General features: G+C 36.8%; 5 protein-coding genes and 1 pseudogene across 6 annotated transcripts; 4 read left to right on the plus strand and 2 right to left on the minus strand.

Moving 5' to 3' along the window:
• The first annotated feature begins 2,813 nt into the window (after window positions 1–2,813).
• Window positions 2,814–3,332, plus strand: LOC113324109. Its single transcript, XM_026572445.1, has one exon. The coding sequence runs from the start codon at window positions 2,814–2,816 to the stop codon at window positions 3,330–3,332; it is 519 nt and encodes a 172-aa protein (XP_026428230.1).
• Window positions 3,333–31,935: 28,603 nt separating this feature from the next.
• LOC113320552 (uncharacterized protein At1g76070-like) lies at window positions 31,936–33,377 on the plus strand. Its single transcript, XM_026568459.1, has one exon. It carries the CDS (start codon window positions 32,076–32,078, stop codon window positions 32,961–32,963), a length of 888 nt encoding a protein of 295 aa, XP_026424244.1. The 5' UTR covers window positions 31,936–32,075; the 3' UTR covers window positions 32,964–33,377.
• A 404-nt stretch (window positions 33,378–33,781) lies between these two features.
• LOC113323704 (alpha carbonic anhydrase 1, chloroplastic-like) lies at window positions 33,782–36,443 on the minus strand. 2 transcript variants are annotated; one of them, XM_026572050.1, is made up of 7 exons: window positions 36,028–36,443; window positions 35,113–35,209; window positions 34,813–35,021; window positions 34,630–34,736; window positions 34,441–34,543; window positions 34,158–34,337; window positions 33,782–34,052 (listed from the first exon to the last, which is right to left on the minus strand). In XM_026572050.1, the coding sequence occupies exons 1-7, from the start codon at window positions 36,346–36,348 to the stop codon at window positions 33,927–33,929; spliced, it is 1,143 nt and encodes a 380-aa protein (XP_026427835.1). In that variant the 5' UTR covers window positions 36,349–36,443; the 3' UTR covers window positions 33,782–33,926. The 2 variants fall into 2 exon arrangements, with proteins under 2 accessions (XP_026427835.1, XP_026427834.1); XM_026572049.1 differs by having other exon boundaries at window positions 34,813–35,024.
• A 702-nt stretch (window positions 36,444–37,145) lies between these two features.
• LOC113324110 lies at window positions 37,146–38,995 on the plus strand (annotated as a pseudogene).
• Window positions 38,996–39,507: 512 nt separating this feature from the next.
• LOC113324111 (alpha carbonic anhydrase 1, chloroplastic-like) lies at window positions 39,508–40,813 on the minus strand. Its single transcript, XM_026572446.1, has 6 exons — window positions 40,741–40,813; window positions 40,468–40,619; window positions 40,265–40,371; window positions 40,058–40,163; window positions 39,716–39,892; window positions 39,508–39,627 (listed from the first exon to the last, which is right to left on the minus strand). Exons 1-6 carry the CDS (start codon window positions 40,811–40,813, stop codon window positions 39,508–39,510), a joined length of 735 nt encoding a protein of 244 aa, XP_026428231.1.
• Window positions 40,814–67,324: 26,511 nt separating this feature from the next.
• LOC113324112 (uncharacterized mitochondrial protein AtMg00810-like) lies at window positions 67,325–68,293 on the plus strand. The gene is made up of 3 exons (XM_026572447.1): window positions 67,325–67,465; window positions 67,622–67,791; window positions 67,939–68,293. Exons 1-3 carry the CDS (start codon window positions 67,325–67,327, stop codon window positions 68,291–68,293), a joined length of 666 nt encoding a protein of 221 aa, XP_026428232.1.
• Window positions 68,294–72,089: the final 3,796 nt, after the last annotated feature.

The raw sequence follows: 72,089 nt of genomic DNA on the forward strand, positions 1-72,089 counted from the left end.
TCTCCATTAAGTACGACTCACCCTATTTGATATCAAGGACTGATTCCTAGTACATAATCGTGAGATACACTGGTCACGTCTGCTCTAAGCTCTGACTCGACTTACTGAGATTTCCGAATAACTCCTAGGACTCCCCGCGACATACGCTGGTTATTTTGCCTCCGGGCCCTTTCAACAGACTCCTAGAACATCCTTTCGAGATACACTGGCTTGTTGGCCCATCATATGGACACATAGTTGATTTCTAGCACACCTCTGTAAAATACGCTGGTCAAAGAAAAGTGAGCCAAAGTCTCGCTGAGACATTACACGGGAGTACAAATCCCTTTCTCTCTCTTTAAGGCGAGTCCAGCCGACCACATAGAGATTCTGATCCGTTAATAAAATCTCAGAGAGATTCACATCTCTCCGCAGTTGGATATTCCCCATGGTAGTCACACGCCTCATGTAGGAATCAAGTCTCCCCCCACACGAATTCTGAGGCATCCCATGCCTTTTCACGTGACTCATCCTAGTCATTCTTACAAATCGGAGAATATCTCTCTATCTTGGCCAATTTGGCTAAAGAGAATATTTTTCTCTCTCAACACGCCATCACGAAGGATGACTCAGATTCACACAAATGGAGGGATAACAATTAGGGTTTTGATCTGACGGTCTTTAGCACATGTGAGAAATACGGGCTTATTTCTCACTTCAAAAGAGAGTAAAGGCGGTGGAATAATGAGATAAACTCAACCTAGCTTATCTCAATCTATTCCTGAAGAGACGGGAGAATTGCTTCGTTCGGCACGAAAAGTAATCCTTATCTTCACCGACCTGAGATTAGATAATTCAGCTATAAATAGGTCCTCTATTTCTCCAAGCTACAAGGATCTTTCTCATAACCTCTCAGAGTAATTCTTCTTCAAACCCTAGAATTCTCTGATCTCTCTCTTCATCTGCTTTCCTCCCTAAGACCAGCCCTAAATCTCTTCCTTGTGACTGAAGCAGCCTTTGAACGACCACTATGCGTGGTTTAGGCGAAGATTGTTCGTGCTCAACCTCCCATAACTCACTTTCATAAACCTTAGAATCCCACTTCTAATCTCTCTCAAATTTTAGGTAACTATACCAGGGAATCCTCTTTCCTTATTCTCCCTCTATATTTCTCTAACATCTTCCTCGATTGGTTTACGTAAATATGTTGGACCAAAACGATTAATCATTACTTCACAAAACAATGAAAGATAAGTGAATGAAATTGTTTTACCCATACGAAGGTACTCTTCATTCGAATCTGCTGGTTTGCTATAATCTAGAATCCTTAAAGCCGAAGTAACTTTTTGTTCAGGACTATGACCTCTAATATTCAGTGCATCAAACTGATAATTAAATTGAGGTTCTACTCGACAAATCTCTTCAATAATATTTTTCATCAGATGCCGAGGCATGCAGAATCGACGTTAGAGATCTTCATCAGAGTACATACAATTGGGAAGAAAATAACTGTACATCAGCTTCTGGCGGTAAAATTCCCTTCCTCGATACGTTTATCTGGAACTCTAGGTATTTAGCCCGTATGTACGAGCATCATAGTATCTTCAGCTTCCTCATAGTCAAGTTCTTACAACCTCCTCTGATGCATTTCTTGCCGTAATCTAAACCGATTCATAATAACATTCCTCTCTTCATTGGATCTCGCCATTGATGATTATGAAATTTAAAATTGAGAATACAGACAGAGAAATTGGTGAAATATATGTAGAAGTAGGTGTGAGTAACTTGAAGAGTACAAGGGTGTATATATAGGAACCAACATGGGGAAATAGTCGTTGCAAAATAACTACTGATCTATAGTCATAATATCGCTAGTGATGTTGTTTATGATGCCAGCGATATTCAGAATATTCCAAGCGCTATTCAAAATATCGTCAACGCTCTGGATAATAACGGTCGATAATAACTCATTTGCCATGCCACGTAATATGCCGGCAGGCACATTTTTTTTTGTCACGTGCATAAGAATGGGCCCAAGTGTAGAGAAGTTGGCCTAACCATATCATGGTCCCCTCGAGGGGGGAAAAAGAATTGGTCCCCAAAAAATCTTTCATTTTCTAGTGAGTTCAATTCAAGTCCACCTACATCCATTACCAGTGAGTTCTTTAACAAATTCAGGTTCCTCCAGTCTCTTTTCTTTTCTTCCTCTTCTCCCAATGTTGTCGTCTCTGGGCCGTACAGTTGCTAGGAGCTTTATTAATGGAGGTAATTCAACAACCGTTTCTCTTATCAGGTTTAGATCTGTTTTCATTCACATCAATTCTTCATCTTCTTCATTTGTAGTGAATTACTTAATCAATTCATGTGGATTATCAGCTGATGAAGCTATCTCTGCTTCTAAAAAACTCAATTTCAAAACTTCATCAAAACCAGATTCAGTCTTAAACCTACTTGAAAACTTTGGGTTTACTAAACCCTATATCTCTAATCTCATTAAAAAGAATCCCTTAATCCTTTTATACAATCCTGAGAAAACCCTTAAACCTAAATTTGATTTTTTCAACTCTAAGGGATTTTCTGGAATTGACCTTGCAAAGTTCCTCTCCAGTAACAAACGTATCCTTGAGACTAAATCACAGAGCATAATGCTTTCTTTTGATATCCTGAAGAACATTGTTCACTGTGACAAGAGTGTAATCACCATTATCAAACGCAATGCTTAGATTTTCACGGGAAGTTTTGGTATAAAAGATGTGATGCCCAACATTCATCTATTGAGAAATGAAGGTGTCCCTCAATCCAATATTTCTAGGTTTATAATTAACCAACCGAGAATGTTTACGACAAGAACTGGTAAATTCAACGAGATTGTTGAAAAGATTAAGGGTATGGGTATCCATCCTTTTAAATGTAATTTTCTTGGAGCTATCCAGGCATTTACAGCGTTGAGCAATTCTAATTGGGAGTTAAAGATGGATTTATACAGGAGATTTGGTTTGTCTGAAGATGAAATTCATAATGCATTTAAAATCCATCCTCAGTGTATGCTTACTTCTGTGAAAAAGATAACCTCGATAATGGATTACCTGGTGAATCAAATGGGTTACAGTTCGTCTTATGTTGCCAAATACCCCTGTATTTTTTGTTATAGCTTGGAGAAGAGAATCATACCTAGGTGTTCTGTTTATAAATTGTTAACCTGCAAAGGTTTGATCAAGAATCAGTTTTCCTTAATTTCACTTCTAAATTACAATTATGAATCTTTTCTGGAGAAGTTTGTGATCAAGTTTGAGGTAGAAGCTCCGGAGCTATTGAAGATGTATCCAAGTGCAGTTAAATCTAGAGCTACCTAGTAGTACTTCTGAAGAATGTTCACAGATAATTATGGTGTAGCTTGTCTCAATTTAGAGGTATTTCTTATTCTAATGAAAATTTTATCCTTTCGTGTTAATGGTACGATATATGCATTTTGATATGTATGTAGTGTGAATTTAAGATCTGCAAAATAGTATTAAGAACCTTGCATTTCAACCTACTGTGCCCAAGATATGCCATATAATTTTGAATTATGGGTTGGGGAAGAGGTTTATTGTAAAGTTTCAATCTTCAAGGATTTGATTACCAATGAATGACGAATCTAAATTCGTAAAAGATTATGCTGTGCTAGTTCCAGAAAGTTGAGGTGCTGGAAATTAGTCCAGTGAAACAAAGCTTTTAACAAAGCTGACTGAAACAAATAACTAGTCCAGTGACTGGAGTGTGTCTGAGAGAATCACCTGTGCGTAAGCGTTTAAATCCTAGAGGAATATTTTAGTTTAGGGCCTGCTAACCACTATTTCCCCAAATTATTGCATGATCAGTTACTGGACCCAAGTGCTTGAAATAGTGACTGCAAACACAGTGACACCAGGCAACACACTATAAGCTCCGTGGATGCATTAGCTCAGCTGGCTAATGGAGATTACATATCGCATGACCGGGACACTAAACATGTTCCCTAATCTGTCCATACAAACTTAAAGGGCCACACATGCTTGAATTCTTAGCTTTTGTGCTGATAATTATGCCTTCCAAAGCTATTTGTATTAAGCATGTTGAAAATGTATTAATGTGATTAAAACTTCAGTTCATTGGCCTAGCATCTGGTTTTCTTGTTGCCTGTTTCGTTCAATGGCCTCACACCGTCACCACCAACAGCTGCAGCAACCTTCTTTAAATTCACCGGTCAGTGTCTTAGTCGTCTGTTAGTTGATTGCTGTGGTACGACATATGTTGACTTTGAATCACCCATAACATGTGGATGTTTTTCGATTTCAGTACCAGGGATCTGGTTTCGCTGGTCATCAAAATGCTGATGTAAATTCTGCAACTTATTGCATCTTGCTATTGTCTTGGGGATTTCATCAAGTCCTAATGGTTTTTAGTTACACGATTTGGGTGTTAGTTGATGTTTCTTAGTATCTTGCGGCATGGAACTGCAGGAACTTGGTTATGCTGAATCACATGTTTCGGCCAGTTCAGTTGTTGACCTTGATCGTTTCCACCAGGTATACACGATGCTAACTTATTGCTATTGGTATTGGTATGATGGAAATAATAGCTAACAGCTTCTTGTTACAGTTTCTTTGTTCGTTACCATGCAGAAGGCTGATGGTGTTTTGGTTTGGTTTATCTCTATCTTGCTTGAAACTTGCAGGGCCTTCTGGCACAGTAGTGGGCGTGGAAGAACAAACATGCAAGTTGACCCTGTAATGTTTTTATTTATCAAATTTTGATTTCCATGGCATTTGTGATGTACTTTCAAGAGCATAAGAGAAGGGATTCTGAAGCAAGATGCAGCTAAAGCTTGTCTGCTTGAAGGAGAGGAAGTCCCATGCTGCAAAGGAAATGAGTGGTGCACAAGCACAACGGTTTATGCAGAGAAATATATGATAGAGAATGCATGCTAACAAGAGCAGAAATCTTGAGGACCGGAAGCTGTCCTGTGCTGTGCTCATCTTGTACTATATGTAATGGCAATATTGTTCACTTTGGGCTTCACCCTTGACAATGTCCAGTTTTTACATTTTCAGTAAATGGAAAATTTACACAAAGTAAAGTTTCAGTAATTAGAAACCAGAGCTACAATAAAATGGTGTTCTTAATCAAACCAACCTATTAGGTAGTGACCCTACAGCTGCGACCGTTTCTGCCGGTAAGTGGAGTCAAGCTTTCCGTCCTTACCATTGATCGTTTGAAGTCTTCAACGAAAGCCAGGGGGTTGATTTGCATATGCAAATGTTGCTGGTGTAGCCAAGTCGAGTGCTGTTAGAGTTGCATTGCTGCTATCCACAGGGCTGGCTGCTTTCACGATGAAATTGTAGGCCGAGGTCTGGCCCATCAGAGTTGCTGTTCTAACTAAGTACTCACTAGTCACCACCACATACCAAAAATAGTCAATGGTCAAAACAGACTACATATTCACAGACAAATGAATATGAAAAAGAATAGTCAATGGTCAAAACAGAATACATGTTCACAGACAAATGAATATAAAATATGTAAGGTTAAAAAGGGTTTACCTATTTCCTATATCCATTTTTCCTATTTTTCATCCCTTTGACTATTTTTAGAATCAATTTATGTTTACGACCTAATCGTGATTCAAGATTTAATAATTTGAAAATAGCCTGGAACAGTGTATCATTGAGGTTATTCGGGAATGTTTTGAATTCATTATTATAGAGATACAGAACTACTGTAAACTCTAGATACAGTATGCATACCAGTTCACATATTGGGAGAATTGTTATAAATCTGGAGCCGCGATACATGTATCCAGTACATGTACCGACGTATCTTTAGTTCGGAAATGATTTTTTGGTATGCATATCCGGTATCCATACCACAAAAATCTGTTGACTCGTGAACCAGAAAGGTATGCATACCTAGTATGCAAACGGGGTTTCCAAACAAAATTGATACTCATATCCGGTATGCAAACCATAAAAGATTTGTATGTTCCTGAACATATTTTTTCTTAAGGGTATACATACCATGACAAAAAATGTTCGCGAACATGTTATAGTACACGTATCCTGTATACGTACTTACCATGTCTAATATTTTCAAATGCATTAGAAGTATCTCTACGAGATAATCAGCATTTAAATAAATCTCTAAAAACACATCTAGACATGATTGATCACATTCGTGACTGAAGATTAAAATCTTAATGTTTTATATAAAAATGGTTAAGCTTATATTTCAATTGGCTAGTTTCGGATAACCTTTATGAAAACATCATTATACATGGTTCAGTTACGGTTCATCATAACCAGAGTGTATATTCTATTATGTTAATCTCAAGTCAAGTTTTGCATCTAATGGTGATTACTGATTGTTTGATTCCAAAACTACCTTATTTTAAATCCAAAGCAACCTTGAACTTGATAGTCTATATAAGGACAACCTCAAATAAATGCGATCTTTTAATCCCCGACACCATTCATGTGTGTATTAGTTATAAACTAGAGTCGTCCTCTCCTAAAAACCCTTCTAGGGTTTAGCGACTAAAAAGACTTCACGTAGGGATTCGTGAAGCCAAGTCCAACTATTTTTATCTTGATAATTCGTGTATATGTTGTTTGATTGTTGAGTCTTTCTCCAACATACAACATAGATATAAATCGCAAAGTATCTTCGCCTCAGACTTTGTGATTCCACAAGTTTATACTTGTGAAGTAACTAATAATTTAGGATGCTCTTCAGGAGTCATAAGGCCGAATTTTGAGATTTGCTAGACTTTGTCTACTGCATTCGATTTCCTACCTCACCTTGATATTAATCGGAACGGAAATCACATATAGGCTTATCTGTGGGAGGAAGATTGGTTTAAAGTCTTCAATTGAGTTGAAACAACTCTTAGGATGTAAATGACGTCAATTAAGGGAATCAACTGCGCGGAGTTCTGCTGGGATTCAAGAGGCGTAGGGAGCGCGACTGGAGTTGAATTGTTGTGACGGTTTAATTCGGTCTCAACTACATTCCAGTCCAAAGTTTTGATAGTATGCTAAAGTCTGTAGCGGATTAATTCAGTTTGGTGTTCAATCTGGACTAGGTCTTGGGGTTTTTCTGCATTTATGGTTTCCTTGTTAACAAAATTTCTTGTGTCTGTGTTATTTATTTTTCCACATTATATTTTTTATCTTCATAATTGAAATATCACAGGTTGTACGTAAATCATTAAAAGTAGATATATCCATTGTAATTGATTGGATACGACTTGATTGATTCTTGGATATTGATCTTTGGAATCTTCCAAGTACTCTCTTACACAAATCAGATTCACGGATTAGTCTCTGTTAACATTCTAATTGTGAGAGAAAGAGATACAAATTCTGAGTATTATTTATTGATTGAGATTCATTAAGTTGAACTCTCGGAATTATATTTAGGTTTAGCCCATACATGTTGCCTAACAAAAAGTTGGTGGTGTATTTTAGTACCACCACATTTTCAGCTATATGTGGTCACTCGGAAATCCTGTCTTGTTATCAACATGACAAAGTATATTTTCAATGGATTTGTATGAAGAAGGAGTTAATCAAATTTATCTAGGAGGACTAGGTAAGAAGACTGGATTTGAAGCTAAAGAAATAGAACTCTTATTATCACATGCGAGAACAAGATGACTAGTTATGTAAATACGTAAATCTTTATGCAACTGACATATACAAATGAGTTCAACAATTTTTGAGGCAAAAGCTCTACATTCATCTTCATTAGAGCTTATTGAAATCGTTGGCTGCTTCTTTAGAGATCATAAAATGGAATTATCACTGAACAAAATAAAGTATCCACTAACAGACCTTCTAGTATGTGGATATGCATCCCAATCAACATCAGTATAACCATAAATAACAACCGTACCTTTAGTGAAATACAGACCATGACCAAGTGTACCTTTTATATACCTAAGGATTCTCTTAGCTGCAGTTAAATAAACAGAGCTAGAAGAATGAATAAATTGACAAACTTAATTTACGGCATAAGCTATTCCATATATGGACCAAGTTAAATATTCATGAGAATTGACTAAAAATCGATATACGGTTGGATTTGAAAGTACTTCACTATTATTAGCACTCCTTCTTGTACCTGGTGGACAAGGAGATGTACATGCCTTCGAAACCAACATATTATACTTCTGCAAAATATCTAGTGCATATTTATTTTGTTAAAGAAACAAGTTATTCTTATTCATTTTTAACTTCTAAACCCAGAAAATAGTGAAGTTGATCAAGTTCTTTAACAAGATTATTTTTTTATTGAAGTAAGGAATCAAAAAATCACAATAATCAATAGGATTCCTGGTAATAATATTATCATCATAACCAGGGACGGACCCAGAAATCTTTATAGGGTAGGGCTAAAATATTATTAGTCGTCAATGCGGTCGAAGGCCGCGCCAATTTTTTTGCAACGAGTTAGATAAATAATGGTTAAATGGAATTTGTCTGTAAAGTACTAGATAAATAGATAAGTACAACTTTAAAAACTGCAAAATTTTAACTTCGAAAAGCTATTAGACAAAGAAATTTATGGTTTATAAAAGAAAAATGAAAAAGTAAATGGATGTGACAAATAAAATTTTATGTTTTAGACAAGATTTGGGGCTAAAAATTATTTGTACTACACTACAAGGATTAATTAGAAATAACGATTGGCTAACTACTAATTTTTAGAAACAAAGGTGGGCTAATTACTATTTTTAAGAAACTGTGTGTAAAAAAATTTTGACTAGCTAAAATTAGGGACGGGCTATAGCCCGGGTTAGCCCCTTGCTAGGCCCGTCCCTGATCACAATATGCAAGAAACATTGTCATTATTGAACCCACTTTCTGAATAAACAAAGAAGTATCTTCCATAGATGATTTAAACTTCAAACTTTGAACGACCTCTGCAAGTTTCTCTTACCAAGCTTTTCAGGAGATTCTTTTAAGACGTAAAGAGACTTTTGTACTCTACATACATAATCTGGGTGATCTTTATCTTGGAGTTGTACCATATAAACTTGTTCTTCTTCTAACGTACCATGAATAAAAACAGTATTTACATCAAGTTGTTTCAGTGACCAGTTATAATTTACTACTATAGAAAGTACAATTCTAGTTTTAGTAGGTTTCACAACGGGGTTGAATTTTTTTTTGTGTAGTTAAAGCCTTCTAATTGATGAAACCATTTTCTTGCCAATTAATCTAAATTTGTATTTATCAATAGTACAATCTGGTTTATTTTTAATTCAGCACACTTTACATCTTAGTAGGTTTTGTGAAGGATAGGGTGGTACTAAAATCCAACTTCCGGCAACAATTGGTGTTTTTGTTTCTTTAATCATAACATACATCTAGTTTAGGTCTCTATGAAAGCTTGTGCAAAGAAAGTTGGAATTTTAGACAATATAGTAGCAAGAAGGGTAGAGGAATAATATGCTTAACAGAGAAATAAGTTTTAGGTTTGAAAGTATTATCTTTAGCTCCAGTGATCATTGAGTGACCAGAAGTATTAGAAGAAAAAATAATATTTGTTGTATTCATAAGTTTAGCAGAAGTGGAAATATGAATGTAGCAGAAGTGACATTACCCATACTGAAAAAGCGGGGGTCTAACAGCACCACCCAATATTTCGCTTAGAAATCTGTATAGACAAACTCGAGTATACTTTTAAGAGAATCAACAAGACTCAATCAATTAAAAGTATATTAACGAGTTTATATCTCTCTTCTTGATTTGATTTACTCAAGCAAGAACTGCGAGTTCTAATCAAATACAAGGAATAACTTGGATGGTACCAAAGACTAATATCCAAGGGTCAATCAATATCAATCAACAACCAAAGGTCGGATTTCCAATTGATTGATTCAAATGCACAACCTATATTATTTAAATTATATAAACAAATATAATGCGGAAATAGAAATAACACAGACACCAGAAATTTTGTTAACGAGGAAACCGCAAATTCAGAAAAACCCCAGGACCTAGTCCAGATTGAACACACACTATATTAAGCCTCTACAGACAATATCCTAATCCAAGCTAACTTCGGACTGGACTGTAGTTGAACCCCAATCAGTCTCCCACTGATCCAAGGTACAGTTGTACTCCCTACGCCTCTGATCCCAGAAGGATACTGGGCACTTGATTCCCTTAGATGATCTCACCCACAACTAAGAGTTGCTACGACCCAAAGTCGAAGACTTGACAATAAACAAATCTGTCTCACACAGAAAAGTCTATCAAAAGATCAATCTGTCTCCCATAGATAAACCATAAAAGGTTTTGTTCTATCTTTTGATAATAATCAAGGTGAACAGGAACCAATTGATAATCCGATCTTATATTCCCGAAGAACATCCTAGAGTTATCAATCACCTCACAACAATCTTAATCGTATAATAGCGAAACAAGATGTTGCGGAACCACAAACAATGAGACGAAGATGTTTGTGATTACTTTTTATATCTTTCCTATCGGAGATATCAATCTCAATCCAATCAATGTGATCCTACTCGTACGATAGAAGATGCAAGATAAGATCACACAACTATGATAAAATTAGTATCGGTCTGGATTCACGATCCCAATGAAGTCTTTAAGTCGTTAACCTGATTTTAGAAGAAGAAAACCAAAGGTTAAAGGAGAACCGACTCTAATATGAAAACTAGTATCACACGTGAGGTGTGGGGATTAGTTTTGCACAGATACTAGAGTTCCGCTTATATAGTCTTTCAAATCAGGGTTTGCAATTAAGTTACCTTGGTAACAAAGAAATCAATATCCACCGTTAGATGAAAACCTGATTTAGATTCAAGCTAATATTTCTCAACCGTTAGATCGAAAACTTATCTTGTTACACACACTTGAAAATGCACGCTTCTAGGTTTGTTAACCGTACCCAAACGTATGCACTTGTTGGTTCAACAATAGTTAACCAAAAGGTTAGCCATATAAGCATTTCATATCAACCATGTTCTTCTTCACCATAACTAGTTCAAATGATTTCAAATGAACTAGTTAGAGAGTTGTTCAATTGCAAGGAAATATCATGTACTACACAAGACACAATTGAAGCAAAGATGATTTGATTCACTTGAATCGGTTCATGAACTTTTTATCGCCACGGTTTGCAAACTGCATTCCTTAGTCTTTTTAAGTTTAAGTTCGGAAATCATCTTCAGATATATAACCTTCTCAAGTTTGCAGACTATGTTCGCGGACTTAAGTTACCGAGCAGAGTTTACAAATTCCAGTAGAAATTCTCGGGTATGAGAACTTCTCCGATTCGCGGACTGGGTTCGTGGACTGAGTTCGCGGACTTAGTTACACGCAAGTAGTTTGTTAACTCCAGCAGAAATTCTCGGGTTTGAGAACTTCGGCAGTTCGCGTACTTGGCTCACGCCATTCTTCTGGTTCTCTTGATCAACAAAGTTTGCAAACATTGGTTCACGGAATAGGACTTATACATAAATGTGTTTCCACAACAATGCTTATGTTCACCATTGGTTATGTAATCTAAACTCTCATTTTAATCATTGAAACATTCTTAGAGGACGTTATATAGTTGTTACACCATTTCTCGTCAAAGCAATTTTCAAGATGATTGAAACATATCATGACTTTCGTCACATGGTAAAGATAAACTTGGTTAAAGCGAAAATCTTACCAACTCATATTTCGAGATATAGATAGGTGAGGTATACTCGGCTTGAAATACCAAATGTGTATAATCAAAGTCTATATATATATAGCATACGACTTCTAGTCTCAAAGAGTAGGAGATAGAGTAGATAGACTTTTGAGTGATAGATAAGTTCAAGTCTTCACATACCTTTTTGTCGAGAAGTTCCAACGGTTCCTTGAGTAGTTCTTCTACTTGTATGATGAATCGCCATGAAGTCCTTGATCTCAACTACACTTTCTATCCTAGTCCGAGACTTAGCTATAATAGACTAGAAATCAAGACTTATAGTTTTGATCACTAACATTGACAAACATGCTTGAGATAGCAACGCATGCGAGTTCGATCGAGCAATGCTCTAACAATCTCCCCCTTTGTCAATTTTAGTGACAAAACTATCAATACATATGGAATACAAAAAAAAAGAAACATTAGTAGCTCATATTCCACATGTCTAATCTTCAACATTCCTCGAAATCTTCGTCACTTCCAAATACTCCAATGATCCCAAAGGTTGTAAGTTTAGCTTCACCGTTGTTGAAGATCCGTAGCTATAACAATGAGAAAACATAGTTCTCGATCATTGTTATACAGTGTCATAGTATTATTACACATCGTCAAAGTTCAATTGTATCACAACTTCAACAATAATATTATGGTGATATGTATCACTCCCTCTTAGTCAATACTCCATCTTACATGGAAACCACTCCCCCTTACAGAATGATCCAAAAACTATATGTATTTGTAGTATGAACTACATATTAATTCTCCCCCTTTTTGTCAATAAAATTGGCAAACCTACAAGAAAGGGATCATAATGAAATTTCCGAGAGAGACATTTCATGACAAAAGGAAAAAAATACATACCAACTAATTTAGATGTAATCATTAAGCCGAAGCTAAATGCATTCAACAAGGAGTTTAAAGATACAAGATAACCCCTCTAAAATTCCACAGCCGACACCCCTCAAGATATGACCGTTAAGCACAAGTTCAAAAGAACTCTCCCCCATTTGATGTCATTCCCGAAAGAACAACAAGAGCGACCTTAATTTCGAAAGAAAAGAACGGTTTTTATTGGACACAAAAAACCATGAGAATGATTTCCTATATCCAAAAACTCAATCAAATTAATCACAAGTAAACCCATGATTAATTTAATCGAAGTACGCAATCAACTTAAACACAAAAAGTGATCAATTCAATTGATTATGCTCAACATAAGAGAACTTATGGAGACACAAAAATACTCAACTAGATTAATTTCAAGAGAACCCATAATTAATCTAATTGGAATACACAACCAAATTAATCACAAAAATAATCAATTTAATTGTCAATTTTTTTGCTCAACATAAGAAAAACTTACGGAGAAATAACTAAATAACCAAACAAGATGATTAATTTAGTTCAATATGCTCGACATAACATATCTCACGGAACAACAAGTAAGCTAAAAAATCAACTTGGTTGTATAATGATCAACATAACATACATTATGCGGCCTCACAGTAGTACATAAAATATGGATCAGGGATGATCAATACTGTGGAATACACAAGGATTCATTCTATTTTCCACCACTATTTGCATAACGATATTAATAGACATAATCCTTGAAAACAAAAGATTTTAAACTATCTTCCATCAAATATTTGACAACATAGGCTTAACTTTTGTATTTGTCAAAAGTCCATTCATTCTTTTATCAATACGTGAATACCGATCACGAACGACTTTACTTTTGACAAAGTATGGGACGAACATAGTTCACGGACATAAACACCAATATCCCGTAATAAATTGCAATATAACAAATCATAAAGATTAATACTGGAAAAACATCATCTTCCAAATAGTTTTTATAATTTAAACCAATAAACCTAAAAAAAAGAACAAGAAGATGAAAAATAATAACTATGTGTAGTCACAATCATTGTTATTCAAAGCACTAGTTATTCTTCCAACTAAATCAAAAAGAAGACATACTAGGCAACATAAATAAAACTCAGTTTTCCTTGATGATTTCATACCTCTGGAATGGTCCATCGAAATAGGAATCACTAATATCCTTGATCTTGTTGATCGTAGATCCCATGTTCATGAGTTAGAACGTTAGTTTTTCGATCAACGATGCGAGCAAAATGTCGATCCTTAGCACAGTGAAGAATAACTTTCTTCTGATTCCTGATCAAGATAGTTAGAGTACCAAGGATTCTTGTTTGTCCATCAATGAGCTGGTTTAACTGCAGTTGAAGGTTAGCAATTTCGCTCTTTACTTCTTTCTGAACGAGAATTAAATCCTTTAAAGATTCTTCAATCCAAGAGTTGTACTCTTTCCTTTCAAGCATCTATTTCAGGATAAACTCTTGAGCTGAATTACTTCCTTTGAGATCTTTCTCCATAGTAGAGTTAACTTCTTCTTTGGGAACCGTATTCATAGAGTTCCTTTATCGTAAGATACGCACAGAGGAAAAACAACTAAATACTTGAGTGTCTCTCAAACATCATCCTTGTGTCTCTCAAGTTAGATACATTGATGGAGCCTTCTACTACTAGATAGCAAAGGGAGACGTTGTCTCACCATAGGTGTTGAGAGTATACTTGTGATTTCCATTTGGATATTTGACCTCAATATTTCTTGTCTTCCCTTGACTGCTTCCAATTTTAGGGAAATTTTTCACAGCCCTTCTTGAAAGCTCTGATGAAGAAATTTTCTGATTACTGAGTCTAGGACCTCTAGAAATCGGTTCTAAAGGATTTTCCAAAATGGGTCTCCATACTCTAGACTTAGACTTACCAGAGTTGTTCTTATAAGCACAGAAAATCCTTTCATTAGAAGCACAAGGATTTATTCCACTAGAATTCACAAGCGTCCTGTAATGATTTCTAGGGAAGAGATCTTTTTTATAAGTTGTCTGGTTTCCTTTGGACATAAGGTTCACTGCTGTAGTCGACTGGCTGTTTGTTCCATTGACAGTGAAACGAAGCAAATTGTGAAGTTTAGCTATTTGTTTCCTCCTGTCAAACCAATGGATAGCATAGTGATTCCTTTTTCTACAGAAAGTACAGGTTCGTGGAGGAGAAGCAAAAATCGGCATCTGTTTTAACTTCACAGCCCTATGAGAAGATGGTAAGTTATGAAAACTTTTCTCCACACAATATTCTCCTGGAGAGTATTTCTTCATGTACTGTATGTCAGGAACAATTTGAACAGAAGAATTTCTCCTTAGGACAGAGTTATCCTTTTCCAACGACTTGCACTGTTCATGGGATAGTGAAAGGGATGCTTCTAGTTTCTCTTTTTCAACATGAAGTCTATCAAGATCAGATGAATGCGTCTTGATCATACGTTTCTCTCTAATTGAGCCTTCTTTGACCATCTTTTCGAGAACACTAATTTTTTCACGCTGTAAATTAGTTTCTTGAAGGAGTTTCTCAATATCCTTAGATAAGGACTCAATAATGTTATAGAGTACACGTTCTCGATCAATAGACTTTTCAAATTCATCGATGACTTGATCATGATTCTGAAGATCAACAAATTCAGTAGAATTTTTTGAGATTCTGGTGAACTCCATTTTAGCTTTTGCCATTGTGTCCAATGTCTCATTGGAGGAAGAGTGATCAACAAAAGATGAGACAATCTTCTTACCTCGGGATTCAGAAGAATCAACTAAGGAGCAATCCTTTGAGGTATTCCCGAGAAAACTGAAATAGTTGAAAGCTTTAGGAGGCATATTGGTATTTGTAAGAGATTCTGTCCTAAGACTCAGATTGCTACAAACACAGACTTGTAAGGTCTTAAACGTGTTTGCCTGCCCTGATACAAATTGAAAAACCGGGGGTCTAACAACACCATCCAATATTTCGCTTCGAAATCTGTATGGACAAACTCGAATATACTTTTAAGAGAATCAACAAGACTCAATCAATTAAAAGTGTATCAACTAGTTTATATCTCTCTTCTTGATTTGATTTACTCAAGCAAGAACTGCCAGTTCTAATAAAAAACAAGGAATAACTTGGATGGTACCAAAGACTAATATCCAAGGATCAATCAATATCAATCAACAACCGAAGGTCGGATTTCCAATTGATTGATTCAAACGCACAACCTGTGTTATTTCAATTATATAAAAAAATATAATGCGAAAATAGAAATAACACAGACACCAGAAATTTTGTTAACGAGAAAACCGCAAATGCAGAATAATCCCAGGACGTAGTCCAGATTGAACACGCACTATATTAAGCCGTTACAAACACTAGCCTACTCCAAGCTAACTTCGAACAGTAGTTGAACCCCAATCAGTCTTCCAATGATCCAAAGTACAGTTGTACTCCCTACGCCTCTGATCCCAGCAGGATACTGCACACTTGATTCCCTTAGCTGATCTCACCCACAACTAAGAGTTGCTACGACCCAAAGTCGAAGACTTGACAATAAAAAAATCTGTCTCACACAGAAAAGTCTATCAAAAGATCAATCTATCTCCCATAGATAAACCATAAAAGGTTTTGTTCTGTCTTTTGGTAATAATCAAGGTGAACAGGAACCAATTGATAATCCGATCTTATATTCCCGAAGAACAGCCTAGAGTTATCAATCACCTTACAACAATCTTAATCGTATAGTAGCGAAACAAGATGTTGCAGAATCACAAACAATGAGACGAAGATGTTTGTGATTACTTTTTATATCTTTCCTATCGGAGATATCAATCTAAAGCCAATCAATGTGAAACTACTCGTACGATAGGAGATGCAAGATAAGATCACACAACTACGATAAAATTAGTATCGGTCTGGCTTCACAATCCCAATGAAGTCTTTTAAGTTGTTAACCTGGTTTTAGAAGAAGAAAACCAAAGGTTAAAGGAGAACCGACTCTAGTATACAAACTAGTATCACACGTGGGGTGTGGGGATTAGTTTTGCACAGATACAAGAGTTCCACTTATATAGTCTTTCAAATAAGGGTTTGCAATTAAGTTACCTTGGTAACAAAGCAATCAATATCCACCTTTAGATGAAAACCTGATTGAGATTCAAGCTAATATTTCTCAACCCTTAGATCGAAAACTTAGCTTGTTACACACACTTGAAAATGCACGCTTCTAGGTTTGTTAACCGTACCCAAACGTATGCACTTGTTGGTTCAACAATAGTTAACCAAAAGGTTAGCCATATGAGCATTTCATATCAACCATGTTCTTCTTCACCATAACTAGTTCAAATGATTTCAAATGAACTAGTTAGAGAGTTGTTCAATTGCAAGGAAATCTCATGTACTACACAAGACACAATTGAAGCAAAGATGATTTGATTCACTTGAATCGATTCATGAACTTTTTATCGCCACGGTTTGCAAACTGCATTCCTTAGTCTTTTTAAGTTTAAGTTCAGAAATCATCTTCAGATATATAACCTTCTCAAGTTTGCAGACTATGTTCGCGGACTTAAGTTACCGAGCAGAGTTTACAAATTCCAGTAGAAATTCTCGGGTATGAGAACTTCGCCGGTTCGCGGACTGGGTTCGTGGACTGAGTTCGCGGACTTAGTTTCACGCAAGTAATTTGTCAACTCCACCAGAAATTCTCGGGTTTGAGAACTTCGGCAGTTCGCGGACTTGGCTCACGCCATTCTTCTGGTTCTCTTGATCAATAAAGTTCGCAAACTTTGGTTCAGGGAACATGACTTATACATAAATGTGTTTCCACAACAATGTTTATGTTCACCATTGGTTATGTAATCTAAACTCTCATTTCAATCATTAAAACATTCTTAGAGGACGTTATATAGTTGTTACACCATTTCTCGTCAAAGAAATTTTCAAGATGATTGAAACATATCATGACTTTCGTCACATGGTAAAGATAAACTTGGTTAAAGCCAAAATCTTACCAACTCATATTTCGAGATATAGATAGGCGAGGTATACTCGGCTTGAAATACCAAATGTGTATAATCAAAGTCTATATATATATAGCATACGACTTCTAGTCTCAAAGAGTAGGAGATAGAGTAGATAGACTTTTGAGTGATAGATAAGTTCAAGTCTTCACATAAATTTTTGTCGAGAAGTTCCACCGGTTCCTTGAGTAGTTCTTCTACTTGTATGATGAATCTCCATGAAGTCCTTGAGCTCAACTACACTTTCTATCCTAGTCCGAGACTTAGCTATAATAGACTAGAAATCAAGACTTATAGTTTTGATCACTAACATTGACAAACATGCTTGAGATAGCAACACATGCGAGTTCGAATGAGCAATGCTCTAACACATTCAATTAACAGTAGTAATAGAGCTCTTGTAAGTAACTTTGTCAATTAAAAGTTCTGAAAATTGTAGAATAAAATTGTCAGAGTGAGATGGTGTTGTATGATAGACGCATTTATGTGTCTATTTTGTTCTCAATGTTCTGTATTGTTAGACTCGATTAAGTACTTATTGTGTTATTTTGTGTTCTTGTAGGAAATTTTAGAGAAATAAGCCCTTGCGGCGAAATGGGCTCAAAAAGCAGTGTTTTACACCCCAGAGAAATGTACCGTAGGCACCCCAGAAATGCACCGGAAGCGTCCCAGAAATGTCCCGGAGGAACCCATAAAAATTACTATTTCCATTCCAATTGATATTCGCACCCCAGCACTCTGGATAAGGGGCACGTTCTTCAACAATTTGAATTTGTGTTTTTGGCAGGAAATGAAGTTTTCAACTGGCAGAATTTTGATTGTCAAAATGAATGAGTAAGAGTGCGATTCAATCGCTGAAAATTGGCAGAAAGATGTGATTTGGCATAAGGAACAATGTTTGGGTGGTGGTTTCGATCAAATTTGACTGGAATACGTGTTTTGATTCTCGAGTTCAAAACAGGGCAAGCATGCACTGGAGGATGATAATCACGCGTCATGGAGAGTTATGGACGTGTTCTGATGATGTGGAACCGCAATTAGCGATAGTTTTCAGGAAACTAGGTAAGGGAATGCTTTTCTTGTCCATTTTCTTGGTTCACTGCAGTTTCCTATGGTCAGCTCTTTTTGGTTTTGAAGACCCACAATTATTTCGACTGTTACTTTATGGTTCGAGTTGCCCAATCCTTTTCTAAGTCTGGATGAAGACTTTAAACTTATCAATTCTTGGGAGGTAACCCAATCTCATGCAACACGGTAATATCCTTCCTTAACTCTTTTGCTTCAAATAGTAACCGTTTCTCCTTGTTCATGCTTTTAGTTTCATCTTTAGAACATTGAGGACAATGTTAGATTTAAGTTTGGGGGTATGGGAGAAACTTTTTAGTTGCAATTAGTAAACTCCAGAGCCTAGAAATTTATGCCTATTAAGGTTTGCACTAACCAATCTAAGTGGATGGGAACATCGTGGTTATAGGAGTTGAGGAACCAATCTGATTAGATGGAAACATCGAAAGAGTCTATTCATAAAAGCACAGAGCTCAGGTGTTAGAAATAACATGATAGTTGTACCATATCTCGTTGAGTCCTTTTCATTTTTATTTTTATTTTATTCAGTTTAAACTATGTTTCTATAAGTGATTAGGTGGGGCACACGATTCAAGTTGTTACCACTGCTAGGGTGAATTAGAGTGACTGAGTTACTAAAAAAAAAAAAGACCGGACCAGTTAGACCAATCGGAATAAGTATTAACACTTGGATAGCAATATGCGTGTGTTCTCCCTGTTTCCATCGCCTAAGAAAGCGTGGAATGCAGGACCCATGGGAACTATCGTGTAATCTGCTGACAAGAAGAATGCGCTTGGATCAAAAAGATCTATTCATGCCGTTAAGTTAAAAATAAATAAAAATGGTTATTGTTCTGTGTAGTCAACTGCTGGTTCCCTTGTATTTGCCAGTTTGTTGATCTAGATTTAAGTTATTGACCACTGGTTCCCTTGTATATTCCAGTTATGTTGATATTAGTCAGACCGGTATCTCAGTCCATTAAGATAGGTTCATTCTGGCAGTGGCCTTCAGACAGATATGTGAAACATCGATCATTTGGTTAACATCAAAACCATCTACATTTTTCTATTTCCATCTCCTTTTTCTATCCATATGATTAGTTTGACTCCGAATATGATGTCCATAGTGCAACTATCTGAGTAGAGCTCTGTCACTTTATATGAATTTTAGTATGCTTGAGTGCAAACTCGTGTACATCAATTGGAATTTCGCATCAGGGTTCTTCCTCCCATAAGCAATAAGTATGCCAACCAATGAGGTTCCTTAGTGCCTTCCAAGGTTCTGCGTAGATAGCTAGGGTATGGAGTAAAGTTTTTGTGGGTACACCTCTGGTAAACCCTCCGGAGACAACACTCCGCTACTATAGCCACCTAGAGGTTCAAATGATTTTCCTTTCTAGAATAAATTTGCTCGAGTACTAGCAAATAATAAGTTTGAGGGTATTTGATAGACGCATTTATATGTCTATTTTGTTCTCAATGTTCTGTATTGTTAGACTCGATTAAGTACTTATTGTGTTATTTTGTGTTCTTGTAGGAAATTTTAGAGAAATAAGCCCTTGCGGCGAAATGGGCTCAAAAAGCAGTGTTTTACACCCCGGAGAAATGTATCGTAGGCACCCCAGAAATGCACCGGAAGCGTCCCAGAAATGTCCCGGAGGAACCCAGAAAAATTACTATTTCCACCCCAATTGATATTCGCACCCCAACACTCTGGATAAGGGGCACCTTCTTCAACAATTTGAATTTGTGTTTTTGGCGGGAAATGAAGTTTTCAACTGGCAGAATTTTGATTGTCAAACTGAATGGGTTAGAGTGCGATTCAATCGCTGAAAATTGGCAGAAAGATGTGATTTGGCATAAGGAACAAAGTTTGGGTGGTGGTTTCGATCAAATTTGGCTGGGATACGTGTTTTGATTCTCGAGTTCAAAACAGGGCAAGCATGCACTGGAGGATGATAATCATGCGTCATGGAGAGTTATGGACGTGTTCTGATGATGTGAAATTGCTCGAGCATCACTTTGAGTCCTGAAGAATCGATTTGGAGCGTGGAGGGAGGATGTTTACGCAAGAAATTCCCAGTTTGGTAAGAAAATATTCGGAAAATATTGTTATTCACTGCCCGCATAATGAAGAATTATATTGGAGTTATTGGCGAGATTTGGAGCTGTTGTTGGGTATAAATAGGCTCTTTGGGTCTACTAGAGAGGGTGTCGAGAGTTTTGGGAGTCGATAGGAGGGCCAGAGAAGCAGAAATCAAGAGTTTTCAGAACTCTCCTGCTGTTGCTGCTGCTGATGAAGAACGTGAAGAACACGAAGAACGGACCTTCCAGAGCAGTCGTTCTTCAACTATAACAGCGACAGCGGAACGTGGGTCGTAGTTTTCCAACGACTACAGCAGTTAAGAGATATCGTTCTTTGTAACGGGTTATGCAACGATTATAAACGTTGCAAACACCTGATTTTCACCATTTTCTCTCCGTTTCATCATTGTGAACCATTTTTGAGCCATAATAAATTATTTTGAGAGCATTTTTACTATGATGAGTTAATTCCCTCGTAACCAAGGCAATGGAGGAAGCTATTCACGCAACATAAATGGGTAACTATTTCATTTAATTATATAATTCACCTAATCGTTGCTTTTGTTGAGTTTTAAATTGTTTGAATGATTGTCTTAATTATTTGTTATTCAGTTTGATAGGTTATGCTTGGTTTAATATCTTGATAATCTATGCTTAAGGTTTACAAATAATGTTTGAGAATCTGTATGATTGATAGTGAATTAAAGATAAAAGAGGACTTAAGAATTGAATAGAGTTTTGAAATATTTATCATTCAATTTTGCGTAATAGTGGAATCTAGTGTCTTGGTTACCTCTCGCACCCATTGTTAATAATTTTGTATATAATTTATTAAACCTTTAAATTTAATCTTCACAAGTCCGAGAGTTTGAACCTCCCTACTACAACCCACGAAAAATCATTTATCATTGTATGAGGAAAATCTTATTCATTAAACGCCGCATGTCTTGAGATATATAATCTACCAGTATATGTATCCATACACATGTATCCCTTGTGAGAAGAATTATAAAGAAAATACAAGTTTTACTTCCGGGTTGTAACTTTGTTGTAGTATAAGGTCGTAATCAACGGAAGCATAATCGCCCAAAGCATTTAATAATAATAATAATCTGAGTTTCTTTGAAATAAGACTCGATAGGGAGAAATAAATTACTAGAATTTTGCAGGTAGTCTATTTATAAAAATATTGGCACATTGAAGTGCATCTACCAAGAACTAATGTGATAAGCCTGACTGAAATAGAAAACTCGAGTAATAATGCTTGTCTTTTGACAATGGCATACAATTTTATTATGGTGTATGAGGGTAGGTCAGTTCATGCCCAATACCATTTAAAGATAAAAAAAAACTAACTCATTATTCACAAACCTCATCTACTATATTGACATAATACTTATATCCTAACATACAAGTAGTAGAAGCCGGACTTCAAAGATCTAAATGAAGTAACTGGAATTGATATATGGAACCCGGGCCAGACATTGCAAAGGGATGTTTATGAATTCTATCTAGTGTATACATTCATTACAAAAAAAAATTCTTATTACAAATATTAGGTATCTGTAAAGTTTTACCGATTCTAGATAAAGACTGATTAGATGGATGTCCTAATCTTTTGTGCCAAATCTCAGCAGTATAACTTTGACACAAGATAAAGGAGTTGGTGTTAATTTGTTAAATTTTTGGTTGATTTTGTACTACATTGGGCATAATATGTTTTCAGTTGTCCCTTGAAAAATAGTCCTCTCCAACTTGAGACCCTTGATATAATAAACATTGGAATAAAAAGTCATAGAACAACCATTATCTCTAGAAAATCTATGGATTGATATAACAATGTGAAAGATACTAAAAACATGAAATATGTTGCTCAATTTCAACACATGATTTGGTAGTATAACATTAGTATTTACACAATGAAAAATGAACACACCTTCACCAAAAGCAGTAGCAATGCTGTTTGAACCAGTATAGTGCGAAGCAATTTGAATACTTTTCATATTTGAAGTAAGATGATTTTTGGCTCCTGAATTAAAAAAACAAGTACTTTAACCAAAAATACCATCTTAAAAAGTATATACCATCATAGAAGCAACATTTAATGGATTCTCATAACCTTGATAAGTAAAATTAGTTCTTTTTATACATTCGCATGCCCAAATTCAATGCATATTTGACAGTTGTCATTTCATTTGAAGTTCATGGAGGAAACTGAACACTGTTGAGATTAATAAATCCATTTCCTGGATTGCAACCACAACCACCATCTCTACCATATGAATTGAGAAATTGATTTATTCTTCTTCCCCTAAAATTATTAAATCAACCTCTTCCAGAGTTACACTGACAATTGTGGTTCTGAGATGAATCAGATGAGGAGTGTGAAGTAAAATTAGTATCGGCTACCGAATCTTTGGAATTATCTTCAGCAATAGTGTTTTTTTTTTGAATCAGAAATCATAATTTTTTTACTTAGAAGAAGATTATGAAGATTACGAAAATTAACAGGTGGATTTTTTAATATTATGATAGTACAGAAAGCAACATATTCAGTAGGTAAACCTTTAAGAGTGGATACAAAAAGATTTCTATCACTAATTACAGATCCATAATCAGTAAAATAATCCCTAATTTTAGAAATTTCAGTCATATAAAAAGTAACATAAGCAGTAATTAGTTTCATATTATGAAACTTTGTTGTTAATTGAACAACATGAGTTGCTGATGAAGTACCAAATATATCTTGAAGGTTATCTTACAATTCTCTAAATGTGTTAGAACCATCAAAATGGGAAATACCACGCGGCGAGATCGGATGTTAATGAGTAACAAGATCGTATTATTTGGGTAGTACGGGCGCCCATTGTGGTGAATTATTCTGGACATGGTGTATCTCCAGTTACATATCCAAAAACATGACATCTCTTTAAACCTAGAGTGCTTAGAATTTTCCATGTCTGATAATTGTCTTCTTGGAGATTTATTGAAATAATACTGGACACTGTATTAAGAGAAATTCAGAGAATTGAAGTTGAATCTACGTTTCTTACAATGATTAAAGAAATTGAAGAAATAAAAAATCTCGGGTTATAAGATTTTAGAGAAGAATGAAGTGAACCCTAGTAAAAAGTCAAACAAATCTTGAAGATGATTTACTGAAGGTAGGATAAATGATCGAGAAAGGTTGAAAACCCTAATTCTAGTGGAAGAGAATCAGATGATGTTTCATTAAAATCAATTGCAAAGTTATTGCACACTTTTATACAGAGAGAATACACGTAACATAACTTATATTGGTGTTATTAAGGTGTAAGAATACAACAACAAACCATTCGACACGATATTCACTATTATTTCCTTTACTAGTATTAATTTATGCAGTTTGAGTTACAAAATTATATTATAACAAATATATTCGTAATATTTTAAGGTATTTTGTGTATATGTTAATACTAATATGTCACATGTGTTAGAAATATAGACAATGTATTAAAAACATTAAAAAAAAATTCATTAGGTTCACTTTTAAGAATATTTGAGGAGTCTTTCTTAGACAATTTTGTGATCAAGTTTCAAATATAAGCTCCGTAAGTGTGTGTTGAAGATGTATCCAAGTACAGTAAAATATAGAAATACCTAGTAGTGAAGGATTTTAAAGATAAATATGGTGTAGATTGTCTCAACTAAGGTATCGAACTTGAGATCCTTTATTTTATTTGACATTACCTATTTTCCTGTTGTTAGAGTTTATGACTATATGGGTATAATGATATATTTTGACATTACCTATCTTACCTTTGCCAATTTTATTGACAAAAATGGGGAGAATTATTTAGTAGCTTCGCACTACATACATATGGTTTAAGGATCATTACGTAAACGGGAGCGAATCAATAATCTATAGGTTTTACTTTTTATGCAAAAGATGTAAGTATTAATAAAGGGGGAGACAGATCACCGTAGTATTACTTCAAAGTTGGGATACAGTTGAGCTTTGAAGAAGATAATAATACTATGTTCCGTATAACAACGATTGAGAATATTTATTTTCAAAGTTGTTATCGCTACGGATCTTCAACAACAACGATGCTGAGTTGAACACGTTCAGAATCATTGCAACTTGAAATAACAAAGAATTCAAGGAGTTGAAGAAACCAACGAAATCAAGGCATGATGGCTTCGAGGAGTTTTCAAAGCTTTATTTTTTCATCCATGTGTATTGATAAGTTTTGTCACTAAAATTGACAAAGGGGGAGATTGTTATAGAATTGCTCGGTCGAACTTACAAGTGTTGCTATCTCAAGCTTTTGTCAAAACTATATCATGATTTCTATTATACAATTAGTTAAGTCTTGGACTGGGATAGAGGTACAGTTGAGATATGGACATTATGGAAGTCATCATTACGTTCTACCGTTTGAAGGCGAAGATCAACCGAAGATTTTGGAGAACTTTTTCAACAAAAGGTAAGTGAAGGCTGAACCACCTATATCTCAAGTTATATTCATCTTTCTATCTATGAGACGAAGTCGCATAACTAATTAGACTATCATGCATAGACAAGAATTTCGAGTCAAGTTTATCTTGATAATTAGTTTTCGAAATATAATGACTAAGCTTAATGAACACTTTTTCATACTTGATGAAATTCGATTAAGGATAATTTATTGTTCGGAATCAAAATCGTGATTCAAGTTTTGTCATTCAAGATAGCCCGGAACAATGATATGTGTCACTGATGTTATTTGAGAATATTTCGAATCGATTTAGATAGAAATATAAAATTAGTATAAATCCGGATGCAAAACAGTATGCACTTCAGTCTTACGAAGTGTGAAAACTGTTATAAATTTGAAACCTTATTACATGTACTCGTGCGTGTAATAGAGTAGCTTTATGTCGACATATATATTTTTGGTACGCATATTCTTATGCACACCTTGAATATAATCTGTTAACTCGTGAACCGGATCGGTACACATACCCGTATGCAAACCGTAAAAGAACTGTGGTCACAGAACTGGTTTGGTGTCCATACCGGTACCCGTACCTGAATTGTTCCATGAACTCCGGAACTCGGTAACTAATTGTTTGTGGTATGCAAACATGCACACGTACCCAAATTTTTCCGTGTTAACTACGAAACTTGGTAGTGTTTTTGGTATGCAAACCGGTACGCGTACTGTGACTCACGAACCACTTTGGTATTTGTACTTTGTACACCTACATGCCATGTCGATTCAATTCTTACGCACATAAATTATTTCTCCGAAATAGCTTGCGTTTGAATAATCTATAAAAAACCATAGATATATTTGATCACTTTATTGTGCTTCGAGTTAAGTCTTAAGTGTTTATGAAAATGAATATTAAGCTTATAAGTTCAAATCGGCTAGTTTAGGCTAACCACCTTGAAAATAATCTTTATACACGGTTTGGTTACGTCTTACCTAACCAGAGTGTATATCTTGTTTATATAACTTAGATTTCAAACATTTATCTAACGGTGAATATTGATTTCTTAGTTTCAAAGCTATCCTAGCTTAAACCAAAAACAACCTATTCTTTGGAAGCCTATAAAAGGGGAACCTCAAACAACTGGGATCTTTGAATCCTGAAACCACTTCCCTTGGTGTGTCTAAGTTGTAACTAGATTCATCCTCTTCCTAAAACCCTTTTAGGGTTTAGTGACTAAAAATACTTCATAGGGAATCATGAAGCCAAGATCTGTTATTTTGATAGATTGAGTATCCTGATCTTGTTTGATAATTGGGTCTTACTCCATCAACAAGATAGATATAAATCATCAAAGTATTCTTCGTCTCAAACTTTGTTGATTACAAAAGTTTTGTACTTGTTAGGTGAATAATAATCTAGGGTGCACTTCGTGTAGCATAAGTCTGGATTTTAAGGTTAGTTAGACTCTATCTATATATTGCTATCGATTTACACTCCCACCTTGATCTACGATCAAAAAGGAAATCACACATGTAGACTTATCTGTGGGAGGAAGATTGGTTTGAAGTCTTTAACTGAGTTGAAGAAACTCATAGTTGGTGTGACGTCAACTAAGGGAATCAATTATGCGGAGTCTTGTTGGGATTCAAGAGGCGTAGGGAAGCGACTGTAAATGAATTGCTGGGAGGGTTTAATTCGGTCTCAACTATATTCCAAACCTAAGTTAATTGGTAGTAGGCTAGTTTCTGTAACAGCTTAATACAATTTGGTGTTCAATCTGGACTAGGTCTTGGGGTTTTTCTGCATTTGCGGTTTCCTTGTTAAAAATACTTCTAGTGTCTGTGTTATTTCTTTTTCAGTAATATATTGTTTATCTTTATAATTTAACTATCATAGCTTGTGTGTTAATCAATCACAGTAGATACGCATGACATAGTTTTTGGATACAACTTTATTGATTCTTGGATATTAGTCTTTGGTACCATCCAAGTAAACTCATCATAATTAGGTTCATAGACTTGGTTCTGTAAACTTTCTAATTGTGTAAGTTAGGAGATATAAGCTTGCCATATAATTCCTTGATTGAGATTTATTAAGTTGAACTCTAAGAATTGTGTTGGGTGTTTTCCGACGAATTTCCTAAGAAAAGTTTGGTGGTGTATTTTGGTACCCACGCGCTTTCAGTGAAGACAAATGGAGATGGAACTTGAGCAAGATCCAAGAGTATACTTTGATGAAGATAGTGTTAATATTGTTAGAATGATTCAGGTAAACAAGAACAAGAAAGATGAAGTAAGATGGATGCTTGAGAAAAATAGAAAGCTCACCACCAAGTCTCTCTATAGAAAGTTGATTAGAAGAGAGCATACTAAAAATACGAGACAAACAAGGTTCTTGGAACATGATTTGGAAAATGAATATACTGCCAAAGATCAAAACTTTCATTTAGCAATGTGCTCGTTCGATCCTGCTGTTAAATGAGAAAATAACACAGATTCTACCTCACGTTAACAAGATATTCCCCTTGTGTGGGAGACAAGAAGAAACCGTAACCCATCTCTTTATATTATCCTATTTTACTTTATCTGTGTATGCATTTCTTGGGTTCAATGTTTCTACTCTGATGAATGTGAAGCTTAAATTCCACTTTTGGTTGATAAACTGATCCGAAAGATATGAAATTAAGATATTAGGTCCCTCACATTGGTCCGACATAATGGTCATTTGTAATGTGGAAAGTTTGGTGATCAAGATGTGACGTAGTTTTTAGGAAAATAAAGCTTTTCGCTAAAAGGGAAAGTGATAACATAATTAGAATGCTTTGTGAAACTAGGAGACGAATGAGAATAAATGAACATCAGATATACTGATCAACAGTTCTCAAAAGCCTGTTGAAATTAATCTAGGAAATCCAAAAGTATCTATGTCTTTTAGTCTTAATAATGATAACTAAAAAGGGGGTTTGTCTCTAACCATGTAGGAAACTATCTTGGAGCTAGGCGCAAATTCATCTCAGGGAGCTCAGGAGAGGATGTAAAGGACATGAAGGCTTCTACAACAATCCATTGGTTACGGCAACTAAATCTTCTTAAAAGTTCAGTTGGGAAGTGATAGTATGAAAGTTCTCGAAGCTACCAAATCTTTGTTGATACCAGTAAAATTAGACAACAATACTATGTATTAAGGAACTATATTATTTGAGTTTGATTCCTATCACGGAAAACTTATACTCCCTCCGTTTCTAAAAAATAAGCTTGTTTGGTTTTCACAAAAATTAAAAAAACTAATCATTGAAGCCACTTTTACACGTTTTTTCCTAATCTATCTTTTGGTCCCCACTCATTTATTATTAGAAAAAAATGAGAGAGAAGTGGTCCCCTTTTTGTATTAGGAGAGAAAATGGAGAGAGAGAATTGGTCATTCCATGAGTATAGTAGTAAAATCATAACATTTGACTTTCCACATATGGAAACAAGCCTATTTTTTTGACATATCAAAAAAAAAACCTGCCTATTTTTTAGAAACGAAGGGAGTATGTGGTTAGATTAACAGACTTATGTTTAAGTCAGCAACTCAGTAAACATTGGGGGTATGGGTGAGATTACCCCTCTTTTGGTTAACGTGTTTCACTTACCGTATCCTAAATCTCATGGAACGTAATCTCCAGGGCTAGCCCTGTTTTATCTATTTAAAAAAAAAATGTTTCATAGGTTGTGTACAAAACTGTAGTTGATTCAAACCTCTCCTAGAAGTTGAGCTCGAGTCAGACTCGAATCAAACCTTGGGAAAAATAAAAGAAATCTAACGAGTCTAATATCCAGTTGGGATGGAATCAGATTCAGACCTCGATTAAAAAAGAGAAAGAATAAACATGGATGCTAATGAGGTTGCCGGATTACTCAGGAGAGTACCCAAACACATACAGGAAGAAAACAAAAATCCTTTCCTCTATATGGGTTTTGATACCTCCCAGTAATCCAACACCCCGTTGGTAATGTTGAAAAAAAAACGGAGTGTAGTTGTTGAATAGGTGTAGGGATGCACAAAACCGAACCTAACCGAACCAAAACCATTGAAATATTAACCGAACCGAAGTAAAACCGAATCCAACGGTTTAGGTTGTTAGTTCCAGGAAACCGACATATCTAGTTTCAGTTACGGTTTCTATCCAAAAACGTACCGAATAAACTAGATACTAGCCGTTGATTTATTAGGTTTAATCATATCCATTAGATTTAGGTATATAAGTCATTCATTAGATTTGTTAGGTTTTATTTCTTCATTCACCATCGACCAACACTAGCAACAGCCTAACCCATTTCTTCTCTTCACATTTCTTCTTCTTCCTCACAGTTAGTCACCTCCGCCATCTCACCCATCATCAGATTCAGATCCACATACTTCTTCCCCTTCTTCTTCTATCTCTATAACAAAAAGGGTAAACTTATTCACTCAATATCTTCTTGATTTTTTTTATCAACTGCATGTTTAGGGATTTTACCGATTTCAGGGTTTTTTGATTTTAGGGTTCACTGTTAAAGTTTCTCTCTATCTCTACAACAAAAAAGGTAAATATCTGTTACCCAAATCTCTTGTCAATTTTTTGTTCATCGTTATTTTAATTCAACAGTGTGTTTAAAGATTTTGATATTACGGCTTCTTGATTTCAAGCTTCATTGGTAAGGTTTTTCTCCATCCGTAGAACAAAAGAAAGGTAGATCTCTGTTACTCAAATATGAAATTATTAGTTAATTTGATGCTACAAATATGAAAATGAGGGTTTTGTGATTCTAATTTAGGTTGACTTAAAAGTGAAAAGGGGATTAGGGAAGAATAATTGGGTAAATCTAATGTTAAATCTATTCAATTGAATGAATAATTTTCTCTTATGCGATTTCCTTTGGTTTGGAGGCTTGATTGCATGAGATTTGTGTACTGTTAGTATGAGGCTTGATTTCCTTTGATTCAATTATATTTTTAAAATTGTGTACTGTTAGTATAAGATTTGTGTTGATGTATGGCATAATATTAATGGGTTCTAAGTAAAATCTGACTATACATATGTGTGGGTGACTAAAATCTTGATTATCTACAATATTGAATAATGAAATTATGTTGGCTGCATCTTGATATGTGGTGGCCGCATTTTGATATGTTGTTTGTTCCACTTACGTGAAGGTACTATTAAACTTTCCATGGAAAACGCAGCAGCACCACTTGGTAGGCATCGTCAAATTAGGGTTGGAGTGTGGGATCACTTCGATAGGCAAGGGCCACCATCAAAACATGCTATGTGTCGGTACTGTAACACAAGATTACATGCTGATCCTGTGAAGAATGGGACTGGTGGTTTGATTGCCCATCTAAAGAGATGCAGAAGCTTCGTAAGGAACAACCGGTTGTGAACTTGTGGTGTTTGAATTTTTCTTTTGTAACTAGAGATAATAAATTAGACTCTTCGCAATTTAGTTGTTTTTATTTTAATGTGTGTTGTAAGAACATCTAATGTGTTTAAAATTATGTAAAAATAACAATTTTATGACAGGTTTAGAAAAAAGTTGTCTATCAGGATTGTACAACTGACAGAAATAAAACTTGAATTTCAAATCAGTCGGTTAACCAAAAACCGACCGGAAAGCTCAAAACCGAATGAAACCGGATAGGTTAAATGGTTTCATTGGTTTCCAGTATTGGAAAACCGAGTACTTCGATTTTGGTTGTTTTTTCGTCAAAAACCGTACCGAATCGAACCATGTGCACCCGTGGGTAGGTGATATTAGGCTTTGAATGACAAAATTCGTAAACAAATCGATTCGAAATAGCACTCAACAATAAAAACCGGTAGGCGTGAGACCGCAGTAGTTAAGTTTCTTTTCTCTCTATAAAAACAAACAATCTCTTTCTTCTCTCGAAAAGTCTAGTCTCCATTTCCACATTTGAAAACGAAACCCCAAAATCCCCAATTTGACAATATCTCCTCCTCACCCTAGTTAGCAATTCGGGATTCGGCAAACGTACGGAACGGCAAACGTACGAGTATTATACGGTTTTGTAAAATCCAGATTCGGTCCAAAATTCGGTCAACGGGACGTGATTCGTCATTAATTCGGAACGGCATACGTACGTGTATAATTCGATTTATAAATGTGAGTTCGGCTCTGAAAATTCGGTATTTATATATAACAAATAATTTGTATTTATAAGGTCATAGACCAATTTTTATGCATATGTGTGAGTTATTTAAGGAAAAAATAAACTCAATATGATGATATTAATAATATATACAACATTAGTTATCCAAAAGGACGTCGTATGGTGGTTTAGATGCTTGGTTAGTGAGTTTGAGATCTCTCTCACCTTCACTTTCAAATCTCTTCAGTCGTTTTTGTTTCATAAAAATTACAACACGTCTAATATTCGGTCGTGTATGTTCGGGAGGCAGTAAAGCCCAAAAAGTGGAGTCTTTGAAAAGTAAAAGCTAAAGAATTTATGACGAATTAAGCGGACGTATAATTCGGGATACGTAAAATTCGTGAACGATTCGCGAATAATCCGGGAATGCCACATAATACGCGACTTGGGTTCGGAGTTGCAAACGTACGCGAATAAGACGGTAAAATTCGTGATACGGAAAAATTCGCGAATGATTCGCGAATCATTCGCGAACTTACTAACTAGGCTCCTCACCTCTTTCACTCGCCCAATTATTGTCCTCTTTTTCTTGATTTCAGACGCCATCTACAGGTTCCATCATATTCCCCCAATTCAAAACCCCAGACACACCAGCAATACAAACCAGTACTACTTCTACATCTCCGATGGATTAATCAAATTCAAGCATCAATCATGAATCATCATCAACAATCATCATCAGATGATTATCCACCAAATTCAATCAGTCTCAAAAAAGAAGAAGAATTAGATTGGTTAAGTAAAACAGGCGGTCTATTCGAAAGAAATTATTCAACGAAACCAAGCCCTAGCAGAAGCATCTCCCATTCAAGATCATCATCTGCATCTCAGAGATTCTTCACCAGTTTGAAATCAAAAGCATCAGTAATCGGTTTACCAAAACCACAAAATTCCTGTTTCGTTGTTGCTGCTGGTGGTGGTAGAAGGAATTCTAAGTCTACTGTACCAACGAAATCCAGATTGTTTTTTCCGAAACGATCAAGATCAAAATCATCGAGTTCTGCTCCTCCGTTGAGTGAACCTTCGTCGCCGAAAGTCTCATGTATCGGAAGAGTTAGGTCAACTAAAGAGAGTTTCGTCGCTAAGAGTCGGAGTTTCAGGTTTCGGAATTCAATTAGGTCTGTTGACGATGAATCTAAGAAAAACAGTCCTTCTTCTTCTAATAAGCCGCACAAAACTGGATTCTGGTCTAGCGTGAGATCAGTTTTCCGAATCGGTAGTGGGAAGAAGAAGAATCTATCTGGTCTTGATTCGTCTAATAAGATTTCCAAATCGCCGTCGGAGGAAGTGGTGGCGGCGGGTGAATCGAAGAGTAAAGGTCCGGCGGTGAGCGAACCACCGAGTTTAGGTGGTTTGAAACGGTTTACGTCTGGCAGGAAGTCGGGATCATGGGGAGGAGGACTGGATGATGAATCGGGTGAGTTTGAAGGACCGGTTGGTGGTGATCGTGGGTCGGTGTTTAGTCGACGTGGATCAGGCCAGCCTATGGAGATTGATTGTAGTGCTCGTGATTGGGTAACCGGAGGTCCCGCCTCTGTTTAATTTTCTTTTTTTTCTTTCGATTTTGTTTCTATGATTATTATCATTGCCAACACAATTGGGAGTATTACATGTGAAATTTGCTACTTCTTCTGGATACTTATTGTACAAACGCTGGGACACATTGTTTGTTTATGGGTCTAGACAGTACTTCTAGTCCATTATTTTGTACACCATTGCAGAAGCAGCATAAAAAAAAAACAGAAATGGAAGGGAGCCATGTGCCTTCAGCATCTTAAGCATTAAATGTTGCAAACCTTACTCGGCATCTAGTCTTGCCGGAATCTGCCAAATCTTTACCATGCATGTTTATATATATATATATATATATATATATATTTTTTTTTTCTATTTGGGGTTGCTTTGGATTGTGTAAGACTGTAAATATCCGTGAATGTTAAAATTTGTTGGATTTAATATGTTGATATTTTCAATTTGTGTTTGAAATTCGTGAATATCTACCGGACCACTGCACTCTCAATTGGCGGTTGTTTGTGTCACATCACATGGTTCCATTTTTTAAAATTTGGCACAAGTTGTGTTAAAATAACAGGACCACTCGATCTTGTCTCTGTTTTTTTAAGATTGTTTTTGGATAATACATTTAGTTAGATCATCAGACTAACTGTTTTCGTGCAGTACTTTCTCTTCTTAATTATCTACTAATATATTTTTTTTTATAATTGTGTACGGGCTGTGTTTAAGATCTTGTTTAGTTTACTTTGCCATAATAGACGCCTGCAACACGTAGTACATACTACTCCTTCCGTTATTTTTTAATACGTCAGTTTCTATGAATAAATAAATATCATTAATTTCATTTATTTTATAATATTAGCTACAAATTAGAGTGAAAAGATAGGGCAACAGTCACTAGCAGTTATTTTTCCAGAATTGGTGTAACAGATATGCAAGATAAATGTACTGATATCTTCTTTCCTTTTTTGACATTATAGAAACGTGGTATCATGTTTGAACATATAACTCCACTGTTCTCCCATTCAATGGCTGTGTGGGTCTTGCATTTTGTTTGTTTTCTTTGCTCATCACAGCTCTTAGAGAAGCTACCTGTTGTTTAGACATCTCCCTCACCTGCATCATAAATCGTCCTCAACCCAAATATGTAAATATGTGCACTTGCATATGCGAACGCGTATGTTTGTATATACGTGTAGGATGTGTTTATGTAAAAAATACCTTTTCGAGGATGGTCCAGGTGACCTTCTCAGTACACGGTGGAGTCGTAAGAGAGCCAATGTATCTGAAATATGTGTTTGTACTTTCTAAATCAGCAGCTCGTATGAGCTCCACAGGGAACCTGGAACCGGGATGACCAATTTCTGCCTCCGAACGCAATTTCTTTAAATGACCCTCCAACTGTAAACTCAAGCAACCCCAAATTCTATCCTTCAGACGGAGTATCCAGAAATACTTCTACAAATTCAAATATAGCAAGGAAATGAAATACTGCTACAGTTACCTGGTTGAGTAGAGGGTCTGGGATTCCGAATCGATACAAGATTGCAATGACAGAAAAACAGCCATCAGCGGACTGGTGAACCATATGCTGTTCAACATCGTAACTGCAATCATCCAACAACACTCATTGTAAACTACAACAGTATGTGAAAGAACATGGTAATAGCGACTCATCAAAATGATTACAAACCGAATTCCATCAATAGTATGTTCAGACGGTGAATGCCAATGTGTCTGTATCAACTTGTACTGCTTGCCACCTATATTTATCGCACCAGCGCCATTCCCGAATAGTAACTGTCCGCATAATGTCACATAAGGTTGATTAACTTGTAACAAAAATTCAAGAGAATAAATGGTAATATTCACATACCTGTATATTGACGATATTGTCAATCAGAGTTGCATTTACATCTTTGTAATCTCTGGTTAAAGGCTCAAGTTTGGGGTTATAAACTGCAGTTTTCTTTACAATGTTTACAGGTGATTGAGCCTCTCCATTTTCGCACATAGCGAATGATGGATCTAAAGTTGCCCACTTGTCCGGACCCTTATGTCCGCTATAACTAAAGTCAGGTTCTTCTACTTCATTAAACAAAAACACACCAAAAAAAGAAGCTTATTAGATAAGATCATAGGATTAGTTCTCAAGGATTTTTCTCTAAATACACACCTGCAAATGAACCAGAGGTTAGGACTAACGTAACTGCCAGCCCGAGAACGAAAATGGCGATTCCAGTAACCATTGTTGATGTTGTTGCTGTTTTTATCTGTTCTTACAAGTAACAAAGGAAAGAACGTGATCTATTAATATAACTTCGAACATGAAGATTAACTTCCTGAAAAACAAGAAGAATTGATAAGGCAAATAAATGACAATGGCAAGATTATCTCAGAAATTTAAAGCGATTTCATTGTATATGTCATTGTTCCTCTCTTCCAGTAATCTTCTTTCTCAATTTGCAAATCCACAAGGAGATGATATGGAAAATGCTTCGATGTGATCGGCCGGGTAACGTACTCCATTTCCCATCTTGATTATATGATCAGTATTATGGAAGCATTATCGTCAGTCAGTTAATGGTTACATGGTCATCATCGGTTAACCGTCAACTTCAAAACGCATCATGTGTAGTTAACCAAAATGTAACAACATTTTGTGGATTTTGTTTCAACTTTTGCTCTTCATTTTGGCGCTTAGCCATATAAGTGGAGATTTACTAGTTTCACAACACAAGGTGTACACATTACTTCATCCTACTCTAAGTCTTGCATGAACGTCTACTTCTTAGAACTTCCTAGCTTTATTTATGATCTCTTAGAAAAACACAGTTTCAGAATAATTTCTAAAAACAAAAAATATTATGCGAAGTAAATTGTTTTTGCTTCTATTTCAGAGATTAGCTTATGCTTTTGATTTTTGGTATCCAAGCAAGCAACTGATAAGTTTTCTTATAGTATTAAAAAAATAAAATGACTTCCAAAAAAGAACAAGAAAAAACCCGTGGACCATTTGCAAACAAGGGAGTTGACTTTGTCAATAGTAAAGCTTACAGATGTTTATGGGTAACAAATTAATAAAATTTACCTCCAAGATTCCACCATAAGAATGAACGGCATCCATGAGTCGTCTCCGCAAATCTGACAGTAAGCATTTATGAGTCTCACCAATCTTATCATCAACAGTACTTCCGACCGGAAACTCCAGATTTGCTCTGTTCGTAAAACACACGAATCTCTCATCTTTAGTTGCATTTGGAAGATGAAATAAAGTAATTTGAAAGCTTCGCGGATGCAAATGTGGATGTTTATCAAGCAAATTTGAAGATTTTATAAAAAAAATCTTGTATTGACGGTACTGCGGATCCTTTATTCTTGCAGCTGCTAAAAATGTGGATAAAGAAGCCATTTATGGTTCGGCGGATTGAACAGAAGTTCTCCGGGAGGGAGACAGCTAGACGACTGCTGGGACGTAGCTTAGAATTTCAGCCGGAGCTTTTCGTGATGGAAAATAAAAACTAACACAAAAATTCCTGTCCACAAATGCTATCATATTGATGTTTAGTTGGGAAATTGTGGCTATAGAGGTTCGAACTCATGACCAACTCAGAAAAGGGACAACGCCCATATCAAAAAATAGAGATAGGTTTAAATATCTCAAACTGATAGTATTTACTATTAAGGTGTGCGTCAAAACCTATCCAACAAGAAGAAATAGAGCAGTTGAGAAATGCATCCAAAACCTATATGTATATAGCTCATGTCTCTGGAATTCTCCTCCTACTACGATAGAACTGAAGCAGTTGAGAGAAATGCATCAAAAATTAAACATCAATAAGTGCAGGGGATTTAAAAAGGGATCTTGCAATATTTATGACCAAGGAACTAAAAAGAGCCAAGGGGGATGGATTGACGAGAGAATAAAGGAGGAGGGGAAACACAATTAAATGTGTTAGAGAATAAAGGAAATTACATAGCTTCACTTTTGATCCTTTTCCAGTCGAGAAAAAAATCTATAAACCAAATCAGATAATGCAGCATAATCTCACCATTAAGGATTTTTGTTTTATCAATAACTGTATGATTGGCTTTCATTTTTCTTGATTGTATTTTTCTAGTTTAGAAGTTTATAAGGAGATTTTCTACAGTGCCAGTCAATTTGATTATCTTGAAGGTAGGAGGAACTCAAAGAAAAGAATAGCAGCCATGGCTGGCATAATGGCCAAACCAGAGGTACAAGGACGGATCATGGCAAGTATAATATGCTGGCTTCTAGGAGTTGGGTGCCTTCTTTCTTGGAACAGTATTGTGACAATACAAGATTACTATCAACACTTGTTCCCGGTATGTGTCTACCTTTTGCTTTTACTTGAATGTGTTGCTAAAGGATCAAACTTACATTGCTTTCTTTCATTGATGCAGGATTACCATTCGGCTAGGGTGCTCCCAATTGTTTGTTGTACTAACAATTACTGCTATACTAACATACTATGAGGCAACACTGAACACAAGAAAACGAATTATTTCCGGATGTCTACTTGTTTTTCTGAGTAATGCAGCAATCATAGTTATAAGTAGTCACCTCCTCTCGCATGTTATCATACATTAAGCAGTTTCATCTTTTTGTTTGCTCACCTGTGGAACATTTTGTTCTTCCGTTTGTTTCATAGTTGGACCTAGCAACATCTGGAGGTGGGGGGCTTGGGAGGTTCATTGGTCTCTGCTCAATTGTTGTAATTGTTGCAGTTGCGCAGGGGTCTCTTGAAGGTGGGCTGTTTGGAGATCTCTCTATGATGTGTCCTGAGTTTATGCAGGTAATATTTATCTTTTTTCTTGGCTCAATTTTCTCTTTTTACTGGTTTGTTAGTACTGAAATATATTCCGAAACAAATACAGAATTTTCCGAGTGGCATGGCTGCATCAGGGATCCTACGTCATTTTTGCGGTTGATAACAAAAGCATCTTTTGAAAATTCCAGGAGTGGACTTCGCAAGGGTGCAAGTAAGTTGCACATCATCAGGAACCAACAACGCGACTTTCCATGTTCATACACGGCCGGACTAAAATTTGTAACATCTGAATTTTCCTTGGTACTCAGTGGATCTCTCATGAATCTTATATCTCATTATCTGTTGCAGTGGTGTTTCTCTCAAATGCCACATCTTTTATGTTGTTGTGTGCTCTCCTCTATGCATTTTTCTTCGCAAAACTACCAATTGTCAAGTACTATAGGTCCAAGGCAGCTTCGGAAGGGTCAAAAACAGTTGCAGCTGGCACGGAAATGCAGCAAATCGGAATAGTATAATACTTTCTTTCTTTTCATCTTGTCCAACTCGTTATTTACTATTAGGCCGAGAAATAAGATTTAGGAGTTTTTGAATTTCAGGCTGATGAGGAGGATGGCCATAAACAACAACTGGAGCGCCTGACCACTAAACAGTTGCTAATTCAAAACCTGGACCTTGCAATGGCAATACTTCTAATACACGCATTGACATTGTCGATATTCCCTGGGTTCTTATCTGAAGATACAGGGAAACATAGCTTAGGTTCCTGGTAATCTCTCTTCCCTGTGTGCCGAGTAACAAATCATTTGCGGGAGCTTCTTACACTTTTGTGGTTCTTCTTTATGAATTCAGGTATGCGTCTGTTTTGATAACAGTGCATAATTTTCTAGATTTTGTTGGGAGATACCTTCCAGTCTCAGAAGGCATATTATCAAGAAAGGTCGTCCTGGGTGCAACTCTGTCTCGTTTCTTACTCATACCATGCTTCTATTTTACGGCCAAGTCTGGATGATCTTTTTGACATGGTTCTTAGGATTAAGCAACGGATATCTCACACTTCGCGTCTTTACAATGGCACCCCAAGGTTACAAGGTTGGTTCACTTGATCAGAAACGCATCTCTTTTTAATGTTTTAACGACTTTCTGATGCTCATTGTACGTACGTTCTCTGGGTCCAGAGCAAAACGCGCTGGGGAATTTGTTTGCACTTTTTCTGCTTATAGGGGTATAGCATTAAATTGGATGTGGCTCATTGGTAAAGGCTGGTGAATGTTATTTCGTTTGAATCCCTTTATGTTGCTTTTTACTTATGACGACAAACACCAAATTGGATGCTCAAAACTAATAGTCCTATATGGGCTATCAGCTACCACAAAATTCTCAAACTCAAACTATGAGCCTCTCCATTCACAGTTGATTGGTTTTACTTTCTTTTTGGTTTTACTTTTTACCATCATTGCATTATCCAAATCAGTTTTCCAAACATTGGCAGTGAATCCAAACTTGCAGCTTCATGGCTATGGCATTCCCACATTGGGTGATACGATTATGAGAACTATGTTCATATAGTATTAGGATTTTTTTTAGGCTACTTCAAAGGATATATTCTGTTTAAGGTCAAATTCTTACAGGGTGTGCAAATAGTTGTTCATTATGCAGCAGCCAGCTTGCTTAAGATATCAAGAGAATCAATAATATGTTTATTGGTAAGAGAATTCAAGATTGAACACCTAAATATCAAAAATTAGGACATATATAAATGTAATAATTGTGTGCCTTTACTATTTCCAAGCTTCTACTCGCCTCCCGTTCAATTTCTGTAGAGGCCTTGCATTTCTTTGGTACGATTTACCCAGTGCTGCCTTTAGTGCAGCTACTTGTTGTTTGGAGATCTCCCTCACCTGCAACATCATAGCCTTTCACCCTGTTATAGTTACACACCATGAATACACATACCAAATGTATTTGTTTTTGAAAAGATATGAATACCTGGCCAAGAATAGTCCAGATAACTTGCTCAGTACACGGTGGAGCAGTAAGAGAACCAAGGTATCTATAATATGGTATTGTACACTTCAATTCTTCGGTTCTAACAAGTTTGATAGGAACCTTTTTGACAGTCCATATGCGCACCTTCTTGTTCATTTTATGTAACTGGTCCTTTACCTTTAGATATCCAAGCAGACGGCCAAAAAAAACAACAACAAATGATTACACTTCCCACATTCATAACATCAAATATGATACCGTGTTCAAAACCTACGAGCTTAACTAATCTTGAAAACCGGCTAACAAGGTTCAAAATGACAGAAAAGTGGGAAGAGATCTTACTTGAGAGACGAACGAATCGGGTTTTCCTAATCGATACAGGATTGAAATGACAGACAAAGTAGTGTTGTCATCGGATTTGTGAACTAGATGAAGCTCTACATCATAGCTGTAAATTCATAGAATGTAAAAATTCATCAATGAATTACATAAGAATTTAATTTACAAACAAGAAGAAAATATACTCAAGTTAAGGTAAATAGTGCCAACCGAATTCCATCAATGGTATGTTCAGAAGGAGAATGCCAATGTGATTGCAATAAATTGTGCTTCTTTCCGTCTATAAGGACCGAACCTACACCTTCCCCGTATAACAACTGCATATGTAATTGTGTATGTGAACCCACCATATTTTACGCGTAATCCCGAAATCTTAAGGTTGGAATGTAATTTACATCATTGTAATCTCTAACTTGTGGCAGGAGGTTTGGATTATAAACGGCATCGTTCGTTTCGATGTTTATAGGTGATTGAATTCTTCCTTTGGAACACGCAGCATAAGCTGGACTTAACTGACTCCAATACGGCGGACCAGTATCTCCACTATAAGTAAAGTTCACAACTTCTGGAAACATTTAAAAAAAAAATTAGTATACGTACATAAACAGACCATGCTCGATCATGAATAGAGTTCATGCTGACAAATTTATGGATGGTAAAAAGAACTAATTAACGAGCATTCTTACGTGCGAAAGAAGTTGCACAGAGCAGTGTAGTTGCTATACCGAGAATGCAAATGGTTATTTGAGAAGTCGTCATTTTTACTTCTTCTGTTTTCTATATGTTCAATCAGTCTTGTTTGACATTGGGTTTATAGGTGGGATGGAATTTGGACTTATTGCAAATTTTCACTAAACGTTGCAATTTACAACGCTAAAACATTATTCTAGAAAAGTTGGATAATATCCTCCTGTTCCTTTGTTATCAACCATGACAGTTGGTATATGATGGTGTCTAACTCGATTACTTAGAGTCCGATTTAAGGAGGATCTTGCTTACAGCAAACCGTCTATAAAATTCTGTTTAGAATAAATTGGTTAAAAAGACCAAAATCAACAATTTTTGGGTGAAAATGACATTTAGATTTTGATACTGTTTAAATGGACAAAAATGTAAAAATAGTCGGGATGTAAACAGTTTCATCATACCAATTTTTAAATACTTTTTCTATTTTTTTGGTGTCCATTTCACCCATAATAATTTTTACTCGTCCATTTGAACCATGTTTTAAAAATATTTGGACAAATAACCCATTTTTTGCTCCAACAAATACCTAAGCTTTAGCCTTGACCTTGGTTGACTGTGTTGGACTTGAGTGGAACTAAGTTTTCAGCTACAACAAAAGTTATCACTAAGAGAGATAAAAACTTAGACGAACGAGATGATTAATCAAGGAAAACCACCATTGCCGACAACCAAGAATTCAAGAATGAGATAAATATATTTAACCATCCGCAATCAATCTCCAGTAGCCGGGATAACAAAAAATGCAACAAAATGCATTAAGGAGGTTATACGCCATGTCCAACTTGTCTCATCTTCGCCTGTAACCCAGCAGCCGAAGTACATTGTATCTGTGACCTTAGTAAGAACGATTTTTTTGGACCATGTTTTTTTTTGGGATCATGGTTCTATTTTTAGTAAGACATTTAGACCTAAATCTAGGTCACCCCTTATCTGGATATTTATATTAATATCTAAACTACTAATGGATTGATTTCTTTTGCCTTTGGATTGATTTCTAACTTAACCACTAATGGATTTTCGTGCGGTTCTCCTCCTCCTGGTACTTCTTCTGCGGTAAAAGAAATAGGTTGTTTTTGCTATTCCTTCAAGGGTGATATCTTCGCAAGATTCAATATTTCTCTTCCATCATTGTCTCTTGCGAAAACTCGGCTCAAGATGTTATCATGGAAATCCTCTATGCTCTTGAATGAATGTATTATGGAATTACAGTAAAGATTCTTTGCCTTTGCTCTTACTTCAATAAAGTATGTATTCCTTCCTTTCTCCGCACCTGATGCATGACCTTCTGGTTGTAGTGGTGGTGGTAAATTCCGTGGTTGTTGTACCAGAAAATGATTTAACTTCCCCTGATCAATCATTCTTAGTATGATTTTTTTCATATTCTTACAGTTGTTTGTCGTGTGGCCGTGGAAGCGATGGTAACCACAGAATTCTCCACTTCTCCTTCCTGGTGGTGGCTCATTTCCCATATTTGGTGGTGTTGGTATCTCTTCCATCAAAATTATTGCTTCCCAGATTTTGTCTATTACAGTATTTAGATGCGGCATCTTTATGTGCTCCCATACTACTTTATTACTTCCTTGACCTTGATTGTAATATTGTTTTTGACCTCCATATCCTTCTGGTTGGTTATCAAGTCTTTGAATTTTATTATTTCCTCAGCGATTATTGAACTGTCTTTCTCTTTCAAATTTTTCTTGATCCCGACTACCCATGGCTACTAGCTTCTGTTGATCTTCAACCATCACCTTTTATTATCTTCCTTGAGATGTGCTTGCAACAGTGTTCGTTATTTTTCGGAGTAGACTTTCTTTCCCAGCTTTTGTACTTGCGTTCGCAACAGGATAAGATTCCATTTCGTTCTGATTCTCTTCAAGAGCAATGTACTCCTCCTGATACTCGCGTAGCTCTGTTATTGATATGATATTTTTGATTCTGAATATCTGTGTGTACAACACGTCTGTTGCAAAAAGTGCATCGATGAATGCTAGTATGAAGTTTCTCTCATCTACTCGACCAGCCATGTCAATACACATGGTTCTCCATCGAATGGTTAAGCTTCGCAAGCTCTCATTTGTACTTCTTCGCAGACCAAAGACCTCCTCTATGCCTGGGCATAATACAATATTACTGATATACGCTCCTAGGAATATTGACTGTAGATGGTTAAATGACCTTATCGTTCCTGGGGGGTAAGCCCTCGAACCACTTCAGAGCTTCTCCTGATAAGCTTGAAGGAAAATACTTGCATAGAACCGCATCATGATTACAAGATCTCACATAAGCAGGTATTCCCGTCATCTGTATTTGTCTCGCAAATGGATTTTTTCCTGCTTCTTCAATGGCCTCATCCAATTGTCGCTTTCCTGCTTCTCTTCTGGTGGTCATCATTTAACTTACTTCTGCTAACTCTCTTAAGATTTGCTCATTTATCACCTGGTCTTGTTGCATTGGCCTTTTCAACCTTGCTTGCCTTTCTCTATTTTCACGTATATTCTATCGTATTGCCTCTTGTAGTTCTTGTTCTTCGGCTTCATTTCTCCTTCCTACGCCTCTCTCTTTCATCTCTTGCATGCATTTGGGCGTCATTATACCTTTCATCTTCCTCTGTGCGATCCTGTGGAATTCTTTCCATTTCTCTGCCTTGTGGTATAATTCCTCCCTGTTCTCCATCAATTTCCTCATTCTGTTTATGGAGCGTACGATGACGTTCGCGTCCTCTCACTTGATTGTCATGATTGTTCTGACACACAACCTCTTGTAATTTGTCGTTCTTCAGCTTCTTGTATTCTTCTCTGTCTTTCCCTTTTGTGCCTCAAGTTTGTATCAACGTCGTTTTCGCGCTCGTAATGATTTCGTAGCATTTATCTTTCTTGTAATATCATCCTTCCTTGTTTTGGGTCATTCCCACCATCCTGATCATGACGAATGCGATATCGCTTGCCTTGCCGTTCATGTCTATTATCTCTGTTACCCTCTTGCGTGAAGTAATCTTCGCCATGCTGCACGTACCGATCATCAATCGGTTGTCGTTCTGTGTTATGTTCACCGCGAGGAGATTCTATAAATCTTCGTTTATCTTAAAGTTCTAGACAATGTTGTCTAAAGGTGATTCTTGTATAATATCTCTTCTAATAGACCTTGACCTTGAGCGCGTGGCGCTCCTTGATCTTTGCTCTTGCAATCTTAGATTCTCTTCTCTTAACTCATTATTCTGGCGTGTTATATTCGCACGTTCTTCATCTTCTCTCCTTCTTTCCGCAACCAGTCTCTGTCGAAGTTCCTCAATCGTCATGTTTTCTTCATTTCCTTCTATAAGTCCTTCGTTTACAGTCATTCGTTCTCCTTCTTCTTCTGTTGAATCTGTTTGTGATGTATGAATGCTTACTCTATCATAATTGATAATTCTATTCTGCATTGGTTCGTTTTCAATATGAGTTTGGACTTGATTTCCTATGTTGTTTCTTTCTCCCATCCTTGACGATTCTGCGATTGCACTCCTTCTTCTACCAACGATTCTTTTACTCCTTCTAATTGCTACTGCTTGTTCTGCTATAATTGCTTGCCTCACCATCTTTTCTGTCTGTAACAATTTACTAACGATGATTGTTTTTCTGAAATAACAAAGATTATTTATTGAATCTTTCAAACTTTTCCAAGATTATGAAGATTTTCTAATTTGTTTTCAAGTAACTCCACCAACAGGGTATATCATTCCAAGTTGTTTTCTAGCGCCAAAATGTAGTTGCGGGAAATCCTACAACCACACCGTTGATGAAATCTATAGAAGAACTCAAGTAATCATCATAAAATTTATAAGAACATTCATTGGATCTTTAGTTTGGATACAAAATAATAAGAAAACTCTAACTTGGAGAACAAACAATCTTTCTCTCTCCTAAATTCCTTGTCTAAACTCTCAAAAGATCTCCCTAATACAAGGTCGCTCCGTCCCTTATATAGGTATTTACATAGTGGATTACAGCTAATAAAGCTCTTATTTTCGGATATGGCGTGCGTCATTGACGCACGCTTACATTGACTCTTTTGCACGTTCTCTATAATATCGCATGGTTCTTCACACTTCTCTCGTGACTAAGATGACGTCATCTGCTGCGTCATTCTGGATGTGCTGTATGCGGTTGTCTTCGCTCAATCCTAATGGTGGTTATTTCGCATGTCTAATAGGTGTGCGGTATTTCACTCCTACAGTTTTCTTTACTCATCACAGCTCTTAGAAAAGCTACCTGTTTTTTAGACATCTCTCTCACCTGCATCATAAATCGTCGTCAACTATGTATCAAAAATGTGCGCACTTGCAAATGCATCGTACACGTACATATGTAAACAAAGAAAAAAAAACTTGTTCGAGGAGAGTCCATGTGACCTTCTCAGTACCGTGGAGTCGGAAGAATTGGACAGGAAACCAGGAACCAGGATGACCATTTCTGCCTCCAAAACTGTAAACTCAAAACATTTGCAATTTCTTCCCTTATAAGCGCAACTTTGAATGAATGATATCTAAAGTTGCCCACATGGTTCGAACTCAAGACCAACACTGGGCTCCTCCAACAATGGGATCTACTCAAGGATATTTTAGTAAATCACTCACATATCCTTATAAATTACCGAAACCCTACAATTTCATTAGATGTTTTATAAAGAGAGTGAGACCACTACGTGAGTGAGGGCGGCCAGCAACCAGAGCTCCTCCTACCATTTCTAGATTCAGATGGGGAGTTATGATGCAAGTATTTTCGGTTTGATGTTGGAAGATTTACATATACTACCTTGGAGATCAAAGAGAAGAGAGACACAAATCCTTGAAGTTGTCGTAATGAATTTTCCTCTCAGATCTAAGTTTTTTGCTAGCCTTAAGATCTGTTTTTTATTATCAGGTAAGATCTGTAAGTAAAGGTGTTGTTTGGTACTTTCATTGTCTTAGCCCAGCCATCAATATTAACATTCATGTTTTGTGTTTTTCTAAGCAGTGTTGGGGTGTTAATGTCACACTTTCAGATCCGAAGTTCATCCAAGGTTGATCTGTTGTTGAGTACTGACCTCAACTCCAAAATTGGGTATCAGTCTACTAATATTTTTAAAACATCGTTCAAATGGACGAGTGAAAATTAGTATGGGTGAAATGGACACCAAAAAAATAACAAGGATGAAACTGGATTCATCCTGACTTAAACTTAAAAAATAGCAAGGATGAAACTGGATGCATCCTGATGTAAATTTAAAATAAAAAAAATATTTGAAAATGAGTAGGATGAAACTGTTTACATCCTGGCTATTTTTACATTTTTGTCCATTTAAACAGTATCAAAATCTAAATGTCATTTTCATCAAGGAACTGTTGATTTTGATCTTTTAAACTAATTTTGTGTATTGGTAATCACTGGATTTGGGATTTTTGAAGTTATTTGATTATTAAGATCTCGTATCTAATTATTAATTAAGCAATAGTATTGGGACAAAGTATGTAGTTGATTTTGGTTGGAGAAATTTGAATTGAGGGTGTATTAATATCTGTTTCGGGTAATGTTGTATAACTTGAACTGTAACTTGTATGAGTATATATAGAAGGATCACTTCAGATTAGACCAAGCTAAGTGATGATATACATTAAGAAGTTTCTACTTTTATTTTGTTTTTGTATGCTGTTTATGCAGATAGCACCTCCATTATTTTAGCCTTGAATTAGTTTTGTTGCCAAACTAATTCCTATTAGTATAAAAACATTTTTTTGATCAGAAAGGACAGTAATTAGTGCAGGAACATTAGTCTAGGTAAATGCTTTTAAGTTGAGGCTACAGGCACGATATGCCTCCGGCCCTTGTGTTGGTTGAGCTGACTCAAAGACTAGTAAACTACAACCATTGTTTGCGAGGTGCCATCTTACAATGTTGCTACTCTTTATGCAGCTCCTTGTGGCAGTGTTTGATAGTCTGGATTCTAAATACATTATTGACCCACTGAAAACCCCAAGTAGTACTTTCATATTTTTATACAAATAGGTATCGCTGAAATTGCTAATCCTAAATCCTTCTCAAAAGTCAGGTCTTTAAATGCTTCTCAAGAGTCGGATTTTACGTGCGAAAGAAGTTGTGCAGAGCAGTGTAATCGCTATATCTGAGGATGCAAATGGTTATTTGACTAGTCATTTTCCTTTTTTTAATTTATTTTCTATGTGTTCTACTTCTATCAATCTTGTTTGACATTGAGTTTAAAGTTTGGATTGGAATTTGGACTTACTTTTTTACTATATGTTGGATCTTCCAATGCTAAAAACATTATTCTTGAAAAGTTGGATAATATCAACTTTTGCCTACTACTGCGACGGATATTGACGAGATTTTATCAACTGATATGTGATTAGTTAGGATTGGTCTACTTTTTTACGTCTCTTTCTCCAGGGTTTTTTTCTTCATGTGTATGTCACAAAAAATCTAGTACAAAGGATTTAAGGTTGATTTTTCATAAACAAAATGCTTCCTAAAAATTTCCCTCGATTACTAATCGACATACCATTAATTGCCTATAATTTCATGTATGACCTATTATTACCTAATGAGAATAGTACAATTTATGTTACGTACAATTTATGCTTCGGTCTTGTGAAAATGTCTAATTTGGGTCTTATGTTACTTTGACATAGCTTGCAAGTTGGAATAAGCACTTGAAGCTGGTACCTTAACAAAAAAAAAACTGCCATTCTAATTCAAATTGTAGAAATTATGCGCGGTCACCTGCTCAAAATTCGTCATTCTGACACAATCTTGGCACCATGACCCATAATGAAAACAGTTGTTGTTGCCCTCTAGAGAGGTCCTCCGAAAGAATCCCCACGAAGTATTAGGGCTTTAGATTTCGTTTTCTAAAACCTAGACACCAAAATCAGTTCAAACGAGTTTGGAGCTAGCGGTGCCCGTTTTCAACATTCCATGTGCGATTAGTATTATTTAACCCTTATTATCACTATAAAAACCAGTTAAGTGAAAGGAATTATTGTAATCAAGAAAGTAAATCGAACTACAAGGAGGATCTAAATCTTGAAGAATGAATCAACCAACAAGAAATTTCGAGTTTCTCACCATCTTACAGACCAAAGAACAAGAAGAGAGAAGAGAATTCCCCAGAGAAGTTGTAGAAATAAGATCAAATCTTGATTATCCAATACAGAAGGTACTAACACCAGAAGATATTCAAGGCAATACTATCTTTTTGGATCAGTTAGTCATAAACCATATGATGATGATACCCAATGTGATACTGCCACCTTGGCTGAATGGGTATAGATTACTTTTAGTGGAGGAAATAAGTGGAGCTGCAGAAATTATGTTGTTACATTTTCAAACTGTTGAAAGGTGGGGGTTATCGGGAAACTGGGTGATGTTCTTCGTTGATCCTTTAATGGATGTTGACGATGTTGTGTATTTTGCAGTTGGTGATAAGATTGGTATTCGATGGGATGATAACCACCAGTTCTTCGTTTTCAAGATCTTAATGCATGAATTTATATGAGATGTATAATCAAAGAGAAACAGAACTTCAAGAAAAAGTGCAGAGTTCTTTTTACAGAAAACAGAGTTTCAAGAAATGGAGAAAGAGGATCAACTCGATCCGATGATATTTATTTGTTTAGAATCTTGAAAACAGTAATAATGGTAGTTAGGGTTCTGTGATTTTTACAGATTCATGGTTAAAATTTGGTAATATGAAGATTCTACGGTCATCATCATCATCATCAGTTACATCAAGAAACAAGAAGAAGAAGAAGATGAAGTTAAGTTCAATTTCGATCCCAAGAACCATTCTTTCTCCTACTCAGAGAAACCCTAATCTTATCTTTCTTGGTTCAATTTCTTCTCCAGTTTAATCTATATCTCCTTCTTCTGCTTCACAACCAATGTCTCCTTCCTTTGTTTTATCTTTTCCAACTTCTACAGTTTCGCCGTCATAATCATTATCATCATCATCATTATCATCATCATCATCATCATCATCATCATCAGTTTCACCGCCACCGCCACCATCATTTTCACTTTCTTGTTTTTCACCGCCACCACTGCAGAGAAATTACAGGTGCTGGGGTTACTTTCTGCAGTGCTATTCAGTGAGAGGATTAAATTTTCTGATAAATTTCCAGTTTTTTTGTTGAACTAGGTTTACGGTTTTGTCAATGTACATTAGCATCGACTTAGAAATTTAATGATTCTCTGCTGCTTTTTAGCGCTGTGTTTATGTATTTTTTAACATCGTTATAATATATGCATCATTGTGTTATGTCGCGTCCCATATTCGTAGTTATGTTTCATCTGCCATTTATAATTTTGTTGAGTATGTGGTTGTAGCAAATGAAAATGTCAGTAGTGAGAGTCCTGGACACACCATGAGAGTATACATACATGCCGATCTAAAAAAGAGAGTATGCTACATGGGTTGCTGTGTAACACATAAATAAATTGATCTGAAATGTTGTTTTTCTTTTATTTGTAGTAGTATGCTAATTGCCTCGCATCATTGTCCAAAATGTCTATTTTACTAAGTCACCAGTTCGATCAAAGACTAGTACGCTGTCTATATATATCTGTTAGTTTTGTAGCATTTGAGACCTTTGTTGGAGTTTGGTACGTTGCAAGCACTCTAGATGCCTTCTAATTTGAAGCATGTTTTTCAGTTACCTTTTCACATAGTAATGACTCTTACTCCACAAAATTAAACCCTAGCGATATATCTGTAGTCTACTAGGTTTACTAGGTTTCCAGTTTACTAGTTCTTTACTAGTTTTAGTCTTACGTAAATATAGTCATATTCCTAGAATATCTCTATTTGTTGTAACTTCTTAGTTAATTCCTATGTAACCTAATTCACTATATATATCAATGAGAATAAACAAAATATTCACAGTTGTGAATTCATTAAACTCTGTCTTCTAAAATCTAATATGGTATCTTCGTGCTAGGTATTTCTCTACAAACAAAAAAAAAAAAAAAAAAAAAAAACCGAGTTTTTTTTTTTTCTTTCCAGAAACAAGTTCTCTTCACAACTTCCGTGAAATTTCTTCTCCAGGGCTAAGACTCTCCCGGCATCAGCTGTCGTCCAACCCGATATTGCTTCAACAACAACAATTGATTTTCTCTATTCATCGCTTCCAATGGGTGATATCTCTGATCCAACAGTAAACACCAACAACACAAACACTGGTATTGTTGATTCTAACCCTCACCTTCATCCTTCTAGTCCTTACTATGTTCATCCGGCAGACAATCCTACTACTATTCTCTATCAACCAGTTCTCACAAGTGAAAACTATGCCACTTGGGTTCGTGGTTTCCGTAAGGCTTTGAGTGCCAAGGCCAAACTAGGCTACATCGATGGCACAATTGTTAAGACAGACATTCCAGCTGATATACCGTACTGGCAACGCTGTGATGATCTTGTTGGCAGTTGGGTTTGTAATTCCTGTGAACCAGAAATTGGTTGTAGTGTAATGTCTTTCGACACTGCTCATGAGATGTGGATGGACTTGAAGAGTCGTTTTGCTCAGTCCAATGCCACAAAATTATATACAATCAAGCAATCGATTTCCACCTTGAAACAGGAGCATCATTCGGTTGCTCAATACTACACCCAGCTCAAAACTCTTTGGGATCAATTGGATTCTTTTCGGCCTCCAACACCATGTATTTGCCATGCTGGTAAGTCTATTATTGAACACCATAATCAAGATCGTGCTATGGAGTTTTTACAGGGGATTCAAGATCGATTCTCTGCCTTGCGAAGCCAACTCCTAGTCAGTGAACCATTTCCATCGGCTGTTAAGTTGTACAACCTCGTACGCCAAGAAGAAGAGCAACAAGGAATAAATTCCGCTGTTGTTCCACTAATTGAATCGGCTGCTTTGAATGCTTCTCACACAGACGCAAGACCACAACGTCATTCCTCGCACTTCCGTCCAGTCCCTGGCAATCCATCTTATGGCAACAAACGACCTCGACCCTTTTGTGATCACTGTAATCGACATGGTCACACACGCCAGGTCTGTTGGAAGCTTCACGGCTATCCGAATGGCCCTTCCAACGCTGCTGCCCACAACTCTCACGTTGCTGCTGCTGTCCACACTGCTGCTCCCAATGCTCTAGCCTCCGTTGCTGTACCTGCCCAGCTTTCCATGGCCCCATCGATCACTCCTGAGCAGTACGCTCAGCTGCTTCACCTACTGAACCCGAACAGCAACAGTGATGTGTCTTCTCCAGCAGCAAATTGTGCAGGTACGGTCTCTACTGCCCTGTTGCCTTCCTTCCCATATGTGTTTACTTTTTCTTTGTCTACCTGGATTGTCGACAGTGGTGCTACGCACCATATATGCTCTTCTATATCATCTTTCACCACTTATGAGGTGGTTGATAAACCAATTGAAGTAAAATTGCCAGATGGATCGTTTACCTCTGTGAGCCATATTGGCAATATTGATTTATCCCCAGCAATCAAATTAATTGATGTTCTTCATGTTCCCAGTTTTAAATTCAATCTCATATCGGTTAGTCAACTAACCAAAACAACCAAGTGTTGTATTAAATTTTCTCATGACTCATGTGTCTTCTAGGACCTTCAAACGAACAAGGAGATTGGATGGAGTAGGCGCATTGCGGGCCTATATCATTTTAGCTTCCGTCCTTCTGTTTTCTCTTTTATTTCAAATAAGAAGCCAATGGATATATGGCATTGCCGATTAGGCCATCCCAGCAAGGATTGTTTTCGATTCTTATCTCGTACTTTTGATTGCATTGACTCCAAAAATACTCACTCTTGTATTGTGTGTCCCTTGTCTAAACAAACAAGGTTATCATTTAATAAAAGTAGTTCTACATATTCTTATGCTTTCCAGCTAATTCATGCTGATATTTGGGGGCCATTCTCCGTAGCATCTTCTACGTGTGCCAGATATTTTCTCACTTTAGTTGATGATTACACTCGATGCACTTGGGTTTATCTCATGGTTGTAAAATCCGAGACTCTCACATGTCTACAAATTTTTTTCCAATTTGGAATCCGACAATATGGACACAAGATTGCTACCATAACTTCTGGGAATCATACTACATTCATTCCTCAACTTCAAACTTTTCGTTCGGATAATGGTTCTGAATTTAAATCTAAAACACTACAATCTTGGTTTCATCAGAATGGTATTTTGCATCAAACAAGTTGTGTCTACACGCCCCAGCAAAATGGCATTCTCGAACGTAAACATAGACATCTTCTCAATGTAGCTCGTGCCTTACGTTTTCAGTCTAATGTTCCTTTGAATTTTTGGGGTGAATGCATATTAACTGCGGCATATTTAATCAACAAAATGCCAACCCCAGTTTTATCACATAAATCTCCTCATGAAATGTTATTATCCACATTACCATCTTAATCTCATTTACGGATTTTTGGTTGTCTTTGTTTTGGACGCAACCCACGTCCATCTCACAAATTTGACGCTCGTGCTAGATCGGGCATTTTTGTTGGCTATCCTTATAATCAGAAAGGCTATAAAATATATGACCTTGAATCCAAGACAATTTACACATCCAGAGATGTTGTATTTCATGAAACTATTTTTCCATTTCATGATATCATTTCTCTTCCGCAATCAACTATCACTCACCATGATCGCGACTCTGATATTGCTTTCTATGACTCCATTTTACTTCCACATGGAGATAACTCTACACAACAATCTGTTATTTCAACGCCGTCACCTGTCCCAATGGCACATGATTCTTCTATAAATCCTCGGCCTATCTTTACTAATGTCGAGATGACATCCTCTCATTTGCAAACTGGAAATAATTCTTCTGACCTTTCCCATTGCACCTCATCTTCACCAATTTCCCCTGCTACGGATATATCATCATCACGGACAATTCGCACAAATTCCGCTCCTTCGTACTTGAAGGATTATCACTGCACTACTCCAAAATGCAATTCCACTTCAGTTTATCCAATGACTGAATATTTGTCATTTGATAAATTTTCTCCTGCTCATAAAGCTTTCCTAGCTAATGTAATCTTACGGAGGAACCCAAAACATACTCACAGGCCAAGCTATGCCCTAAATGGAGAGCAGCTATGGCCAAAGAAATTCTTTCTCTACAAGCCAATGACACTTGGATTCAGGTTGATCTTCCACCGGGTAAAGTGGCAATAGGCTGTAAATGGGTGTTTAAAATTAAATTTAATGCAGATGGTTCAATAGAACGATATAAAGCTCGCTTAGTGGCAAAAGGATATACCCAACAAGAAGGAATTGATTTTTATGATACTTTTGCTCCTGTTGCTAAACTCGTCACAATGCGTGTGCTATTATCCATTGCTGCCATTCGAGGCTGGTCTCTCCATCAACTTGATGTCAATAATGCATTTCTTCAAGGAGATCTTGATGAAGAAATATACATGAAATTACCACCTGGTTTAGGTTCTGAGGGCCACTCCAAAGTTCTTCGATTAAAAAAATCTTTATATGGGCTGAAGCAAGCTTCTAGGCAATGGTTTGCCAAATTTTCTTCGGTGTTACTTGCCGAAGGTTTTCAAAAATCATTATGTGATAATTCTCTCTTCACATATCATAAAGGCAACACATCCATTTTTTTCCTTATTTATGTAGATGATATAATTATCACTGGTACTGATAATATTTTCATCACCTCTCTCAAATCAAGACTTGCGTCCTATTTCTCAATCAAAGATTTAGGAAAATTACAATACTTCTTGGGCATAGAAGTTTCTCGTTATTCCAAAGGAATTTTCCTCTGTCAAAGGAAGTACATTCTGGATATCCTAAAGGATTCTGGACTCACTGGATCGCGCACCTCTTCGTTTCCTATGGATGCGCACCTGAAATTGACATCCGAGGCTGGTACACCTTTGCCAGATCCTAGTATTTATCGGCGCTTAATTGGTCGTCTATTATATCTTACAGTCACACGACCGGATATCACTTATGCAGTGAATTATTTAAGTCAATTTATGCAACGTCCCCATTCTTCTCATCTGGATGCTGCTAATCATGTTTTACGATACCTTAAAGGTACTATTGGTCATGGAATTTTTTTGGCCTCTTCCACTCCCTTGATACTTGGTAGGCTTGGAAAAGGGTATAGAATTTATCCCCGGCAGCGGCGCCAAAAACTTGGCAGGCCTTGAAAGGGTATAAAATTATGCGCAGAAAAACGGGCCTACAGTAATACCGCAAGTGCACGGTCGTCAGTTGTAGCTCGTGCAAGTACGGGTCGATCCACAGAGATCGGGTGTGTTTCGGAAATGTGTTTTAGCTAATTGGGTTCCTAATTTGCTATTGGGCTTAGAAGCCCCTTTGGAACTTTTGGGCTTATTGTGCTAATGGGTTTGTTCATAATAAAAGGAACTGAGCTTGGGCTCAGTTGGTCTTTGAAGTGCAAATGGGCTTAGGCCTTAAACTTAGGCTTTTGATTAAGCCTGAATTGGATTGGGCTTAACTTTTGAAGTGAGCTTTGGGCTGCAGGAACTGTGGACTATGGGCTTTGGAGCAGCAGCAGCAGGAGCAAGAGCTGCAGCAGTTTGGCAGCAGCAGCTGCAGAAAGGCAGCAGCAACAGAAGAATTGGCTTGGCTGCAGGAGAAGAAGGGGCAGCAGCAGCACTTTGGCAGAGCAGCAGGCAAAGAAGTGGCAAAACAGCACAAGGCCAAGAAGAGGGAAAAACAGTGCAGCAGCACAAGTGCTGCAGCAGCAGTTGCAGCAATAGAAGAAATGCAGCAGGGAAAGCAAGTAAGCAGTGAAAATGCAAAACAGAAATGCAGGTAAACCAAACAAGTGGAAGGAAACAAGACTAACAGTTGAAGATGGATTTATGGATGACAGGGAAGGTTGATTATGGAACTAGGGGTTGAATTCACTCTAACTTTTACTGTGTATTCTCCTATAGGAAGTTAAACACAACTATGGTACTATTTCCAAAGCACTAATTGTCTTTCTACAGCACAACTAGTCAAGGGATTATGAATTCAGCTTGAGTTGCAGCTTATCAGCAGCTCATGAACCTAACTACAAAGCATACTTGGCATACATTGTGAAAGTGAGGTGATGATGAGCTAAGTTCAAGTTTTTCCTAAACTTGTTTAGCCTTCTAGAGCAGTGTGATCAATGTACTACACAATAAGACATTAGAGATTCATCAAGTCCCTAGCAGGGTGATTTAGAACATGACAAACAGCAACTAACAGTGCAATGAGACTAACAGTTGAAACTGCAAATTAACAAGAACATCAAAAACTAACAGGAACAAGACACTAACAGTGAACAATTGAAAAATATGCAAATGGTTAAAATTGAAAGTGAAATTAAAATCAAACCTAACCCAAATTGGGTGGAAACTTGGCTAGTCCAAGAACAAGTTTTTCATTCTACAGCACCTCCCTTTTATACCCAAATTAACAAATTAGGGTTTCAACACATTTTCCCCAAAAATATCACTACACAGTACAATTAGGGTTTAACTTATTACCCAAAATTTAGCTTCCAATCTCCAAAATTTGCTCGACCCATGCTTCTTGATGTCCCTCTGATGCTCTTCCTGCTCCTATTGTCCCCTAATTTCTAGCTATTTTACTCACCCCAAAACCTAGGGTTTCAGAGGTTGTGAGATGAAGAAAATAGCTAGGCTAGGGTGTTGTCGGGTGTTGGAGATGGTGGTGGCAGTGATGGAACTGGTGGTGGTGAGGGAATGGTTGCGGCAGAGGAGACAGAGGAGGAGGTGGTGTTCTGGTGGTGGCAGGACATGGCAGGGGGGTTGCAGAGTGTTTGGGGAAGAAGAAGATGGTCGACTGATTTTTGGGGAGAAGGGGGCGTTTGGTAGAGGTATAGGGTGTTTGGTACTGTAGTGTTGAGCGGTTTCAGCGAGGGATGATGTTTCGCGATCTGGTCCGTGGGATGTGATGATGGTAGGTAGATCGGATGGCTAGGAGAGAAGCAGTTTGTAGCGACCGTTGGATGCGGAACACAACGAAGTCAACGGTTCTAGATTAGGTTAGGTGCTATAGTGTTGGGCGGAATCATCGGGATTTGATGCACAGGCATAGGAGCGACCGTTGGATTCAACTACCATCTAATCTGAAGGCTTGGAATTTCAGCGCTGTGGTGCTCGGCAGAGACATCCGATTTTGATGATCTATGAAGGAGCGACCGTCGGATGCTTCTGAGAACTGATCTGATGGCTGAGAACGGAGGCGCTTTTGTGTGTAGAAAATGAGGTTGTGCGCACCATTCTTCGCGGCTTCCTTGCGTAATTTCTCCCGGCTTTTCACTACTTTTCTGCTCTTTTCGCTCCACGACTCATCCGAACTTTATTTATTACCTAAAAATGCAAAATTAATTAATAAAAATATTTATTCTTGAAAACAATGAAAATACAGAATATGGGATAAAATGTAGAATTACTGCACAAAAGATGAGTTAAAATGCCAACAAAAAGGGATAAATATATACAATATTTGGCACTCATCAAATACCCCCAAACCTGAATTTTACTTGTCCTCAAGTAAAACAAAACTAAGGAAATCCTAACTATACCACTGTCGCTGGTCTCTCGAATGAATTTAGCGTATGCACTAAGCCTTTTAAACCACTAAGTGTCCCTAGTGGACGAGTTGAAGTCTCGTGAAGGTTTGCTTAGAACGTACCTACAAAGTTCTAGGTCAAAATATAAGCTCAGATTCCATCAAATGTGACATGTGCAAAACAGTTTAAGCTCACAACAAAATGGAGATGTCAATCTAGCTATCGAAGGCACAATCCTAGCACTGATAACAAAAAAAAGACATGTGATAAGAGTGTAAAGTGTATCTACACATGTGTAAGTTATGACTACTAATCACCAAGAGATAGTTTCTCAGGCTAAGAACTGAGGTCGAAATCTAGCTAGCTGTCCGGACTTTACGAGAATTGTGAATGAGTTGGAGGTATTTCACAATTACTCGCGTTGTACATCAATGGCATACACCCTCCTTGCTTATTACAATGAAACAACAAAATGACTCTTTACATGACTCTTATTTACATTGACTATTCTCTTTTTATTTTTGGAACAAGAGATGATGGAATTGATAAATACTTGATTTTTTTGGAAACACTTTTGATACATGTACAAAAGGAAACAAAAGATTACATGACACTTTGCAAGAGGTAGCCCTTTTTGATGCACCCAGTTAAATTCGATGGTTGTCTTTCTTAATGTAACCTCCACCTTCTATCCCAACCAACCAAAGAACAAGCTAGTCAAGTTTCGTTCAGTATTCTAAAGTGATTGGCAATCGTAACTTCCTATCAAACACCTTGAAGATCGAGGCCATACATGTATTGGTAGATCGTGCGCGTGCAAATTTCTTATCACTATGTGAATTGTGCTAGAATCAGGGTGCCTAAATATCTAGACTAAGACTCCTAATAATTACATATTTGCACAAGAGTCAACATTTCAAGGTAAATGAGCTCCATTTTTTTTATGATTTTTCATTTTTTAATTTTTTTTTGGAATTTTTCAATTTTTTCAAAAGAAGGAGTTCGTTTTCAATTATAGCATATTATCGTGGTATCTACTCTATACCCCCAAACCTAAACTAAACATTGTCCTCAATGTTTCAAAATATGGAAAGAATTAAAATGCAACATATGGAAAGGGACATGCTGAGTAGAGTAAAAGGAGAGAGAATACCCGATTTCGGCGAAAGCAGAATTAAAACTCCGTTATCCAAGGCAAAACTCCAACATATTCAGAGTCACAATGGATGAGCACAAAATATATACAAAAGGAATTTTAACTAACACATTATCTACAAGAAAATTTGGTTTTTAATGGGATTGGACTTTTTGGGAAAAATTTGGTTTTGTCGGGAGACATTTGGTTTTGATGGGAAAAAGAAAAATTTTGGTTTTTAGGGAAACATTTGGAAAACTTTGGTTTTTATGGGAGAAATTTTTGGTTTTTGAAATTGGGAGCAAGCCCACTGTTGGTCCTCTAATGGAATGGGAGGAAGGCTGCGGCCCACGAAACACTAAGTTTTAATTTTGAAAGTTTAATTTGGCCCAGTTGGTTAAGGCCCGATGTTTGTTTTAAAACTTTGGTTTCGAGGTCCACTCTTGAGTGGAAACAAGCCCACAATCGGTTACAAGCTCAGCTGGGTTTAAACCCAGAGTCCAAAATACAAGTCCAATGAAAGAATTTAAACAAGCCCACACAAAATAAATACAAGCCCACAAATTAAACAACAAGCCCAAAAATAATTAATTACAAACCCAAAATAGAAAAATAAAAAGCCCAAAAAATTGGGTTAATTATTACAAGCCCACAATTAAAGAAATTTGGAAGCCCACAGGTTGGGTTCTCTTAATGGAATGGGTTTAGGCTTACCTTTTTAGCACAGCCCAGCTGCTCTGATATTGTTGCAAAAACCCAGTTGGGTTTTGGTTCTTTTCCTTGGTGGCGTCCCAGCAGAGGAAAAACAGGTTCAGAACAGCAGGTCCAACAGCAAATGAAATGAAGCAGATGCAGATGCAAATGCTATGAAATGAAATACAAAATAGCTAAAAAACACAGATAAAACACAGCACCAATCCCCGGCAGCGGCGCCAAAAACTTGGCAGGTCCGGAAAGGCGTATAAATTTGGTGCAATGGAAACGGGCCTACAGTAATACCGCAAGTGCACGGTCGTCAGTTGTAGCTCGTGCAAGTACGGGTCGATCCACAGAGATCGGGTGTGTTTCGGAAGTGTTTTAGCTAATTGGGTTCCTAGATTTGCTTTGGGCTTAGAAGCCTTTTGGCTTAAATTGGGCTTTGAGTACTAATGGGTTTGAATGCCCTTTGAATGAATTGGGCTTAGTGGTTTGTTAAACATAAAATGAACTGAGCATGGGCTCAGTTATATTTAAAGTGCAAATGGGCTTTGGTTCTAGAAACTGGATTGAGCTTTGGGCTCAACAGTTCAACTATGACTTGGGCTTAACATTTCACTAGGCTTTGGCCTTGGTCTTACAGTTGGGCTCAAATTGTTCTCTGGGTTTTTGGAAGTGAACTGTGAGTTGGGCTCAGATGGTTGGGCTTAGTAAATGGAGAGCAAAGCAAGCAGCAGGAGCAAGAGCTGCAGCAGTTTGGCAGCAGCAGCTGCAGAAAGGCAGCAGCAACAGAAGAATTGGCTTGGCTGCAGGAGAAGAAGGGGCAGCAGCAGCACTTTGGCAGAGCAGCAGGCAAAGAAGTGGCAAAACAGCACAAGGCCAAGAAGAGGGAAAAACAGTGCAGCAGCACAAGTGCTGCAGCTGCAGTTGCAGCAATAGAAGAAATGCAGCAGGGAAAGCAAGTAAGCAGTGAAAATGCAAAACAGAAATGCAGGTAAACCAAACAAGTGGAAGGAAACAAGACTAACAGTTGAAGATGGATTTATGGATGACAGGGAAGGTTGATTATGGAACTAGGGGTTGAATTCACTCTAACTTTTACTGTGTATTCTCCTATAGGAAGTTAAACACAACTATGGTACTATTTCCAAAGCACTAATTGTCTTTCTACAGCACAACTAGTCAAGGGATTATGAATTCAGCTTGAGTTGCAGCTTATCAGCAGCTCATGAACCTAACTACAAAGCATACTTGGCATACATTGTGAAAGTGAGGTGATGATGAGCTAAGTTCAAGTTTTTCCTAAACTTGTTTAGCCTTCTAGAGCAGTGTGATCAATGTACTACACAAGAAGACATTAGAGATTCATCAAGTCCCTAGCAGGGTGATTTAGAACATGACAAACAGCAACTAACAGTGCAATGAGACTAACAGTTGAAACTGCAAATTAACAAGAACATCAAAAACTAACAGGAACAAAACACTAACAGTGAACAATTGAAAAATATGCAAATGGTTAAAATTGAAAGTGAAATTAAAATCAAACCTAACCCAAATTGGGTGGAAACTTGGCTAGTCCAAGAACAAGTTTTTCATTCTACAGCACCTCCCTTTTATACCCAAATTAACAAATTAGGGTTTCAACACATTTTCCCCAAAAATATCACTACACAGTACAATTAGGGTTTAACTTATTACCCAAAATTTAGCTTCCAATCTCCAAAATTTGCTCGACCCATGCTTCTTGATGTCCCTCTGATGCTCTTCCTGCTCCTATTGTCCCCTAATTTCTAGCTATTTTACTCACCCCAAAACCTAGGGTTTCAGAGGTTGTGAGATGAAGAAAATAGCTAGGCTAGGGTGTTGTCGGGTGTTGGAGATGGTGGTGGCAGTGATGGAACTGGTGGTGGTGAGGGAATGGTTGCGGCAGAGGAGACAGAGGAGGAGGTGGTGTTGCAGAGCTCTGCAATTTTTTTTGGGAAGAAGGGGAAGAAGAGCTCGGGAGAAGAATGGGAGAAGGGTCTGTTTGTTTGGGGTGGATGGGTTCGGTGCTAGGGTGTGAAGCGGCTGCATCGAGTTCGATATTTGCGAAGCTTAGATGTTGGATCATTAGATCTGAGTGGAATCGAACGGATAGATGGAAGGGTGTGTGAAGCGACCGTCGGATTCTGAGGTGCAACGAAGTTAACGGTACCAGATGGAGTTAGGTGCTGTAGTGTAAGTCGGAGATATCAAACTTTGATGAACAGAAAGGGAGCGACCGTTGGATTCAACTACAATCTAATCTGAAGGCTTGGAATTTCAGCGCTGTGGTGCTCGGCAGAGACATCCGATTTTTGATGATCTATGAAGGAGCGACCGTCGGATGCTCCCGAGAACTGATCTGATGGCTGAGAACGGAGGCGCTTTTGTGTGTAGAAAATGAGGTTGTGCGCACCATTCTTCGCGGCTTCCTTGCGTAATTTCTCCCGGCTTTTCACTACTTTTCTGCTCTTTTCGCTCCACGACTCATCCGAACTTTATTTATTACCTAAAAATGCAAAATTAATTAATAAAAATATTTATTCTTGAAAACAATGAAAATACAGAATATGGGATAAAATGTAGAATTAATGCGCAAAAGATGAGTTAAAATGCCAACAAAAAAGGATAAATATATACAATATTTGGCACTCATCAATACTCAAAGGATATACCGAATCTGATTGGGCAGGATGTCCAATGACCCGACGATCCACTACTGGATATCTTGTTACTATAGGTAACATCCCAGTTTCCTGGAAATCTAAAAAGAAACCAATTGTTGCTCGTTCCTCTGTTGAGGCTGAATATCGGGCCCTTGCACATTTAACTGCAGAAGTACAATGGCTTCGTTATTTGTTTCAGGATTTAAGAATTCCTTGCATTCTTCCTATAATTGTTTCCTGTGACAGTCAAGCAGCTATTCACATTTCTCAAAATCCAGTGTTCCACGAGCGGACGAAGCACATCGAAATTGATTGTTATTTTGTCCGAGAAAAACTGCTCAACGGCTTAATCAAACCACAACATCTACAGTCTTCTGAACAGCTTGCAGATTTATTCACAAAACCTTTAGGTGTCAAGCAATTTCAGCATTTGGTTAGCAAGTTGGGTATTCGATGTGGATCGACTCCTCCAACTTGAGGGGGGGTGTTAGCGATATATCTGTAGTCTACTAGGTTTACTAGGTTTCCCAGTTTACTAGTTGTTTACTAGTTTTAGTCTTACGTAAATATAGTCATATTCATAGAATATCTCTATTTGTTGTAACTTCTTAGTTAATTCCTATGTAACCTAATTCACTATATATATCAATGAGAATAAACAAAATATTCACAGTTGTGAATTCATTAAACTCTGTCTCCTAAAATCTAATAACCCTCAGCATCAAACACAGCCTTAATGGCTTCAACTCATCCCGTTTCAAAAACATTGGATCGTTTTAAGCATAAAAAGTGCAAAAAAGTCATGTTTAACATTGTCTCAGTTTTTCACAATGAAGAAGAAGCCATGTAGAGAGATCATAGCAACTTGAAAAATTAGAAAAGTTGAATCGGTGTATATATGGGAGTTCTCTATTCCTACATAGATTTGGTTTCAACTTCCTTGTGGCCCTTCAAATCATTTTTACATTCGAATTTGTATGCTTAAAAATTGGTCTTCCGGTCAGCCCTATATATATTCAGTTCTCATACCACTCTATATATTCATCAAGTCGAGCTTTTTTCGACTTCAGGTGTTTTGATGGATAGTTTCAACATTCTCCCACCGGAGATTATATCGGATATTTTGACTCGTTAACCCTCTGAATCACTTTTAGATTGCAAGTTAGTGTCAAAACCATGGAGAGATCTTATTCTGCATTCATCGTTCTCCAAGATGCACGGAAATCGTCTTAATCATCATGTTTTTGAGTCTAATAAGTTGGGTTTTCTTGCGTTGGCTGCTGAGAATTCACAACTCCATTATTTTGAATATATTGAGAATCACGAAACATCACAAGTTGGTAAAATAAGAAAGATCAACCGAACGCCTCCTTCTGAGTTTCATACTTTTGATGGCTCGATTAATGGTTTAATATGTCTTAGTGGTCAGAAAGAAAGTTTTTTGTTGAAGAATAAACCAAGATGCCATAAAGAAGGCAGAATGGATCAACAAGAGTTGTTGATACAATATTGTGTGTCAACATTGAGAGTTGACAGAGCATGGTCGGGTATTTAGAAGTGAATGGATCAACAAGTGTTGTTGACGCGTGGTACAGTATTTAGAAGTTTACTTGGGTTGAAAATATTACTGGTTTTAAGAGTTTGTTTACGTAAGAATCATCTAGAAGTTTCTTGTTAGAGTTTGATTATGATTAGGAAAGTCATTTTTCTTGAGAGTCTAGTTTGTTAGTCATATAAATAGGTTGTTGAGCCATGGGTCGTAATATATCAATTAAGAGAAGTATTTGTTTGAGTTTTGTTGTGTGTTCTTTTAAGTCTTTGATATCAGATTTTCTACATCTGGTATCAGAGCACTGGTATCAGATTTTAGGGCTGTGGGTATGAGAAGTTAAGTTTAAGAAGATGACGAGTTTAAGTTCAATCAAGGTGCCAGTATTTGAAGGGAAAAACTTTGAACATTGGAGGTTACAGATGGAGGATATTTTTACATACCAAGAAGTATTGGATATTATAAAAGATGGTTATGTAGAACCGGCAGAAGGAGCTATAGTTGAAGGAGCTGCGCAAACTCTATTAACTGAAAGTCAAGAAGAAGAATAAACAGAAGAGCAGAATACTGAAAACATGTTATTAGCATGTCATACAGCAGAAGAACAACCTCAACTTAAGTGGTACTTGGATACAGGTTGCAGAAATCATATGTGTGGCAGAAAAGATTTGTTTGAAAGATTGGATGAGTCTGTAAGATCCACTATAAAGTTTGGAAATAGTTCAACTATTCCAGTTATGGGAAAAGGAAGAATAAGCATTTTTCTCAAGAATGGATCTAAAGCATACATCAAGTATGGGTCAATTGTCTGAAAGAGGATATTCTATGAATATTTACAATGGGTTATGCTTCATCAGAGATAGAAGAAGAAGATTGATAGCAAGGGTGGAGATGACTAAAAACAGACTATTTCCTTTGAACATTCAACATCAAAAAGAAAGATGTTACAGTTGTAGTGTTCATAATGATATTTGGTTATCGCAAAAGAGACTGGGACATGTGAACTTTAACAGTTTGCAAATTTTTAGCAAAGAAGGAGATGGTATCAGGATTACCTTTCATTCAAATTCCAGAATCAAGATGTGAGAACTGTATCTTTGGTAAGCAGCATAGAGATCCATTTACAGTTAACAAAGATAGAAGAGATGAACAACAGTTGGAGATCATTCATAGTGACTTGCGTGGTCCTATAGAAGTTACATCACATGGAGGTAATAACTATTTTATAACTTTCATTGATGATTTTAGTAGGAAAGCATGGGTATATTTACTTAAGCAAAAGAGTGATGCTTTTCATGCTTTTAGAAGTTTCAAAGCATATGCTGAGAAACAAATTAGTAAAAACATCAACATATTAAGAACTGATAGAGGAACAGAATATACTGTTGTTAATAGTTTCATGGAAGAACATGGTATTCTACATCAGCTAACAACAAGATATACACCTCAACAGAATGGTGTAGCTGAAAGAAAGAACATAACCATAATGGAGATGGCAAGAACTATAAGAAGAACAAAAGATCTACCAAAGAATTTCTGGGGTTATGCAGTTGATACAGCAGTGTATCTACTTAATAGATATCCTACAAATATTTTGAATAACAATACACCGGAAGAAGCATGAAGAGGAGTGAGACCAAGTGTAAGACATCTGAGAATTTTTGGGTGCATTGCATATGCACATGTGCCAAAAGAATTAAGAAAGAAGCTAGATGTTAAGAGTGAAAAATATATTCTTGTTGGTTACAGTTCAGTGACTAAAGGATACAAGCTATATAACCCAGAAACTAGGAAGATAGTTATAAGTACAAATGTGATATTTGATGAAGATTCACAATGGAATTGGAATAATGGATCAACAACCAAAGTTGATCCTCATAACAATGGATCAACAAGGGATGTTGATCCACATAATATTGGATCAACAAGGAATGTTGATCCACCTTTTGCTGTCAGAATAGTACCAATTGTAGTTGAGGAAGAAGTGCAAGCTCAAGACAATGTTGAATAACAGCATGAAGAAGCAAGAACTGAAGCAACAACACAACAAGAAAATACAAGACCATGAAGAAAATATATCATACCTTCTAGGTTTAATGATTATGTTGTATAAAGAGATGATGAAGATATTGATGATGAAGTGGTGAATATTGCACTATTTGGAGATTGTGATCCTGTAGCTTATAAAGAAGCTTCTAAAGAACAAGGTTGGATTCAATCCACGAATGAAGAATTGTTAGATCATTGCTCGGTCGAACTCGCATGCGTTGCTATCTCAAGCATGTTTGTCAATGTTAGTGATCAAAACTATAAGTCTTGATTTCTAGTCTATTATAGCTAAGTCTTGGACTAGGATAGAAAATGTAGTTGAGCTTAAGGACTTCATGGCGATTCATCATACAAGTAGAAGAACTACTCAAGGAACCAGCAGAAATTCTCGACAAAAAGGTATGTGAAGACTTGAACTTATCTATCACTCAAAAGTCTATCTATTCTATCTCCTACTCTTTGAGACAAGAAGTCGTATGCTATATATATAGACTTGGATTATACACATTTGGTATTTCGAGCCGAGTATACCTCGCCTATCTATATCTCGAAATATGTGTTGGTAAGCTTTTCGCTTCGATCAAGTTTATCTTTACCATGTGATGAAAGTCATGATATGTTTCAATCATCTTGAAAATTGCTTTGACGAGAAATGGTGTAATAACTATATAACGTCCTCTAAGAATGTTTTAATGACTGAAATGAGAGTTTAGATTACATAACCAATGGTGGACACAAACATTGTTGTGGAAACACATTTATGTATAAGTCATATTCCTTGAACCAAAGTTTGCGAACTTTGTTGATCAAGAGAAACCGTAAGAATGGCTTTGCCAAGTCCACGAACTTCCGAACTTCTCATCCCGAGAAATTCTACTAGAGTTGACAAACTAGACTAGTCCGCGAACCGGCGGAAGGTCTTTGCCGAGATTTTCTACTAGAGTTTGTAAACTCTACCGGTTGCTTAAGTCCGCGAACCTAGTCTGCGAACTTGAGAAAGGTTATATATCTGAAGATGATTTCTAAACTTAATCTTAAAAAGACTAAGGAATGAAGTATGCAAACCGTGGATATAAAAGTTCATGAACCGATTCAAGTGAATCAAATCATCTTTGCTTCAATTGTGTCTTGTGTAGTAAATGAGATTTCCTTGCAATTGAACAACTATCTAACTAGTTCATTTGAAGTCATTTGAACTAGTTATGGTGAAGAAGAACATGGTTGATATGAAGTGCTCATATGGCTAACCTTTTGGTTGACTATTATTGAACCAACAAGTGCATACATTTGGGTACGGTTAACAAACCTAAAAATGTGTATTGTCAAGTGTGTATAACAAGCTAAGTTTTCGATCTAACGGTTGAGAAATATTAACTTGAATCTAAATCATGTTTTCATCTAACGGTGGATATTGTTTGCTTTGTGACCAAGGAAAAACCCTGATTTGAAAGACTATATAAAGGAGACATCTGGTATTGTGCAAAACTAATCCCCATACCTTACGTGTGATACTAGTTTTCATACTAGAGTCGATTCTCCTTTAACCTCTAGTTTTCTTTTCTCAAACCGGGTTAGCGACTTAAAGAATTCATTGGGATTGTGAAGCCAGACCGATACTACTTTTATCGTAGTTGTGTGATCTAATTTTGCATTTTCTATCGTACGAGTACAATCAGATTGATTGGATTGAGATTGATATCTACGATAGGCAAGATATAAAAAGTAATCATAAACGTCTCCGTCTCATCGTTTGTGATTCCACAACATCTTGTTTCGCTACCATACGATTAAGATTGTTGTGAGGTGATTGATGAATCTAGGCTGTTCTTCGGGAATATAAGGTCGGATTATCAATTGGTTCCTGCTCACCTTGATTATTATCAAAAGACGGAACAAAACCTTTAGGGTTTATCTGTGGGAGACAGATTGATCCTTTGATAGACTTGCCTGTGTGAGACAGATTTGTTTATTGTTAAAGCCTGCGATTTTGGGTCGTAGAAACTCTTAGTTGTGTGTGAGATCAGCTAAGGGATTCAAGTGCGCAGTATCTTGCTGGGATCAGAGGCGTAGGTGCATAACTGTACCTTGGATCAGTGGGAGATTGATTGGGGTTCAACTACAGTCCAGTCCGAAGTTAGCTTGGAGTAGGCTAGTGTCTGTAGCGGCTTAATACAGTTTGTGTTCAATCTGGACTAGGTCTCGGGGTTTTTCAGCATTTGCGGTTTCCTCGTTAACAAAATTTCTGGTCTGTGTTATTTCTATTTCCGCATTATATTTTTTATATAATTGAAATAATACATGTTGTGCATTAGATCATCAATTAGAGTAATCCAACCTTTGGTTGTTGATTGTCATTGATTGATCCTTGGATATTGGTCTTTGGTACCATCCAAGTTATTCCTTGTATTTGATAAAGACTCGCTGATTATTATTAGTTTGAGTAAAGATCAAATCAAGAGAGAGATATTAACTCCTCGATATACTTTAATCTAAATTGAGTCTGATTGTCTAGTTGATTCTCTAGCAAAGTATATTGGAGTTAGTCCATACAGATTGCTAAGCGAAATATTGGGTGGTGTTGTTAGACCCTTGATTTTTCAAGAATTGGAGTCAATTGAGAAGAATAATACTTGGGAACTAACAACACTTCCACCAGGAAAGAAGCCTATTGGTGTTAAATGGGTTTACAAAACAAAATACAAGTCAAATGATGAAATAAAAAGACTGAAAGCAAGGTTAGTTGCGAAGGGTTATAGACAAAGATAAGAAGTTGATTATTCAGAAGTATTTGCACCAGTTGCAAGACTTGATACAGTAAGGATGATCATTGCTTTAGCTGCACAAAAGCATTGGAAGATATTTCAGATGGATGTGAAGTCAGCATTCTCGAATGGAGTATTGGAAGAAGAAGTTTATGTAGAGCAACCAGCTGGCTACATTATGGAGGGGAAGGAGAATGAAGTGTACAAGTGAAAAAAGCTTTGTATGGTTTGAAACAAGCACCAAGAGCTTCGTATACAATAATAGATTCTTATTTTCTTAAGAAAGGATTTACAAGATGTCCACATGAGCATACTCTATATTTGAAAGCTGATACTCTTGGCAATCATATTATAGTGTTTGTATGTGGATAATCTCATATTTACTGGAAATAGTTCTGAAATGATCAATGAATTCAGGGAGGATATGATGAAGGAGTTTGAGATGACAGATCTTGGTTTGATGTCTTACTTTCTTGGTATTGAAGTACAACAAACTGAGAGAGGAGTTTTTATTAATCAACAAAGGTATACTGAAGGAATTTTGAAGCGTTTCAAGGTGGATAATTGTAATCCAATTTTAACACCAGTAGAAGAGAGACTGAAATTGACAAAAGATGGATCAGGAGAGCTTGTGAATTCAACAGACTTTAAAGGTCTTGTTGGATGTTTAAGATATTTGGCTGCTACAAGACCTGATATCATGTATGCGGTTGGGTTGGTTAGTAGGTTTATGGAATCTCCTAGACAATCACATTTACAAGCTGCAAAACGTATTCTGAAGTATGTAAAAGGAACAACAAGCATGGGAATCTTTTATACTATCTCAGAAGATCCAAAGTTGGTTGGTTTCACTGATAGTGATTGGGATGGAGATACGGAAGGAAGAAGAAGTACATTAGGTTATGGATTTCAGTTTGGAACTGGATTTTTCTCTTGGTCATCTAAGAAGCAACAAGTTGTTGCATTATCTACAACAGAAGATGAGTATATAACTGCTAGAAATTGTGCTACACAGGCTGTATGGTAAAGAATGATGCTGAAGTCATTGTTTCAAGAACAAACAACACCAACAACAATAGTTTGTTATAATAAGTTGACAATTTCACTAACTAAGAATCCAGTACTTCATGGAAGAAGTAAGAATATTGATATCAAATATCATTACATCAGAGAACTTGTAAGCAATAAGGAGATAACTGTTGAGTTTGTTGAGAGTGAAGAGCAAGTGGCAGATATTTTCACCAAGTCTTTGAAGTCTAATACTTTCATTTACTTGCGTGGAAAGTTGGGAATGATTAGCAAAGAGTATCTTGGTTTAAGGGAGGATGTTGAAGAATAAACCAAGATACCATAAAGAAGGCAGAAGGGATCAACAAGAGTTGTCGATACAATAGTGTGTGTGTCAACATTGAGAGTTGACAGAGTATGGTCGGGTCAACTGGTACAGTTGATATGAAGTGAATGGATCAATAAGAGTTGTTGACGCATGGTACGGTATTTAGAAGTTTACTTGGGTTGCAAGTATTACTGGTTTTAAGAGTTTGTTTACATAAGAATTGTCTAGAAGTTTTTTGTTAGAGTTTGATTATGATTAGGAAAGTCTATTTGCTTGAAAGTCAAGTTTGTTAGTCATATAAATAGGCTGTTGAGCCATGGGTCGTAATATATCAATTAAAAGAAGTATTTGTTTGGAGTTTAATTCTGCGTTCTTTTAAGTCTTTGATATCAGATTTTCTACATTTTTGTATCTATAACCCCATGACAAAAGAGTATGTTATTCTTCCTGAACCTAAGATTAATGTTGGACACTATACGTTTAGGTGGATCAGATTTGGTTACCTTACTTCAACCAACGAGTACAAAGCCGTCCTTATGTATAAGAAACAAGACAAATATGTAGAGGTCATGGTGTACATTCTTGGCAGTGGCAATGGTTAGAGAAATATTGGAAAGTTCGATCTTCAAATTAACTTAGTTTTCTCCGGACATGGTATCTCTGCGGACGGAGATCTTCACTGGAGTAACAATGAAGCTGGGATCATTCTGGTTTTTGATTTGTGAGATGAAAACTTTCGGGAATATCTTTCACCACCTAGTTCGCCAGAAGGCAGTTATTTAGAAATTGGAATATTGGGTGGGTTTTTATTCGGTTTACGTAGATGGCTACGGAAGACACCAAGCCCAAAAATATTAAGGACAGAACTGCATACATACAACTTTGAGGTCCTTATTTTTTTGTATATGCTTATTCGGTTGTGCCTTTCTGCTCGCATAAGAGCACTTTTAATTGTCAATCTTTGATCAGAGGTAAAAACAGAATACTGGGGAGTTTCTTTAATGTTTGGAACATGCTTAGCCAACTGTTGAAGAGAAGACTGTTCTATTTCGCTTAATGTTTTTAGTTCCCCATCTGAAGCAACTCTCAGACTGACAAGTCTAGAACGCAATATTTTCATCGAAGATAACTCATTTTCTAAAGCCACACGGTTTTGCTCTGTGAACTTTTCTCTTCGAATTACCAATGCCGCGAATGCAAAGAAGCTCCTGAATTTTTGGGCTAAATTTTTTTTGAAATAAACAGATGGACTTCTAAAAAAGATGACGGATTATCAAACACTTAGATATCGTTACCGGATATCGTATTTCACTAAAAAAAAAAAAGAAGCATCATTTTTGGACTTCACTAAATTGAAATACATATTTTCACTCACTACCGAGTGTTCTGATGCATGGCTATATATAAAGAAGAACGATGACACTGGCATGCTAAAGAAGGATGAACACCTATCATGCGAAGAGTGGTGATGTCTTAGCTTACAGTTCTAGCTATCATGCGATTGGAGTACAGCGATTGCTGTATATGACATACCGCTAGCCATTACGAAGAGTGGTGATGTCTTAGCTTACAGTTCTAGCTATCTCTCTGGTGGATTTTGAAAACTAGGAGAAGAAGGTATAAAAATAATGAAGTCGGTTAACACTAAGAAGCGAAAACGCCGTACAAACTCCAAACCAGCAGCGGTTAAAATTCCAATGTTCTGGAACACAATTAACGCTATCTAAGGAGTCAGAAGCTGTTTGTCATTGCATGAAGATCATATTAATGTTTCACTAAGTCATCAATTCCGTGGAGAACTAGTATGCCATATATCAGCTGAAAGCACTTTAGCTGCCTTCTGCTTTGAAGAAGCATATATATCTTTGATCTTCCCCATCTTATAAAGAATTGGATTTGCAGATGAGATTGATGAGAATTCAATTACCTCTTTGAAATTTCTTCCCTTGTCTCTTGAAAAAATTATTTCTTTGCATAGTAACGACTAAAAATTAATCCCTTAGAGCATCCACAGTGGGCGACTAAACCCAAATATTTGGTTTATTAACGAGACGTAGTGGGACGGACTATCGATTAAATCCTGACCATCGATTAAATCCCAGACTATATTTGGTCTGGGACCAAGACTAAACCCAAATTTGATCGCGCGGGACCTGAAGGCTACGCCCCACACCAGGCGTACATTTAGTTTACGCCCCACACCAGGCGTGTTTTTAATCTCCGCGCGATTCATTTTTTTTTCAATTTTGTATGGGGCGGGGCTTTACACCTCCGCCCCATAAGATGACTTTGAAATATTAGTGGGACGGGCGGAGATTTAATCCTCCGCCCCAATTTTTTTTTTTTTTTTTTTTTTATAAAACAACGGGCGGACGTATAGTCTTACGCCCCACATCAGGCGAATGCACAGTGTTACGCTCGATCAAATTTAGTCTTCCACCCGTAGCGTCACACACCAGACTAAACTCAAATTTGGTCGTTTTTTTTGGTCTTTGATCTTTGGTTATACTCGCACCACTGCAGTTGCTCTTAGCATCAAACACATGCTTAGTTCTCATCGGCTTGAAGTCTTAACTCATCTCATTTCATGGGGGTTGCATTAGGTCTTGATATTGTGCCTAAAATTGGTCCAATTTCAACTCAAATAATATATGCACCAAAAAAAAAGTATCTTCAACACTGTCTTGCACTCTTGCTTTTTGTTAGGAAGAAGCTATGTGGAAAGATCATAGAAACCTGAAAATATGCATACAAGAAAGATCAGAAAACCAAGCAAGAAGAAATTGGAAGCCTCGTGTATAATAAGCTAATAGGTTTAATGTTGTCCAAGCTGACATATAAAATTAAAAAAAGAAAAGAAAATTGATGACGATGCTACCAAATAGGGCCTAAAACCACAATGCAATGACAAGGAGGAAACAGGAAATCCAGAAGCCAGCAACAAGCATTATAATCTCCGCACTCAGTACATGCCTACTAAAATAAAATAAAAAATCACGTTAACACTTGCTAGAGAATATGCACAAAATCGGACTCATATGCAAGATGAGATGGCAATACGTACCAGAAGTTTTTTTTTTTGAAAAAGATAAGATGGAATTAGAAAAGAAAGTGCCAAGACAGCACCCTCGAAAGATACATGAGAGAAAAAAGAACTTACAACTGACTATTCTCTAAATAAGATTTTCCAATCAAAAACGAAGTCATCTAACTTCATGTTTTTGAATGAATCAACATTAACAGACCAACTAAGCAACAACAACTTTATATCTATAATAAGAGAGTTTAAGGTTTTCCTCCCTTGCTTCTTCGCTATTTGAATGTCATTTCTTTCCAACCACACCACCCACCACAAAGCAAACGGAAGACAATATCGCAAGAACACAAGGGGTTTGGTCGAAAACTTCAATTTCCACTTCCATAAGAAATCAATAATGGTTGTGGGATGAACCCAGGCAAAACCCAGCTGTTGAAGAAAATGTTCTCA

Source organism: Papaver somniferum, chromosome 11, assembly GCF_003573695.1.
Source record: "Papaver somniferum cultivar HN1 chromosome 11, ASM357369v1, whole genome shotgun sequence".
NCBI lineage: Eukaryota > Viridiplantae > Streptophyta > Magnoliopsida > Ranunculales > Papaveraceae > Papaver > Papaver somniferum.

What these genes read in the sequence shown, in the direction of transcription:
- LOC113324109 (XM_026572445.1), top strand. Translation starts at nt 2,814, where the DNA reads ATGTTTACGACAAGAACTGGTAAATTCAACGAGATTGTTGAAAAGATT.
- LOC113320552 (XM_026568459.1), top strand. Translation starts at nt 32,076, where the DNA reads ATGAATCATCATCAACAATCATCATCAGATGATTATCCACCAAATTCA.
- LOC113323704 (XM_026572049.1), bottom strand. Translation starts at nt 36,348, where the DNA reads ATGGCTTCTTTATCCACATTTTTAGCAGCTGCAAGAATAAAGGATCCG. An exon ending in CATACTATTGATGGAATTCG is followed by an intron (nt 34,544 to 34,629) that starts GTTTGTAATCAT and finishes GGATGATTGCAG; the next exon opens with TTACGATGTTGAACAGCATA. An exon ending in CAGACCCTCTACTCAACCAG is followed by an intron (nt 34,338 to 34,440) that starts GTAACTGTAGCA and finishes TTGAGTTTACAG; the next exon opens with TTGGAGGGTCATTTAAAGAA.
- LOC113324111 (XM_026572446.1), bottom strand. Translation starts at nt 40,813, where the DNA reads ATGACGACTTCTCAAATAACCATTTGCATTCTCGGTATAGCAACTACA. An exon ending in ATCCAAACCTCCTGCCACAA is followed by an intron (nt 40,372 to 40,467) that starts GTTAGAGATTAC and finishes TTACATATGCAG; the next exon opens with TTGTTATACGGGGAAGGTGT. An exon ending in CCGATTCGTTCGTCTCTCAA is followed by an intron (nt 39,893 to 40,057) that starts GTAAGATCTCTT and finishes GGATATCTAAAG; the next exon opens with GTAAAGGACCAGTTACATAA.
- LOC113324112 (XM_026572447.1), top strand. Translation starts at nt 67,325, where the DNA reads ATGATCATTGCTTTAGCTGCACAAAAGCATTGGAAGATATTTCAGATG. An exon ending in TGGAGGGGAAGGAGAATGAA is followed by an intron (nt 67,466 to 67,621) that starts GTGTACAAGTGA and finishes ATCATATTATAG; the next exon opens with TGTTTGTATGTGGATAATCT. An exon ending in GTTTTTATTAATCAACAAAG is followed by an intron (nt 67,792 to 67,938) that starts GTATACTGAAGG and finishes TGGATGTTTAAG; the next exon opens with ATATTTGGCTGCTACAAGAC.